Source organism: Scyliorhinus torazame, chromosome 5 (genome assembly GCF_047496885.1).
Source record: "Scyliorhinus torazame isolate Kashiwa2021f chromosome 5, sScyTor2.1, whole genome shotgun sequence".
Lineage (NCBI taxonomy): Eukaryota > Metazoa > Chordata > Chondrichthyes > Carcharhiniformes > Scyliorhinidae > Scyliorhinus > Scyliorhinus torazame.
Genome location: NC_092711.1, coordinates 91,184,449 through 91,256,537, shown reverse-complemented (window position 1 = coordinate 91,256,537; position 72,089 = coordinate 91,184,449). Strand labels below are relative to the sequence as shown.

At 46.2% G+C, this 72,089-nt stretch overlaps 2 protein-coding genes and 1 pseudogene across 3 annotated transcripts; all 3 read left to right on the top strand.

Annotated features, from left to right (window-relative positions):
• Positions 1-4,960: 4,960 nt before the first annotated feature.
• LOC140421489 (uncharacterized) lies at positions 4,961-18,000 on the top strand. 2 transcript variants are annotated; one of them, XM_072506240.1, is made up of 2 exons: positions 4,961-5,133; positions 14,105-18,000. In XM_072506240.1, the coding sequence occupies exon 2, from the start codon at positions 14,729-14,731 to the stop codon at positions 15,713-15,715; it is 987 nt and encodes a 328-aa protein (XP_072362341.1). In that variant the 5' UTR covers positions 4,961-5,133; positions 14,105-14,728; the 3' UTR covers positions 15,716-18,000. The 2 variants fall into 2 exon arrangements, with proteins under 2 accessions (XP_072362341.1, XP_072362342.1); XM_072506241.1 differs by having other exon boundaries at positions 4,966-5,074.
• A 16,663-nt stretch (positions 18,001-34,663) lies between these two features.
• LOC140417792 (uncharacterized) lies at positions 34,664-69,814 on the top strand. The gene is made up of 4 exons (XM_072501250.1): positions 34,664-35,696; positions 47,115-48,261; positions 59,930-59,994; positions 68,631-69,814. Exons 1-4 carry the CDS (start codon positions 35,644-35,646, stop codon positions 69,682-69,684), a joined length of 2,319 nt encoding a protein of 772 aa, XP_072357351.1. The 5' UTR covers positions 34,664-35,643; the 3' UTR covers positions 69,685-69,814.
• On the top strand, positions 62,186-64,063 carry LOC140421499 (sodium/potassium-transporting ATPase subunit beta-1-like; annotated as a pseudogene).
• Positions 69,815-72,089: the final 2,275 nt, after the last annotated feature.

Below are 72,089 nucleotides of genomic sequence, written 5' to 3'. Positions count from 1 at the left end.
CTTGGACACACACAAACTGTTGGTGGGGGGGACTGGAACTTGGTGCAGGAGCCTAGGTTGGACAGGTCACGGCCGCGCTTGCTTGTCCCATCAGGGGGGGGGGCAAAGGCGCTGGCTGGGCTAATGGTGGAAATGGGAGGGGTGGACTCTTGGAGGTTTCTGCACCCGAGGGAATGGGAGTACTCGTTTTTCTCAGCAGTCCATAAGGTCTCGCAGATCGACTTTTTCGTGGTGGGAAAGGCTTTGCTGGCTGGGGTTAAGGGGTCGGAATACTCGACAATTGCAGTATCAGATCACGCTCCACATTGGATGGATATGGTACTGGAGAAGGGGGCAGCGCAGAGACCGGGGTGGAAATTAGATGTGGGACTTTTGGGGAACGAAGTGTTCTGTGACAAAATTGAAAAGGTAATTAAGGAATATGTAAGTTTCAACTGATGAGATGTTGGAGGTAGATAGGAGTTATGCAGAAGATGGGGACTAAGCAAAGCTGGAAAAGAGGAAGGAACTACAGGCGAGCTTTGACCGACTATCTACCAGAAAGGCAATGCACCAGCTGAGACGAGCAAGGGATGCAGTTTACGAACATATGTTAGCAGGTCAGCTCCGGAGGGAAGCAGCGGCAAGGGAAATAGTTCAAGTGAGGGATAGGGCGGGGAAGTTGGTGGTAGCTCTGCAACTGATTAACAAGGTTTTTGAGGAATTTTATGAGGGGTTGTCCAGGTCAGAGCCACCTGGGGGAGACCGTGAGATGCAGGAATTTCTAGATGGGTTGGAGTACCCGAGGTTAGGGGAGGGGAACAGGACTACATGAGAGGGAGCGATAGTGGAGCAGGAGATAAAGGATGCGATTGGGAGGATGCAATCGGGGAAGGTGGCAGGGCCGGATTGGTTTCCGATGGAATATTATAAAAAATTTAAGGATAGGCTGGTACCCCTGATGGTGGGGATGTTTGAGGAGGCGATAGGGAAGGAGGTGTTACCACAAACGTTGGGGCTGGCATCGATTTCACTGTTGCTAAAAAAAGATAATCCGATGGAGTGTGGGTCGTATAGGCTCGTATCGCTTCTGAATGTGGACGCAAAAGTATTGGCGAAGGTACTGGCCGGTAGGCTGGGGGAGTGCCTCCCGAAGGTGATATGTGAAGATCAGACGGGGCTCGTGATAGGGAAGCAGCTCTTTTCAAATGTTGGAAGTGTATTGAACGTCGTTATGGCGCCGGCAGAGGGGAAGGAAACAGAGGTGGTTGTGGCATTGGACGCTGAGAAAGCGTTTGACCAAGTAGAATGGGGGCACTTGATGGCAGTTCTGCACCGATTTGGGATTGGACCAAAATTTGTGGACTGGGTAAAGCTACTGTATAAGGAGCCGGGGCGAGTGTCCGCACAAACAACATCAGCTCAAGATACTTTTCTCTCCACCGTGGGACTAGGCAGGGATGTCCTATGTCCCCCCTGCTGTTTGCACTTGCGATTGAGCCGTTGCACATCACATTAAGAGGTTTGGGGGTATGGAAAGGAATAGTGCGGGGTTGGGGTGAATAGAGCATAGGGTGTCCTTATATGCCGATGACTTGCTGTTACACGTGTCGGAACCGAGTGTGTCGATAGGGGGAATATTGGAGCTGCTTCGGGGGTTTGGGTCTTTCTCGTGGTATAAACTAAATCTAGACAAGAGTGAGTATTTTGTGGTGTCTTGGCGGTGGGTGGGGGCCGGTGTGTCGGGGCTGCCATTCCGTAGGGCAGGGACTCACTTTAGATACCTGGGGGTGCAGGTTGCCCGGGAGTGGGGGGAGGGTGGCTCCGCAAGTACAACATTTCTAGTTTGGTGGAGAGAGTGAAAGCTGACCTGGCAAGTTGGGATGGTCTCTGTCGCTGGCGGGTCGGGTACAGCCGGTTAAAATGAACGTGTTGCTACGATTTCTGTTTATTTTCCAATGCCTGCTGATTTTCCTACCAAAGGCTTTTTTCAGAGAGATTGAGGGAAGGATTACTTCATTTATAATGCAGGGAAGGTGGCCAGAGTTAGAAAGATGCTGCTACAGAGGGGAAGGCAGGCAGGGGGTTTGCGTCTTCCGAACCTGATGTATTATTACTGGGCAGCGAATGTGGAGGAGGTGCGGAGCTGGGTCTGAGGGGTTGATTCCCAGTGGGTCAGAATGGAGGAGCGTTTGTGCAGGGGGTCAGGATTGAAAGCACTAGCAACAGCGCCGCCTCCGATGGCCCCGGGGAAATACTCAGGGAGTCTGGTAATAATAGCTTCATTGTAAATCTGGAGGCAGTTTCGCCAACACTTCGGGTTGGGGGCAGGGTCAAGGGAAATGCCGATTCGGGGGAACCACAGATTTGAACCAGCGAAGTGGGATGGAAATTTTCAGAAATGGGAGGAGAAGGGGATTAGGTCACTAAAAGATTTGTTTCTTAGGGGTCGATTTGCAGGATTGAAGGAGCTGGAAGCGAAGTATGGGCTGGAGCAGGGGGAAATGTTTAAATACATGCAGGTTTGAGATTTTGCCAGAAAGGAGATACAGAGCTTCCCGGTGGAGCCGGCCTCCACATTACTGGAGGAGGTAGTGTCAGCGATGTAAGGAGCTATTTTGGAAGAGGAGAAGGCACCACTGGAAGGGATCAAAGCAAAGTGGGAGGAAGAGTTGGGAGAGGATATGGAGGAGGGGTTCTGGTGTGAGGTGCTCCGGAGAGTGAATGCCTCCACCTCGTGCACGAGGTTGGGGCTGATGCAGCTGAAGGTGGTATACAGAGCACACCTCACGAGGGCGAGTATGATCCGATTCTTTGAAGGAGTAGAGGATGTGTGGGAACGTTGTGGAGGAGGTGTGGGGGGGATCACATTCATATGTTTTGGCCCTGTCCAAAGCGAGAGGATTACTGGAAGGAGGTTTTTAGGATAATTTCTAACATGGTGCGCGTGAAACTGGACCCGGGTCCCCGGGAGGCCATATTCGGGGTGACGGACCAGCCAGGGTTGCAAACGGGTGCGGAGGCAGATGTTGTAGCCTTCGCCTTGTTGATCGCCCAAAGGCGGATCCTGATAGGTTGGAGAGCAACCATTCCACCCTGTGCCTTGGCGTGGTGGGGGGGACCTGTTGGAATTCTTGACTCTTGAGAAGGTTAAGTTTGAACTGAGGGGAAGGATGGAGGGGTTCTACAATTCATGGGCATTATTCATTATGCACTTTCAAGAACGGAATAACATCGAACATTAGTTGGGGCGGGTTGGGGGGAGGGGGCTGTGTGTTAATGGCATCTATGGGTGATCCCTAATTCCTTTTTGTCATTTGTTTGTGTGAACATGGTTTGGTGGGAGGATGGGATTGTTGTTATTGATATGGGGATTTACATATTTGTTAGATTATTGTTTATTGTTGGTGGGTGTAAATTTGGGAGAAAATGTGAAAAAGGAGGAGAATAAAAACAAATATGTAAAAAAAAAACAGTGCCAGTTACTGTGAAAAAACCCTAGTTGCCACATTCTGGTGCCTGTTTGGGTACACAGAGGGAGAATTCAGAAAGTCCATATTACCTAACCGCACGTTTCGGGACTTGTGGGAGGAAACCGGAGCACCCGGAGGAAAACCCACGCAGACACGGGGAGAACGTGCAGACTCCACACAGACAGTGACCCAAGCTGGGAATCGAAACTGGGACCCTGGAGCTGTGAAGCAACAGTGCTATACACTGTGCTACCGTGCCGCCCATCCCACCCAGCGACAATGCACTGTTTTATCCAGACCCAAGAGTAGATTCAAGATGTCACGTTCGGCACAAGGATACTAGATATTACGGACTGTAAGATCCACAAACTCTGCCAAGATGGCTGCAACTTAACATGTTATTATGGACATTAAACTGTGGGCAACATTCGATTCTGTGACCAATATTTAGTTAAACACGGACCTAAATAAGGAAACTTTGCAGCCACATGTGAAGTTTAAATGTCTCGTTGTGTCAGGATGAACCAGCATTTGAGGAATATGAAATCTCTGGACTGTTGGTCTCCAAGTGTCCTATTGAACACAGGAGAATGAGCTTGAATTGGGGCAGAGATAAGCGTGAGTGAGCATCGTAAACTGCTATTGTATCGGGGTGTCCTGGGTCTGAGTTTTAACCCTGCAGTTAATTGTCAGGGATGCAGTATAATAAACCCTGAACAAAGCAAATGTGTGTGTGAGAAGCATCTGAAGCACCAGGAACCTGCTGAAACAGCAGAGCTGAATGTTTTCCAGTGCAGCCACAGGACTGAACATATTCCAGCTTCCAAGTCCACCTGAGACCAACCTCCTGCCGATTCATCTACAGAAAGCTTCAGAGACTCGTGAGAATTATTTGTTTCTAAAAATGCTTCACTCCAACTAAAGGATTAGTTCAACACGAAGACAACAGACCTGCAGCGATATAAAGATTGCCGTCTACATTCCATTTTCATCATTACAGCTTCAACTTGATCTGTACCTAATTTCTGTAATGTGTCAGTGAGTGTGAAAGAGACGAGGAGCTGAGATGTTCAAACATCCAGGGAAATAGTGTGATAATAAATAAACTTTATTCCTTTAAAAATCACCAGTCAGCCTGCTGCTGAAATGTATTTTAAATAAAGAAATATCACACTGAGGGTAAGAAAATATCACATAAACATCCTGATAATGAACTGGAAAGGACCACTAAATGTAATCAAACGCTGTGTAACCCCCTTCAGGTAGCTAGACAGAGGCTGCAGCCTCTCACACTGAATGTCTACGTGATCTACAGGCACCTCCAGGCCACAAACATCAGCTTCAGCCTGGGAGTGGGTGAAACATTTAAAAAACCGGTTGCCTTTTCACAGTTCACCGGGCACTAGGACCCGGCTGGGAACAGAAACTTTCAGGCCCCGCCCACTCGCTGTTGCATCACCAATACGCCAGCGCATGCGCTCTGCTTCCCCAAGATTGCGGCTGTGAACCAGGGCCTGGTCCCGGGAGAGAGAGCTGACCGGCGGTGATGTGACCTGAGGATCACCACACCTCAGGCAAAGAGCCAGGTTGGGAAGGCGGTGCCTTCAGGAATAACTGGGAAGGTGATGTTTGGTCAGTTGCTGCAGTCTGTGTAGTGAAGGTGCTGTCACAGTGGTGTGAGGTGAGGAAGTACAGGATTATCACCCAGCAATGATCAATTAAGGGGAATGTAAATCCAGCTCAGGCTGCTTTCAGATTGGAAAGGGAGCTAAGGTGTGTCCTCAGAGCTGGTGAATGTTGGGGCTTTGGCACTTTCTCTATAAATTCATTCCCTCCCTCCCTCTACCTCTATCTTTAAAGTCGTAGAATTTTACAGCACGGAAAGAGGCCTTTCGGCCCATTCACAATAATCTTTATTATTGTCACAAGAAGGCTTACATGAACACTGCAATGAAGTTACTATTAAAATCCCTGAGTTGCCACATTCCGACACCAGTTCGGATGCACTGAGGAATAATTCAGAATGTCAAATTCACCCAAGAAGCTCGTCTTTCGGTACTTGTGGGAGGAAACCCACGCAGACACGGGCAGAATGTGCAGACTCCGCACAGACAATGACCCAAGCCAGGAATCAAACCCAGGTCCCTGGCGCTGTGAAGCAGCAGTGCTAACCACTATACTATTGTGCCGCCCATAAGATTATTAGATTAGTAGGTCTGCATGAATTGTGTCCCAGGATGCTGTGGTAGGCAAGGGAGGAGATTTCAGGGGCTCTGACTCAAACTTTTAATTTCTGGCCACGAGGGGAGTTGCCAGGTGACTTGAGAACAGCTAATGTGGTCCTATTATTTAAGAAAGGTTGTAGAGATAAGCCAGGGAACTGCAGTCCAGTGAGTCTTACATCAGTGGTAGGGAAACTATTGGAGAAAGTTCTGATGGACTCTATTTCCACTTGGAGAGGTTTGATCAGGAATAGTCAGCATGACTTTGTCAGAGGGAGGTCATGCCTAACAAATTTGATTGAATTTTTTGAGCATGTGACCAGGTGTGTAGATGGAGTTGTGCAGTTGATGTAGTTTACATGGATGAACCCCTTCTCACAGCGAGAGCAAGTGAATGGTCTATCCCCAGTGTGACTGCGTCGATGAGCTTCCAGCACAGATGGGGCTCTGTATCCCTTCCCACAGTCCACACATTTCCACGGTTTCTTCATGGTGACAATGTCCTTGTGTCTCTCCAGATTAGACAATCAGTTGAAGCCTTGACCACACACAGTGAATAGTCTCTCCCCGCTGTGAATGGTGTGATATTTTTCAGGCTGTGTAATTGGTTTCATGTAATCCATAAAGCTTTTGACAAGATCCCACATGGAAGACTTGCGGATAACTCAAAGATTAGTCAGATGGTTAACAGTGAGGTTGAGTTTCTTGGGTTACAGAAAGATATAGACGGAATGGTCAAATGGGCAGAAAAAGTGAACTGACACACTTTGGAAGGGGTAATGTGACCAGGAAGTATTCAATGAACAGCATGACACTGGGAAGTTCTGAGCAACAAAGGGACCTTGGCGTGTTTGTCCAGAGATCTCTGAACATGGAAGGGCAGGTTAATAGGGTGGTGAAAAAGACACATGGGACATTACTGTTCGCATTTCTGGTTGCCACATTATAAGAACTAGAAGCAGGAGTAGGTCATCTGGCCCCTCGAACCTGCTTCCCCATTCAATGAGATCATGGCTGATCTTTTGTGGACTAAGCTCCACTTTCCGGCCCGAACACCATAACCCTTAATCCCTTTATTCTTCCAAAAACTATCTGTCTTTATCTTAAACACATTTAATGAAGGAACCTCTACTGCTTCACTGGGCAAGGAATTCCATAGATTCACAACCCTTTGGGTGAAGAAGTTCCTCCTAAACTCAGTCCTAAATCTACTTCCCCTTATTTTGAGGCTATGCCCCCTAGTTCTGCTTTCACCCGCCAGTGGAAACAACCTGCCCGCATCTATCCTATCTATTCCCTTCACAATCTTTTATGTTTCTATAAGATCCCCCCTCATCCTTCTAAATTCCAACGAGTACAGTCCCAGTCTACTCAACCTCTCCTCGTAATCCAACCCCTTCAGCTCTGGGATTAACCTAGTGAATCTCCTCTGCACACCCTCCACTGCCAGTACGTCCTTTCTCAAGTAAGGAGACCAAAACTTAACACAATACTCCAAGTGTGGCCTCACTAACACCTTATACAATTGCAGCATAACCTCCCTAGTCTTAAACTCCATCCCTCTAGCAATGAAGGACAAAATTCCATTTGCCTTCTTAATCACCTGTTGCACCTGTAAACCAACTTTTTGCGACTCATGCACTAGCACACCCAGGTCTCGCTGCACAGCAGCATGTTTTAATATTTTATCATTTAAATAATAATCCCTTTTGCTGTTGTTCCTACCAAAATGGATAACCTCACATTTGTCAACATTGTATTCCATCTGCCAGACCCCAACCCATTCACTTAGCCTATCCAAATCCCTATACAGATTTCCAGTATCCTCTGCACTTTTTGCTTTACCACGTATCTTAGTGTCGTCTGCAAACTTGGACACATTGCCCTTGGTCCCCAACTCCAAATCATCTATGTAAATTGTGAACAGTTGTGGGCCCAACACTGATCCCTGAAGGACACCACTAGCTACTATTTGCCACCCGAGAAACACCCATTAATCCCCACTCTTTGCTTTCTATTAATTAACCAATCCTCTATCCATGCTACTACTTTCCCTATAATGCCATGCATCTTTATCTTATGCAGCAAACTTTTGTGTGGCACCTTGTCAAAGGCTTTCTGGAAATCCAGATGTACCACATCCATTGGCTCCCCGTTATCTACCGCACTGGTAATGTACTCAAAAAAACTCCGCTAAATTAGTTAGGCACGACCTGCCCTTTATGAACCCATGCTGCGTCTGCCCAATGGGACAATTATAAGAAGGATATGATTGGAGAGGGTGCAGAGGAGATTCACCAGGATGTTGCCCGGGATGGAACATTTATGAAGAGAGGTTGGATAGAACAAACAAAGAACAAAGAAAGTTACAGCACAGGAACAGGCCCTTCGGCCTTCTCAAACCTGCACTGATCATGCTGCCCGTCTAATCTAAAACCTTCTACTCTTCTGGGGTCCCCCATCCTATTCATCTATTTGTCAAGGCGTCCCTTAAATGCCACTGTTATACCTGCTTCCACCACCACCTCTGGCAGTGAGTTCCAGGCACGCACTACCCTCTGTGTAAAAGAATTTCCCTCCTACATCTCTAAACTTTGCCCCTCTCACCTTAAACCTGTGTGCCCCAGTAATTGACTCTTCCACCCTGGAAAAATGTTTCTGACCATCCTCTCTCTCCATGCCCTCATAATTTTGTCGACATCTGTCAGGTCACCCCTCAACCTCCGTCGTTCCAGTGAGATCAAACTAAGTTTCTCCAACCTCTCCTCATAGCTAATGCCCTCCATACCAGGCAACATCCTGGTAAATCTTTTCTGTTTCCTCTCCAAAGTCTCCACATCTTTCTGGTAGTGTGGCGACCAGAATTGAACACTATATTCCAAGTGTGGCCTAACTAAGGTTCTGTAAAGCTGCAACATGACTTTTCAATTTTTAAACTCAATGCCCCGGCCGATGAAGGCAAGCATGCCGTATGCCTTCTTGACTACCTTCTCCACTTGCGATGCCATCCTCTTAATGGTTCTGCCATTTGCTGTATCTTTCCCTACTGTATTAGACCTTCCAGAATGCGTTACCTCACATTTGGCTGGATTAAACTCCATCTGCCATCTCTCTGCCCAAGTCTCCGACCGATTTCTATCTTGCAGCATCCTCTGACGGTCCACATCACTATCCGCAATTCCACTAACCTTTGTGTTGCCTGCAAACTTAGCAATCAAACCAGTTACATTTTCCTCCAAATCACTCATATATCCTACAAACAGCACAGGTCACAGCAGTGATCCCCACGAAACACCACTAGTCACAGCCTTCCACTGCTACCCTCAGCCTTCTATGACCGAGCCAATCCTGTATCTATCTTACCAGTTCAGCTCTGATCCTGTGTGACTTCACCTTCTGTATCAGTCTGCCAAGGGGCTTACTACCTTCATCAATCATCTTCGTCACTCCCTCAAAAAACTCTATCAAGTTAATGAGACACTACCTCCTCTTCACAAAACCATGCTGCCTATCACTAATACGTCCACTTGCTTCGAAATGGCAGCAAATCCTGTCTCGAAGAATCCTCTCCAATAATTTCCCTACCACTAATGTAAAGTTCACCGGCTTGTAATTTTCTGGATTATCCTGCATTTTTCTTTTAATTTTCTGGGTTATCCTTAGGCTTGGATTGTTTTCATTGGAGCCGAGAAGGGGGCCGTTGCATGTGTGTGTGTGGGGGGGTTGTGGTGGGGGAGGTTGGGGGGTTGTGGTGGGGGGGGGGGGGGGGTTGGGGTTGGGGGGGGGGGGCTGCTGATTGAGGTGTACAAGATTATTAGGGGCTTGGACAGGGTGGATAGGGAGCAGCTGTTCCCCTCAGTTAAGATCAGTCACGAGGGACACAAGTTCAAGATGAGGGGAGAAGGTTTAGGGGGGTTTTGAGGAAAAGCCTTGTTACCCAGAGGGTGGTTTGGAACCCACTGCCTGGGAGGGTGTTGAAGCGGGTTGCCTCACATCCTTTAAACACTTGGCACGTCATAACATTCAAGGCTATGGGCCAAGTCCCGGCAAATGGGAATAGATAGGTAGGTCAGGTCCTTTTCACGTGTCGGTGGCCATTCAGACTCAATGGGCCGAAGGGCCTCTTCACTGTTGCTGATGATACAAAGTTCGGTGGCATCGCAGACAGACTAGATAATGGCATAAAATTGTAAGAAGATATTGACAGACTCGGTGAATAGGCAAATTTGTGGCAAATTGAATTCAAAGTAAACAAGTGTGAGGTTATACATTTTGGACCAAAAAAGAATAGAAAAGAGTACTTTCTAAATGGAAAGAGGTTCGGTCCAGTGGATGTCCAAGCTGCAAACCATTCCTCCAGATCCTTGCCCTTCATGGATTTAATGAAGGCCAAGGCAATAGTTGGATTATTGAAAGACTTGACCGAGTTGTTGGATACCATTTTTCGGGAGCAGGATAAAGCCTGACGTAATTCACTCCCCACAGCCTTGAGCTGCCTTTGAACTTCATCGAAGTCTCGAAGCTTCGGTGTTGCTGCCGAAAAGTCCTGAATCCTCACTCCCTCCTGGGGCCAGGTGCCACCTCACCGTACCCGTCTCCAGGACCTTCTTTCAAGTTGTGGAAGCGAATGATTACAGGCCTGCGATGAAAACTATCCCTCAGCCTCAGAGATGCACCCTTTCTAATTTGAAATGCCCAGGCTTCAAATCCAGTTGCGAAAACGTGGCAGTCGGTCCTTAAAGAACCTCACGGGAGCCTTACCCTCCACACTAAATGGACAGAAAATAACAATTTATGGGCGGCATGGTAGCATAGTGGTTAGCACAGTTGCTTCACAGCTCCAGGGTCCCAGGTTCGATTCCCGGCTTGGGTCACTATCTGTGCGGAGTCTGCACATTCTCTCCTGTCTGTGTGGGTTTACTCCGGGCTCTCCAGTTTCCTCCCACGGTCCAAAGATGTGCAGGTTAGGTGGATTAGCCACGATAAATTGTCCTTCGTGTCCAAATAAAAGGTTAGGTGGGGTAACTGGGTTCCGGGGATGGGGTGGAGGTATGGGCTTGGCTGGGGTGCTGTTTCCAAGGCACAGACCCGATGGGCCGAGTGGCCTCTTTCTGCACTGTAAATTCTATGATGACCATCTGACAGACCAATGACTCGGATGTTCTTTCTGTGACCCTCAGTTCTCCAAATCCTCCAGGACCTCCGCCAGCCACTCGGCTGGTTTTCAAAGGATTGAATTCTTAGGCGGGATTCTCCACCCCCACGGCGAAGTGGCTGCGCCGTCGTGAACACCGTCGAGGTTCACGACGGCGCGGAATGGCCCCGGTCCCGACCGATTCAGGCCCTGACAATGGGCCAGTATCGGGGCCGCGTCATCTACCCGCGTCAGGCCTTGTCGCCCGCATAAAAATGGCGCCGCATCGATGACGCAGCCGGCGCCGCATAACGGACGTCATCCGCGCATGCGCGGGTTGGTCAGCGCCAACCCGTGCATGCGTGGTTGCCGTCCTCTCTACGTCCGCCCCTCAAGAAGATGGCGGACGGATCTTGCGGGGTCGCAGAAGGAAGGAGGTCCTCCTTCAGAGAGGACGGCCCGAAGATCGGTGGGCACCGATTGCGGGCCACCCCACATCTGAGGTACGCCCCGGTACAGGATCCCCCCTCGCCCCCCCCGCAGGCCGACCCCCCCCAGCGTTCACACACCGCCCACGACTGCAGCGACCAGGTGTGGACGGCGCCGGGGGGAACCCGCCGTTTTGGCCTGGCCGCCCGGCCCATCCGGGCCTCAGAATAGCGGGGGTGCCGGAGAATCGCCATTTTGGGTGTCTCCGGCGATTCTCCGGCCTGCGGCCCGCGAAACTCGACCGGGCCATTCCTGCTGCTTGGGAGGAATTTTGGCGGCCCAGGCGATTCTCCCAAACGGCGTGGGAGTGGAGAATCGCGCCCCTTGTCTCCGTCGAGGAGGCATCTTGCTGAATGTTCAGTATTCTCTCCTCCGGATCATCGAGCCAATCATGGCGTTTTGTAGCTGGTCCTCATGAGGACACAGATATTGAGTCAGCACACTCCGTCTCTGGTCAATAACACGGATAATGTCGGCAGTCATCATTTTCACCGCCTCCCAGAGAGCGGGGTCGAGAGACCTCCTGAGGGTCAGGCCGCCATGTTGAAAAGGCGACTCCTTTTCCGCTGAATCCACCTGCGCTGTTTTATCGGCGCATTTCTCGACTCTTTTTGGCATAATCCTACCAAACTGAACCCTGGCGTCTTCCAGGGACACGATCACAATATTAATTCAAGGATTAGGTAGGTGGGTGCTGGGCAATCAGGTAAGTGACAGATTATAGGTGAGTGGTGCCAGAACCTGCGGAAAAACAGCTACTCCCGCACCCATATCACAAACCCGACATCCCCCCCCACAGACAGACTTCTGATTGATGAGGGTTATGTGGAACTGGCAGGTAAATGGAGAGAACGCTGAGATGAGGAGGGATTTCTTTACTCGAGGATGTGGTGAAGCTTTGGAATTCTGTACCCCAGAGGATTTACAGTGCAGAAGGAGGCCATTTGGCCCATTGACTCTGCACCGCCCTTGGAAAGAGCACCCTACTTAAGCCCACACCTCCACCTATCCCCGTAACCCAATAACCCCATCTAACCTTTTTCACACTAAGGGCAATTTAGCATGGCCAATCCACCTAACCTGCACATCTTTGGACCATGGGAGCAAACCGGAGCACCCGGAGGAAACCCACGCAGACACAGAGAGAACGTGCAGACTCTGCACAGACAGTGACCCAAGCCGGGAATCAAACCTGCAATCCTGGAGCTGTGAAGCTACAGTGCTAACCACTGTGATATGGGGGATAGTGTGGGAAAACAGTGCTGAACTTGATCAGCCAATGATCCCATTGAATGGTTCAGGCTCGATGGTCCGAATGGCCGATTGCAGCTCATATTTGTTGTGATCTCCTGGATAGAAAGCTGTGAGCTGAGCTTGGATCTGTGTAGGAATCTGTAATTGATGGGATCTTAACCTGTCGAACTACGCCAAGTTTGGGGGAAGTTTAGTTGATGAATCAAAGTTCTGGCGCAATACGACAAGTTGTAAGATTTGTAATATTTTTGGACTATGCCAAGTTGTTCGATTCCTTGTATTATTCAACTGTGTAAAGTTGAAGGAATTTATATTATCTCTGCTATTCGGTTACCAGTAGCACTTTGCGAATACTGGGACTCAGCAGAAACTTCAGTCAAACTTCTCAGGTGCCAAAAAGAATTGTTTTATTTGTAGTCGCTTGTTTACAATTTGAAAGTCATTTAAAAGGCAATTCGAAGCTTTCAGAGAATTACAGGCATTATCTCTTTTGCTTAGGCAGACAGCTCGAAAGTAACTTTTAAACGGTCAAAGTCTGGCAATGAAACATGAAAAGAGAGAGAGAGCTAATCTTCAGCTAAACTCAAACTCAAAAGTAGACTAACAGACTGACAGAACCCCCCAAAAGACATCTCACATTAACAGACAGAAAGACTATTAAGGACAAAACTGACTAAACTAACAGAAAGACAACACAACACAAAGACACTACAGAAAGACACACTGACAGAATCAAAGACAGAAATTAAGGACAGACAACACCCAAAAGACAACACCCAAAAATGGCGGGGGGAAACTTTTCAGTTATACACTTTCATATCTGTCTTAAGTCATCTAATCACACCCCAATATAATCCTAATTGGTTTGGGTTAGACTCAAACACATTTGATTTGATGGCAAGCCGTCCATCTTCAATGTGCAACATCAGCTTTTTAATTGTTTCATGTCTACATGTTATGGAATGTGATATTCTGCTAATCTTTACCAGTAATAGACTGGTTGTAAACTGGCTTGGCTAATGTAACAATTGAGACTTCATATCGAGAAAGATTGAGTGAAATATATATGATTCAATGCTCTTACAAACTGCATTGGACTCCTGCCACCTCGTTGCCATGGAACTCAGTCCTTGTCCTTGACAATTAGCACAAGCAGTGTCAAATTGTCTTGCAACTGTGCTGTTATAATCTATAATGGAATTTTATGCATTTGCCAGATCAACGGACTTCAGTAAAAGTGAATTATGCTGTATAAATGGGTATTTAAAACTGGGGCCTAATATTTATGCTTAAACAGCTATCTTTTACCTATACTAGTTGTATTCGAAATACCTGGCTTCTACAATCTGTCAATCAGCCTGAATTAGCACAATCAGGAGAATTAGGAGGGTCATTGGATACAGCAGAGTGAGGCTGGAGGGAGAGTGTATAGGAGGGAGATTTACAGCTTTCGGGGAATAAGAGAGGAAAAAATGTTCCATAGAAATGAGAATTGTTGTTCTACGTTTCTGTCCTGTACTGTCAGTGATGAATTTTGTAAATTGCTTTTACAGGATATTCCATGAGGAGGAATTACAGACAGAAATCTCAAACATTACGTCTCGATCTGACAGTCACTCGATTCCCTGGAACCTGAATATCATCGGCCTTTGAATCTAGAAGGAGAAATGTTTGCCCGAACTGTCAGCTAAAGATTTCAAACATCAGTGTGACTGGAAAAGCACCGAGACCCACACAACACACATCCAAGTGAGAGAGTTCCAGTGAACTGACTGTGGAAACATCAGTGTGACTGGAAAAGCACCGAGACCCACACAACACACCCGAGAGAGAGAGTTCATAGACTCCCAGAATTTTCAGTGCAGAAGGAGACAGTTTGACCCATCAAGTCTGCACCATCCCTTGGAAAGATCACCCTGCCTAAGCCCACACCTCCATCCTATCACCGTAACCGAATAACCCCATCCAACCTTTTTCAACACTGAGGGCAATTTAGCATGGCCAATCCACCTAACCCGCACATCTTTGGACTGTGGGAGTGAACTGTCTGAGGAAACCAGTTACACAGCCTGAATAAACATAACATTCACAGCAGGGAGAGGCCATACACGTGTTGTGTCTGTGGAAGAGGCTTCAATTGATCATCCAACCTGGAAAGACACGAGGTAACCCAAATCATGGGGAATCCGTGGAAATGTGGGGACTGTGGGAAGGGATTCCAAGCCCCATCTCAGCTGGAGATTCATCGACGCAGTCACACTGGGGAGAGGCCATTCTCCTGCTCTCAGTGTGGGAAGGGATTCATTGATTCATCCACCCTGCGGAAACATCAGCGAGTTCACACTGGGGAGAGGCCGTTCACCTGCTCTCAGTGTGGGAAGGGATTCAGTCAATTATCTAACCTTCAGGCACACCAGCGAGTTCACACTGGGGAGAGGCCATTCACCTGCTCTCAGTGTGGGCAAAGATTCACTCACTTATCCCACCTGCGCACTCACCAGCGAGTTCACACTGGAGAGAGGCCATTCATCTGCTCTCAGTGTGGGAAAGGATTTACTGAGTTATCCGCCCTGCGGAGACACCAGCGAATTCACACTGGGGAGAGGCCATTCACCTGCTCCCAGTGTGGGAAGGGATTCATTGATTCATCCACCCTGCGGATCCATCAGCGAATTCACACTGGGGAGAGGCCATTCACTTGTCCTCAGTGTGGGAAGGGATTCCGTGATTCATCCACCCTGCAGAAACATCAGCAATTTCACACTGGGGAGAGGCCATTCACCTGCTCTCAGTGTGGGAAGGGATTCACTCAGTCATCCGGCTTGCAGTCACACCAGCGAATTCACACTGGGGAGAGGCCATTCACCTGCTGTCAGTGTGGGAAGGGATTCACTCAGTTATCCACCCTGCAGAAACACCAGAGAGTTCACACTGGGGAGAGACCGTTCACCTGCTCTCAGTGTGGGAAGGGATTTACTCAGTTATCCAACCTGCATTCACACCAGCGAGTTCACACTGGAGAGAAGCCATTCACCTGCCCTCAGTGTGGGAAGGGACTCACTCGGTTATCTCACTTGCGGACACACCAGCGAGTTCACGCTGGGGAGAGGTCCTTCACTTCTCAATGTGCGATGGGATTGCATACTTCATCGCACCAGCTGTGACGCCAACAATCTCACAATTGAGTACAGTGGTTGGATTCTGCTGTTACTGTTTCTGCTCTACATCCAGGACTATGTTTTGTTCATTCTGACAGGTAGTCAATGGGGATGGTTGGAGGGTTTCTTTCTGCTGGACTGGCCGGTCTCACCACTTTGCCTCCAGTGGGCTGATGCCCTTTGAGCTTTGTAGGTAATACCTGGCTTCAAATTGCACAAGAATCACAGAGTGAAAGGATGTTGGGAAGTGTGAAGATATTTAGTTGCTATTTCTGTTTGGAACCCCCAAAGCATGCCACGTTGCCATGGAGATGGGCCCTGGTGGTTACATGATTCTTTTGTTTAATTTATCTGGGCATTCCTCACAGAAGAAAACTATCAGGGTGTGAGAGGTATGTTGTCGGAGGTGGTCTGGGAAACTGATTGGTACAGGGAATACCTAATATTTAAGGAATTATTACATATTTATCAGGGGTCAGTTTGCTTAGTTGGTTGGATGACTCTTTGTGATGCAGAGCAAGGCCAACAGTGAGGATTCAACTCCCGTACAGGCTGAGTTTATTCATGAAGGCCCCGCCTTCTCAACCAGGCCCCTCGCCTGAGGTGTGCTGAACCTCAGGTTAAATCACCTCCAGTCAGCTCTCTCTGTCAAAGGGGAGAGCAGCCTATGATCCTCTGGGATTTTTGTGACTTTTAATTTGCATATATACAACAAATATAGATTCTTTTAAGGAACAAAAATCCAACCGGAAACGTGATGCAACCGTGACTAACAAGAAAAGTTAAAGATCCCATGAGCTCCATTAGAATTCAGCAAAGGGGGAACAAGAAACTGATGAGAGCAAACTGGTGAGAAACATAAAAACCGACTGGAAAAACTTCCACAGGAATGTGGAAAGGAAAAGATTAGCAAAGACCAATGTGGGTCCATTCCAGGCAGAGACAGGAGAGTTTAGAATGGGGAGTAAGGAAATGGCAGAGAAACTAAACAATGTGTGTCTGTCTTCACAGAGGAAGATACAGAAATTGTCCCCAACACACCAGAGAACCAAGGGACTGGCAGAGATTAGTATTGGTGAAAAAGTAGTACTGGAGAAATTAATGGGACTGAAAGTGAATAAATCCCCAAAAGCTGATGATCTACATCCCAGAGTGTTGAACGAGGTGGCTGTAGAGATCTCTATTCCTCATTCTAAATTCTCCTGACTCTATCTGGAATGGACAAACCTTTGTCTGAGCCAAACATTTCCTTATTACGTAGCCACAGAAACTTTTACAGTCCATTTTTATGTATTTTGCGAGTTCACATTCTATTCTATTCTCCCTTTTTTACCTCGGTGTCTTGGTCGAAGAACTGAAGTAAATCCTCGGGAATGAATCATCACTTTGGACAGGTTCTGAGACAATTAAGTTTTGACTTCCAGGACAGAGTTACTAAAATCGTGGAATGTGATTTTAGATTGTGCAAAAAGGCAAAGTTCTAGTTTATAGTTTACTGTGTAGGTTTCTGAGTTAAAGTAGCTTCTAGTTTGTTTGTTGCATTAAAAGTCAGGAAACTTGAAGTCCCGTCATGTGATCCTTTAATTTGTGGACTGGGAATTTGATTTTTTCCAAGAAGTTGCTGACCTTTATGGGGGTCCTAATCCACAAGTTTTGTCTTCCTATTTGACCCTCGGGCACCTTTCTGTCTCTATTGCTCGTGTCAATGACAGCCAGGTGATGGAGCTGAGGGCTGAATTTAGATGAGAATAACGGGGTCATTTCTGGGTGGGTAAGATGTGACAAGTGGAATGTCACCAGGATCAGTGCTGGGCTCTCAACCATTTACAATCTGTATGAATGTGTTGGATGATGGGATTGAATGTCTGGCGGCTAAATTTTCTGAAGCCTCAACAACAGGTAGGAAAGTAATTTGTGAAGTGGATTTAAGGAGTCTGCAAAGGACTACAAATAGGTTAAGTGAGTGGGCCAAAACCTGACAGATGGGGAACTGCCATGGGCGTCGCTATAGAGACAGGAAGCTGCTGGGGGACTGACTGGGAACTGTACCTCCAACCAATCAGGGGTGAGGGTGACCGGGGCTGATGGTGATGTGACCCCCAGGGTTCAGTGCCCCTGTGTCCAAAGCGGGGAGTCATGGGAGCAGGGTACAGAGGAGCCGAAGGGAAACCATTTGGGACCAGAACATTGTGAACATCCTGTTACTCAGGTTGTCTTTGATCCTCAAGTAATTTTCTGTTAGTGTTTTTAACCATGTTCTGTTTCGTCAATAAACTTTTAACAGGAAAATATTTGAATTTGTTGGACTTTTCCTGATTAAATTTGTTCACTTTCGGGAAAGTGGGTGAGAGGGTTTAACAGGCTCTTTAACAGAAAGTGAGTCCCTCTAAGGTAATTGGCAAAGGAGCCAGAGGGGTAGAGGAGATTTGAATTTTCTTTTGACACAGTGTTTGAAAATGGGTTCAGGGAATCAATTGTGACTGACTAATTTATCAAGGTTCTCTGAGGAAGTGACAAGGGATGTCAATAAAGTGGAACCTGTAGATGTGCTTTATCTAGATTTCCAAAAGGTATTTCCCAAGGTGCCACATCAAAGGTTATTACACAAAATAAGAGCTCGTGGTTTGGGGGCAACATATCAGCATGGATAGAGGATTGGTTAGCGAGCAGGAAGCAGCCAGTCGGTATAAATGGGTCATTTCTGGGTGGGTAAGATGTGACAAGTGGAATGTCACCAGGATCAGTGCTGGGCTCTCAACCATTTACAATCTGTATGAATGTGTTGGATGATGGGATTGAATGTCTGGCGGCTAAATTTTCTGAAGCCTCAACAACAGGTAGGAAAGTAATTTGTGAAGTGGATTTAAGGAGTCTGCAAAGGACTACAAATAGGTTAAGTGAGTGGGCCAAAACCTGACAGATGGAGCATAATTTGGGAAAATGTGAATTGTCCATTTTGTCAGGAAGTATTAAATAAAACAATATTATTTAAATAGAGAGAGATGCAGAACTCTGAGTTACAGAGGGATCGGAGGTGCCCGATCCCAAGTTAGTCTGCAGGTACAGCAAGTACAGGAAGGTCAATGGAATATTATTGTTTATTGCAAAGGAAATCTAATATAAATGTAGGGATGTTTTGCTGCAGTTGTATAGAGTCAGAGAGGTTTACAGCATGAAAACAGGCCCTTCGGCCCAACTTGTCCATGCCGCCCAGTTTTTACCACTGAGCTAGTCCCAATTGCCCACATTTGGCCCATATCCCTCTATACCCAGCTTTCCCATATAACTGTCTAAATGCTTTTTAAAAGACAACATTATACCCGTCTCTACTACTGCCACTGGCAACTCGTTCCAGATACACGCCACCCTCTGTGTGAAACAATTGCCCCTTTGAGCCCTTTTGTATCTCCCCTCTTACCGTAAACGTATAGACTTATATAAAATCACTTCTAAGCCTCCTGCACTCCAGGGAAAAAGTCCCAGCTTCTCCTTATAACTAAAACCATCAAGTCCCGGTAGCATCCGAATAAATATTTTCTGCACTATTTCTAGTTTAATAATATCCTCTCGAAAATAGGTTGACCAGAACTCCAAGTGTGGCCTTACTAATGTCTTATACAACTTCAGCAAGACGGCCCAACTCCTGTATTCAATGTTCCAGCAAAGATCAGTGGGAGACTAGAGGACTGGGAAATCTTTAGGGGGCAACAGAAAGCTACTAAAAAAGCTATAAAGAAGAGTAAGATAGATTATGAGAGTAAACTTGCTCAGAATATAAAAACAGACAGTAAAAGTTTCTACAAATAGATAAAACAAAAAAGAGTGGCTAAGGTAAATATTGGTCCTTTAGAGGATGAGAAGGGAGATTTAATAATGGGAGATGAGGAAATGGCTGAGGAACTGAACAGGTTTTTTGGGTCGGTCTTCACAGTGGAAGACACAAATAACATGCCGGTGACTGATGGAAAAAAGGCTATGACAGGTGAGGACCTTGAGAGGATTGTTATCACCAAGGAGGTAATGATGGGCAAGCTAATGGGGCTAAAGGTAGACAAGTCTCCTGGACCTGATGGAATGCATCCCAGAGTGCTAAAAGAGATGGCTAGGGAAATTGCAAATGCACTAGTGATAATTTACCAAAATTCACTAGACTCTGGGGTGGTCCCGGCAGATTGGAAATGAGCAAATATGACACCACTGTTTAAAAAAGGAGGTAGGCTGGAGATGGCGTCCTGTAAGGGAACGAGCCTAAAAGCGCTGGTGATGGCGCCGCTACCGTTCTCCCCGAAAAGGTACACCACAAACCCAGTGGTGGTGGCGACCTTGAAGATCTGGGGGCAGTGGAGACGACATAGGGGAGTGACGGGTGCCTCAGTGTGGTCCCCGATAAGGAATAACCATAGGTTCGTCCCGGGGAGGATAGGTGGGGGATTTCAATGTTGGCAGCGAGCAGGAATTACGAAGCTGAAGGACCTGTTTGTGGACGGGACGTTTGCGAGTTTGTGAGCATTGGAAGAAAAATATAACTTGCCACCAGGGAATGCTTTCCGATACATGCAAGTGAGGGCGTTTATGAGGCAACAGATAAGGGAATTTCCACGGCTCCCGACGCAAGGGGTCCAGGATAGAGTGATTTCGGGGGCATGGGTTGGAGAATGTAAAGTGTCTGAAATATACAGTGAGATGAGAGACGAGTGGGAGGCGATGGTAGAGGAGCTGAAGGGAAAATGGGAAGAGGAGCTGGGGGAAGAGATTGAGGAGGGGCTGTGGGCAGATGCCCTAAGTAGGCTAAATTCCTCGTCCTCGTGTGCCAGGCTTAGCCTGATTCAATTTAAGGTTCTACACAGAGCGCATATGACGGGAGCAAGACTGAGCAGGTTTTTTGGGGTGGAGGACAGGTGTGGGAGGTGCTCGGGAAGCTCGGCGAACCACACTCACATGTTCTGGTCGTGTCCGGCACTGCATGAGTTCTGGGAAGGTGTGGCAAGAGTGAGCTCAAAGGTGGTGGGGGTCCGGGTCAAACCAAGCTGGGGGTTGGCTATATTTGGGGTTGCAGAAGAACCGGGAGTGCAGGAGGCAAGAGAGGCCGACGTCTTGGCCTTTGCGTCCCTAGTAGCCCGGCGAAGGATTCTACTTATGTGGAAAGAAGCGAAGCCCCTGGGCGTGGAGGCCTGGATAAACGACATGGCAGGGTTCATAAGACTGGAACGAATAAAATATGCGTTGAGAGGATCGGCTCAGGGGTTCACCAGGCGGTGGCAACCGTTCCTTGACTATCTCGCGGCACGATAATGGAAAAACAGAAAAGACAGCAGCAGCAACGTGGGGGGTGGGGAGGGGGGGGGGTGGTAGTATTATTCCGTGTTTTTGTTTTTTCTTCGTTAATTGTTGATATTTGCTTTTTGTTTATTTTTTTTTCCATCTGTTGTTAGTTTAATATATTATTTAAATAACGTTTAATGTATATTCCTTTATTAAGTTGTAAAAACGGAAAATCTTTGTTTGAAAAACTTCAATAAAATATATATATTTTTTTTAAAAAGGAGGTAGGCAGAAAGCGGGTAATTATAGACCAGTGAGCTTAACTTCGGTAGTAGGGAAGATGCTGGAATCTATCATCAAGGAAGAAATAGCGAGGCAGCCAGATGGAAATTGTCCCATTGGGCAGACGCAGCATGGGTTCATAAAGGGCAGGTCGTGCTTAACTAATTTAGTGGAATTTTTTGAGGATATTAACAGTGCAGTAGATAACGGGGAGCCAATGGATGTGGTATATCTGGATTTCCAGAAAGCCTTTGACAAGGTGCCACACAAAAGGTTACTGCATAAGATAAAGATGCATTGCATTAAGGGGAAAGTAGTAGCATGGATAGAGGATTGGTTAATTAATAGAAACCAAAGAGTGGGGATTAATAGGTATTTCTCTGGTTGGCAATCAGTAGCTAGTGGTGTCCGTCAGGGATCAGTGTTGGGCCCACAACTGTTCACAATTTACATAGATGATTTGGAGTTGGGACCAAGGGCAGTGTGTCCAAGTTTGCAGACGACACTAAGAGACGTGGTAAAGCAAAAAGTGCAGAGGATACTGGAAGTCTGCAGAGGGATTTGGATAGGCTAAGTGAATGGGCTAGGGTCTGGCAGATGGAATACAATGTTGACAAATGTGAGATTATCCATTTTGGTAGGAATAACAGCAAAAGGAATTATTATTTAAATGATAAAATATTAAAACATGCTGCTGTGCAGCGAGACCTGGGTGTGCTCGTGCATGAGTCGCAAAAAGTTGGTTTACAGGTGCAACAGGTGATTAAGAAGGCAAATGGAATGTTGTCCTTCATTGCTAGAGGGATGGAGTTTAAGACTAGGGAGGTTATGCTGCAATTGTATAAGGTGTTAGTGAGGCCACACCTGGAGTATTGTGTTCAGTTTTGGTCTCCTTACTTGAGAAAGGACGTACTGGCAGTGGAGGGTGTGCAGAGGAAATTCACTAGGTTAATCCCAGAGCTGAAGGGGTTGGATTATGAGGAGAGGTTGAGTCGACTGGGACTGTACTCATTGGAATTTAGAAGGATGAGGGGGGATCTTATAGAAACATATAAGATTATGAAGGGAATAGATAGGATAGATGCGGGCAGGTTGTTTCCACTGGCGGGTGAAAGCAGAACTAAGGGGCATAGCCTCAAAATAAGGGGAAGTAGATTTAGGACTGAGTTTAGGAGGAACTTCTTCACCCAAAGGGTTGTGAATGGGCTAGGGTCTGTGAATCTATGGAATTCCTTGCCCAGTGAAGCAGTAGAGGTTCCATCATTAAATGTTTTTAAGATAAAGATAGATAGTTTTTTGAAGAATAAAGGGATTATGGGTTATGGTGTTCGGGCTGGAAAGTGGAGCTGAGTCCACAAAAGATCAGCCATGATCTCATTGAATGGTGGAGCAGGCTCGAGGGGCCAGATGGCCTACTCCTGCTCCTAGTTCTTATGTTCTTATGTTCAATGAAACCAAATATGCCGAATGCCATCTTCACCACCCTGTCCACCCGTGACTCCACTTTCAAGGAGCTATGAACCTGTACTTGGAGATCACATTGTTGTATAACTCTCCCCAACTCCCGACCATTAACTGAGTAGGTCCTGCCCCGATTCGATCAACCAAAATGTATCACCTGACATTTATCTAAATTAAACTCCATCTGCCATTCATTGGCCCACTGGCACAAATGATCAAGATCCCGTTGCAATCCTAGATAACCTTCACTGTCCACTATGCTACAAATCTTGGTATCATCTGCAAACTTACTAACCATGCCTCCTACATTCTCATCCAAATCATTAATATAAACAACAAATAACAGTGGACCCAGCACCGATCACTGAGGCACACCGCTGGTCCCAGGCCTCCAGTTTGAAAAAAACCCTCTACAACCACCCTGTGTCTTCTGTCGCCAAGCCAATTTTGTATCCAATTGGCAACCTCACCCTGGATTCCGTGAGATTTAACCTTGTGCAAAAAACTACCATGCTGTACCTTGTCAAAGGCCTTGCTAAAGTCCATGTCGACAACGTCAACTGCACTGCCCTGATCTACCATCAAAAAATTCAATCAAATTCGTGAGACATGGGGCAGGATTCTCCGAGCCCCGGGCCGGAGAATCGCCGCAACTGCGCCACGCCACCCCGAGGAGCAGAGAATCGGTGCCATTTGCGCCAATGCATTTGGCGCGCTGCTGGTCGCGGGCCGCTGTCCACATCTGGGCCGCCGATTCTGCGGCCCGGATAGGCTGAGCGGCAACGACAGAGTCCCGCCGGCGCTGTCCACATCTGCTCACAGCCGGCAGGAACTCTGGTCGCTGGGTTGGGGGTTGGGGGGGGGGGGGGGGAGGCTCCGTTCACGGGGAGTGCCTCCGATGGGGTCTGGCCCGCAATCGGGGCCCACCGATCAGCGGGCTGGCCTCTCCCTCCCCGGGCCTACTTTGTTGCGCACCGGCCCCTGAACCCCTGCACCATGTTATGTAGTGGGCCGGCGCGTTCAGTAAGGCCACTGCGCATGTGCGGGTTGGCGTGGTGCCACTGCGCATGTGCGGGTTGGCGCGGTGCCCAGTTGGCACCGGGAAGGGAGGCTGGAGCGGCATGAACCACTCCAGCGCCATGCTGGCCCCCTGTGGGGGCTAGAATCGGTAGTCTCTGCGGCCAGTTCACGCCATTGTGAAACACGACGGCTTTTCCGATGGCGTGAACACTCTGCCACCATATGGGAGAATCCCGCCCATGATTTTCCACTCACAAAGCCATGCTGACTGTCCCTAATCAGTCCTTGCCTCTCTAAATGCCTGTAGATCCTGTCTCTCAGAATACCTTCTGACAACTTATCCACCAGAGACGCAAGGCTCACAGGCCTGTAGTTCCCAGGCTTTTCCCTCTGGCCTTTCTTAAAAAAAGGCACAAGATTTGCTACCCTCCAATCTTCAAGCACCTCACCTGTGGCTGTCGATGATTCAAATATCTCTGCCAGGGGACCCACAATTTCCCCCCTCGCCTCCCACAATGTCCCAGAATACATTTTTTCAGGTCCCGGGGATTTATCTAACTGGATGTGCTTTAAGCTTTATCTAATCCCATTCCCCCCTCCCCACCCTCCCCCTCCACTTTGTGGGTAATCTGCAATCCCAAAACCAAATTTTAACAGTCCCAGCTCCCCATACCTTCCATTCTGTCTCTCCTAGCCTTGGCATCCAGGGATGGTTTTGCGAACCTGCCTGTGTATCTGCCCTGGCAGTGTTTGATGATAGAGTGTAACTGGAGCTTTACTCTGTATCTAACACCATTTTTTATTAGCCTTGGGAGTCTTTCATGGGGCAATGTGGAGGGAGCTGTGCTGTAACTGATTGGAGAATCGTTCAAGCTGGCACTTGGCACTCAGATTTTCCAGTACAGATACACTTCACTTTAAAAATACATTTCATTCAGAGATCAGATAAACCATCACCAGTTCCTCCACTGCACCCCCCCCCCCCACCCCCGCGGCAGGCCCAGAGGGACAGTGAGAGTCCTGAACATTGTTGTACAGTCTGCTTGATATTTCATATGAGCCTTTTTCAGTTCCATAGAATCCCTTCAGTGCAGAAGGAGGCCATTCGGCCCATCGAGTCTGCACCGGCCCTCCAATACGGCACCCCACTCAGGGCCACTCCTCCACCCTATCCCCGTAACCCCACCTAACCTTTGGACACTCAGGGGAAATCTTTTAGAATGGCCAATCCACCTAACCTGTGCATCGTTGGACTGTGGGAGGAAACCGGAGCACCCGGAGGGAACCCACTTGGACATGCGGAGGAAGTGCAAACTCTACACAGTCACCCAAGGGCGGAATCGAACCCCCCTCCCTCTGATCTCCAGTCAGCCTTTGTTCGAATGAAAAGAGCCCCAGTTTCTCTTATCTCTCCTGGTAACTAAAGCTTCTCTTCCCTGGGATCATCTCTGTGAATCTCTTCTGCACCCTCTCCATGGCCTTGACATCCTTCCTGGTGTAAGATCCCCAAAACCTGATCTAATATTCTAACTGCAGAATAACCAATGATTTGTACAGGTTTACATGACCTCTGTCCTTTTGTGCTCCACACCCAGAATTATAAAACCTTGGTTCACTTTTTCAACTTGTCCTCCCACATTTAAAAGTTTGTGTATCTGAACTCCTTTTAGGGTTTGGGAGATACTAACATAACATGGCTGAAATAATGTGTGTTATGGGAGAAAGAAGTTTAGTCTGAGTTAGAAACTCAAGCAGGCGCTTCACTGTTCCCGTAACAGCCTCCCCGAACAGGCGCCGGAATGTGGTGACTAGGGGCTTTTCACAGTAACTTCATTTGAAGCCTACTTGTGACAATAAGCGATTTTCATTTTTTTTCATTGCAGACAGGTCGCCGTGGAAACGCTGATAAGACATTCCTTCACTGCAGACAGATCGCCGTGGAAACGCTGATAAGACATTGCCTTTCCACAGAATCGACTCATTGGAAACTCAAATCGGATCGGGGAGAATTAAATTCTAATGTGTGATGTTTATAGCTACAGTAATGGAATTATCAGAAATAATCGAATTAACAGGCAGGGTAGTTTCGGGAAAATGAGGAAATTACTGAAGAAACTTAACTGCTGGGAATCAAGAATGTGTCCTTGTAAATCACAGATTAGAGAAATTCCTGCTGTCTTTTCCTCACTTGCTGTATGAACTGTATTCCGTACTGGGCCCCAAACCTCAGGCAAGATATAATGCACTTGGTAACTGTCCAGTACACATTGACCATGATGAAGTGAGGCTGGTGACCTGAGTGAATCCCTTCCCACACACGGAGAACATTAATGGTCACTCCTCAGTGTGAACAGGTCGATGAATCTCCAGCTCTGATTAAATCTATTCCACAATCCCCAGATTTCCAAGGTTTTTTCCAGCGTGACTATATATCGTTCGAAAGGTCAGACCATCGGCTAAAACGTCATCCACATTCCGAACACATGAACTGTTTCTCCCACATTGAACAGGGTCTTTGAACAAAGAACAATACAGCACAGGAACAGGCCCTTCGGCCCTCCAAGCCTGAACCGGTCATGATACCAACCTTTCCCAAAACCCTTAGATCTGCTTTGTGCCGTATCCCTCTATACCCATCCTATCCATGTGTTTGTCAAGTTGCCTTTTGAACGCTGTTAATGTATCTACTTCCACAACCTCCCCTGGCAATGCGTTCCGGGCACTCACCACCCTCTGCAAAACAAAAAAGACCTGGCTCGCACATCTCTAAACTTTGCCCCACGGACCTTAAACCTATGCCCCCTGGTGACTGGCCCCTCCACACTGGGAAAGAGTGCCTGCCCATGCACTCTATCCATGCCCCTCACAATCTTGTCGACCTCTATCAGGTCGCCCCTCAACATCTGTCTTTCTAATAAAAACAGTCCGAGTCTCTTCAGCCTGTGCACATAGCTAACACCCTCCAGACTAGGCAATATCCTGATAAACCTCCTCTGCACCCTCTCCAAAGCCTCCACGTCCTTCTGGTACTGTGGCGACCAGAATTGTGGACAATATTCCAAGTGTCACCTGAACAAGGTTCGATACAACTGTAGTATGACTTGCCAGTTTTTATACTTGATGCCCCGTCCAATAAAGGCAAGCATTCCGTATGCTTTCTTGAGTACCTTGTCCATTTGTGCTGCGAACTTCCAACATCTGTGCACATGCACACACAGATCTCTCTGACTTTCTATATTCCCAGGAGTTTTGCCATTTACGGTATATTTCCCCTCATAATATAATATTCTCCTTAACCAGTAATGCTACTCCCCCACCCCTTTTACATTCCTCTCTATCTCTCCTGAAGCATCTATATCCTCCAACGTTATGGGGCTGGTTTAGCACACTGGGCTAAATCGCTGGCTTTGAAAGCAGACCAAGGCAGGCCAGCAGCACGGTTCAATTCCCGTATTAGCCTCCCCGAACAGGCGCCGGAATGTGGCGACTAGGGCCTTTTCACAGTAACTTCATTGAAGTCTACTTGTGACAATAAGCGATTATTAGGGTCTGGTTCAGCACACTGGGCTAAATCGCTGGCTTTTAAAGCAGACCAAGGCAAGCCAGCAGCACGGTTCAATTCTCGTACCAGCCTCCCTGAACAGGCGCTGGAATGTGGCGACTAGGAGCTTTTCACAGTAACTTCATTAGAAGCCTACTTGTGACAATAAGCGATTTTCATTTTTCATTTCAGTTACCAATCCTGCCCTTCCTTTAAACATGTTTCTGTGATAGCCACAACATCCAAGTACTTAAGTGTTCTAAGTTCATCTGCCTTCCCGCTACACTTCTGGCATTGAAACAAATACACTTCAAACCACTGTGTTTGAGCAGACAGGGTGATGTTGTTCTCTTATTTTTGTTCTCCAATTCCCCTTCAGTTATTACACCTTATACCCCAGCGCTCTGGTTCCCACCCCCCTGCCATACTAGTTTAAATCCTCCCGAGTGACTCTGGCAAATCTCGCAAATTGGTGACCCTCCAGTTTTGATGCAACACGTCCTTCTTGTACAGGTCACACCTACCTCAGAAGAGATCCCAGTGGCTGTTCACCCTCCCCCTTCAGGATGTCCTGTGTTCGTTCAGGGACATCCTGGACCGTGGCACCAGGGAGGCAACATACCATTCGGGAGTCTCTTTCCCATCCACAGAAGCGCCCATCTGTGCCCCTTACTATAAAGTCCTCTATGACTATTGATCTCCTGCATTTTGCCCTCCCCTGCTGAGTAACAGAGCCAGTTGCGGTGCCACTGTTCAGGCTGCTGTTGATGTTTTCCCCACTGGGCTATCTCCCCAAACAGTATCCACAACGGTATACCTGTTAGAGAGGGGGACAGCCATAGAGGATTCCTGCACTGCCTGCCTGCCCTTTCTCGCAGTCACCCATCCGTCTGATCCAGTGAACAGACTGTGGACATAACTTTAACCAGTCACACAGCCTGAAAAAAATCAGCATACCATTCACAGCAGGGAGACACCGTGCACGTGTCCTGTGTGGACGAGGCTTCAACTGATCATCCAACCTGGAGAGACACAAGGACACCAGCACCATGGAGAAAGTGTGGAAATGTGAGGACTGTGCAAAATGGTTCAATGTTCATCTCAGCTGGAAAATCATCAACGCAGTCACACTGGGGAGAAGCCAATCATCTGTTCTGTGAGTGGGAAGGAATTCAGTAGGTCAGCCAGCCTCATGTCACACCAGCAAATTCCCACTGAGGAGAGGCCATTCAGCTGCACTCACTGTGAAAAGAGGTTCAGGCAGTCATCTAACTTCAATGTATACCAGCATGTTCAGACTGTGGAAAGACCGTTCACTTGCTCTCGGTGTGGGAAGGGATTCATTCATTCATCCAGCTTTCTGATACACAAGCAAATACACACCGAGGAGAATCCACTTACTTGTACTCAGTGTAGGAAGAATTTCAGGCAGTCATCCACTCATTGCACTCCACCATATTCACACTGGGGAAAGACCGTTCATCTCCTCTGTATGTGGGAAGAGATGCTCTCAATCCTGCAGCCTGCTGTTTGTTACAGACACACACTCACACAGGGGAGAAGCCGCTCATCTGCTCTGTGTGTGGAAAGGGATTCACTCAGTCATTTAACCTCTTGCTACGTCAACAGCTTCATGAGTGACTGAAGAGACTGGATTCTGCTGTTATTGCTGCTGTTAATCACAGACAAGATCGACAGTCTTACAATATTTGGTTTATTTCTGCTGATGTCAACAACCCCTATAACTGGCTGCAGTTTAATATTCTGGATTCGTCACTGAATTTGGGGCTGCAGAGTCTCTTTTTAAAAACATCTTTCCTCTTTATTCAAGGTCTCTCCCAGGAACACACTTGCTATAGCGTTATGAAATTTTACTTTAATCCTAAATAGTTTTTTGTGCAAAATCTATAATTCAGTTTCTGAAACATTCCACTGATCTCCAAGTGGAAAATGCTGATTAATCCTTGCTGACAATTCTTTCTGACTTACACATTCTTCACTGTGACACCAGCATTATGAAATTAAATTATCAACATGAAATAAAACCATAAAATATTTCACAGGCTCATCAATAGAAACTTAATCAATCAACATTATTATTGATGAAGTTTGGAAGTTGCTGAGTTGAATAATTTCTGACACAGCAGCAGCAACATTTGGTAAAGGTGGAACCCACAATAAAGACGGTTTTGAGACCCACTCAGCAGAGATGACATCTGTCATTGAAGCATAAGGCAAAGCCTACCTGATGCCCAACATAAACCCAAGAGCTAAAACAGTGCATCACTTGGGACTTGAACATTGCCAAAACCTTTCCGTAAAAGATGGAGATGCTGTGCAAATAAACACTGGAGCAGCCTACGTCAAGGAATCTGAAACAAAAGATAGTTTCATATTTCTTTTGGTTTCAGATTCCAGCATCTGCAGTAATTTGCTTTTATCAAGGAATCTGAAATGCCTTTGATGATGGATTTTTAAAAAAAAATTTAGAGCACCCAATTAATTTTATCCAATTAAGGGGCTATTTAGCACAGCCAATCTATTTGCCCTGCAGGTTTTGGGGTTGTGGGAGCGAAACGCACGCAAACACGGGGAGAATGCCGGATGGGATTTATCCTAGGATTCTCTGGGAAGCTAGGGAGGAGATTGCTGAGCCTTTGGCTTTGACCTTTAAGTCATCTTTGTCTACAGGAATAGTGCCAGAAGACTGGAGGATAGCAAATGTTGTCCCCTTGTTCAAGAAGGGGAGTAGAGACAACCCCGATAACTATAGACCAGTGAGCCTTACTTCTGTTGTGGGCAAAATCTTGGAAAGGTTTGTAAGAGATAGGATGTATAATCATCTGGAAAGGAATAATTTGATTAGAGATAGTGAACACGGTTTTGTGAAGGGTAGGTCGTGCCTCACAAACCTAATTGAGTTCTTTGAGAAGGTGACCAAACAGGTGGATGAGGGTAAAGCAGTTGATGTGGTGTATATGGATTTCAATAAAGCGTTTGATAAGGTTCCCCACGGTAGGCTACTGCAGAAAATACGGAAGCATGGGATTCAGGGAGATTTAGCAGTTTGGATCAGAAATTGGCTAGCTGGAAGAAGACAAAGGGTGGTGGTTGATGGGAAGTGTTCAGACTGGAGTCCAGTTACTAGTGGTGTGCCACAAGGATCTGTTTTGGGGCCGCTGCTGTTTGCCATTTTTATAAATGACCTGGAGGAGGGCGTAGAAGGATGGGTGAGTAAATTTGCAGACGACACTAAAGTCGTTGGCGTTGTGGATAGTGCGGAAGGATGTTACAAGTTACAGAGGGACATAGATAAGCTGCAGCGCTGGGCTGAGAGGTTGCAAATGGAGTTTAATGCAGAAAAGTGTGAGGTGATTCATTTTGGAAGGAATAACAGGAAGACAGAGTACTGGGCTAATGGTCCGATTCTTGGCAGTGTGGATGAGCAGAGAGATCTAGGTGTCCATGTACATAGACCCCTGAAAGTTGCCATTCAGGTTGAGAGGGTTGTTAAGAAGGCGTACGGTGTGTTAGCTTTTATTGGCAGAGGGATTGAGTTTCGGAGCCATGAGGTCATGTTGCAGCCGTACAAAACTCTGGTGCACCCGCATTTGGAGTGTTGCATGCAATTCTGGTCGCCGCGTTATAGGAAGGATGTGGAAGCATTGGAAAGGGTGCAGAGGGGATTTACCAGAATGTTGCCTGGTATGGAGGGAAGATCTTATGAAGAAAGGCTGAGGGACTTGAGGCTGTTTTCGTTAGAGAGAAGAAGGTTAAGAGGTGACTTAATTGAGGCATACAAGATGATCAGAGGATTGGATAGGGAGGACAGTGAGAGCCTTTTTCCTCTGATGATGATATCTTGCACGAGGGGACATAGTTTTAAATTGAGGGGAGATAGATATAAGACAGATGTCAGAGCTAGGTTCTTTATTCAGAGAGTAGTAAGGGCGTGGAATGCCTGTCTGCAACAGTAGTGGACTCGCCAACACTAAGGGTATTCAAATGGTCATTGGGTAGACATATGGACGATAAGGGAATAGTGTAGATGGGCTTTAGAATGGTTTCACAGGTCGGCGCAACATCGAGGGCTGAAGGGCCTGTACTGTGCTGTAATGTTCTATGTTCTAATGTGCAAACTCCACACGGAGATTGACTCGGAGCCAGGATCGAACCAGGGACCGGCGCCGTGAGGCAGCGGTGCTAACCACTGCGCCACCGTGCTATCCTGATTATGGATTTGGGTGAAGTTGTCACCAACAGATGTACACATATCCCGCTGGGTTGAACAAGACTGTGAGCTGTACCCCTGTGAGAAGGACTCCTCCCAGTCTCTTTGACTGCAGCTTCCTGTCATGGTTGAGTTGGACAAGAAATCCTCATCACTTGAACTGGGAAAGGCCATTGATTGTTGAGCAAGCAGAAAGGCACCTAGCAAGGATGGCATTCCAGCTGAACTGTTCAAACACACAGTCCCATCGACTGTCACACCTTCATGACCTGCTCCTCCTCTGTTGTTGGCTGTTCCTCATTTCGAGGATGACATCTCCTCAGAGTCATGTGTTTTCTCTTGTGGTCTTTTTGCGATTGGAGAAGGTGTTTCTCGACCCGCACATCTTTGGCAGAGATCCCTCTCTGTTACTCTCTGCCTCTTCATTGAGGCATTGGAACTCAAAAGTAATAATAATAATCTTTATTATTGTCATACGTAGGCTTACATTATCACTGTAATGAAGTTACTGTGAAAATCCCCCAGTCGCCACACTCTGGCGCCTGTTCGGGTGACTAATTCACCTAACAAGCAGGTCTTTTGGGGAGAATGCACAGACTCTGCACAGAAAGTGACCCAAGTGGGAATCGAACATGGGAACCTGGGACTCTGAAGCAACAGTGCTAACCACTGTGCTACCATTGTGCCCTAATGATGCAGTTTGGTGGGCATGTTGTCACTATAGTGACTGATTGGCAGCTATTCGATAGGAGCTGAGGAGCATTAAGTGGGAACAATTGTTCTTGGGAAATGCACAACAGTAATGTGGGGGTTGTTTAAGGAGCACTTGCTGCGAATGCTGGATAGTTTTGTCTCACTGAGACGAGGAAGGAATGGTAAGGTGAATGAGTCTTGGATGACAAGTGAAATGGAGTTGCTAGTCAAGAGGAAGAACAAAGCTTATGTAAGGTTGAGGAAGCAAGGATCTAGCACGGCTCTAGAGGGTTACAAGGTAGCCAGGAAGCAACTCAAAAATGGACTGAGAAGGGGGCATGAAAAAGCCCTGGTGGGAAGGATTAGGGAAAACCCCAAGGCGTTCTACACTTATGTGAGAAATAAGAGGATGATCAGAGTGAGAGTAGGACCGATCAGGGATAGTGGAGGGAACTTGTGCCTCGGGTCTGAGGAGATGGGGAGGCCCTAAATGAATATTTTTCTTCAGTATTCACGAGAGAGAGGGACCTTCTTGCTCATAAGAGCAGTGTGAACCAGGTTAATAGACACGAACAGGTTGACATTAAGAAGGAGGATGTGCTGGAAATTTTGAAAAGCATCAAGATAGATAAGTCCCCTGTGCCAGACGGGATTTACCCAAGGTTACTACGGGAAGCGAGGGAGGAGATTGCTGCACCGTTGGCGATGATCTTTGCATCCTCGCTCTCCACTGCAGTAGTACCAGATGATTGGAGGGAGGCAAATGTTGTTACCCTGTTCAAGAAAGGGAATAGGGAAATCCCTGGGAATTACAGGCCCATCAGTCTTACGTCTGTGGTGAGCAAAGTACTGCAGTGGATTCTGAGAGATAGGGTTTATGATTGTTTAGAAAACCATAGTTTGATTAAAGATAGTCAGCATGGCTTTGTGAGGGGCAGGTCGTGCCTCACAAGCCTCATTGAATTCTTTGAGGATGTGACGAGACACGTTGATGAAGGTCGGGCAGTAGATATGGTGTATATGGATTTCAGTGAGACAGTTTCCCCATGGTAGGCTCATTCATAAAGTTAGGGGGCATGGGGACACAGGGAAATGTGGCTGTCTGGATACAGAATTGGCTGGCCAGTAGAAGACAGGAAGGATATGAATGCTTTGGAGAGGGTACAGAGGAGATTTACCAAGATGCTGCCTGGACTGGAGGGCATTCCTTATGAAGAAAGGTTTAGTAAGCGAGGGCTTTCCTCACTGGAGCGAAGAAGGAAAAGAGGTGACTTGATAGAGGTGTACAAGATAATGGGAAGCATGGATAGAGTGGATAGCCAGAGACTTTTCCCCAGGACAGAAATGGCTGTCACATGGAGACATAATTTTAAGGTGATTGGAGGAAGGTATAGGGGAGATGTAAGAGGTAGGTTCTTTACACTGAAAGTGGTGGGTGGGTGGAATGCACTGCCAGCAGAAGTGGTGGAGTCAGAAACATTCGGGACTTTTGGCACATGGACAGCAGTAAATTGAAGGTTAGGTTGATCTGAGATTAGGATAAATGGTCGGCACAACATCGTGGGCCGAAGGGCCTGAACTGTGCTGTACTGTTCTATGTTCTAAACTCTTCCCAGTCATTACGGTCAATGAGTATTACATAAGTGGGGAGTGAACAGGAGTGGAGTAAATTCAGAGACAGGCAAGGCAGCACCCACTTATTAGCCAACCAGAACACCAGCTTTTTCAGCATTGTTTCTCCAGAGCTATTAAAGCTCTCGAAGGAAGGAAGCACAGGGTCAGGTGCTGATGGAGATCCTGGTGCATCCTCAGTCACCAATAGTAATTATATAAAATCGAGGTCTTGAACTATGTGGAGGTATGATCGATAAGCTTGCAGATGGAAAATTGTTGGTGTGGTAACTAGCGAGGAGAAAAGCCTTAAATTACAGGATGATACAGGTGGGCTGATCATATGGGCAGAACAGTGGCAAATTGAATTTAACCAGAAAAAGTGGCAGCTCTTGTACAGGGTCAGGACAGACATGGTGTGCCGAGTGACATCTGTGCTGGATCATTCTAGAAAACATTGAACATTCAGTATCACGAGCAAGAGGGAAGAAGATAGAGGAATTACTGATTCTGGGATTGAATCCAGCAAGAGTTTGCATCCTCTGGGGAGGAGAGAGGAAGGACCCATTGGGGAAAAAACTCCTTAAGTTCTGTATTGTTCCACAGGAGAGAAGCATTTAGTCATTTTGAGAAATGGAAAATAGCAGATTACCTATTGACAATAATTTGTTTGATTATTTTTATCAATTGGTAACGAAGTTACTTTGTATTTACTGCTTGTGGTGACAATGGTGCGGCTATCACCCAACATTCACTGCGGCTGTGAATGTGCCCTATTCACTGCACAGGAGCCCAGTGCGCAGACGCTTGGTTTGGTGTAACGAGCATGCGCAGTGTCACTTTGCTCGGAGGTCTGCGAGTGCGGAAGTGGCTGTTTTGGGCGGTAAGGCAGAGGGAGGAATGGAGCCGGGAGTCGAGGTAGGGAGGGAGTGAAGGCGCCATAAACTCGCCCTGCTGGTCAGAAGGCCGGAATAAGACCTTGCAAGTCCAGTGTTTGCAGCTGCGGAGCTTTTATCGGGTGTCAGGCCCAGTTCCACGGCCGCCATCTTTGTTTAGCGGAGCTGAGGGGCCACCTTGATGACGTGTCAGAGGGGGTGCTTCAGGATCCCGGTGACTCTCACTTATTATTGGACAATCAGCGAGTCAGCCTGAGCCTGTGGCCGCATTCACCATCTGAAACTGTCACAATGCCCGAGTGATTGACGGTAGCTCCTGACCAATAGGAAGAGGAGTGGCGGTCTGGAGGACCGAGTCAGGGCGGCTGGTCCTCCAAACAATCGGAGTGAATGAGGGGCGTGACACGCTGTGATTGAAGCATGCGCAGTGTGGGTAATGGCGATGTCGAAGGGCATCTTCATTGAATTTACAGTGCTGAAGGAGGCCATTCGGCCCACCGGCCCTTAGAAAGAGAACCCCACTCAAGGCCACGCCTCCACCCTAACCCCAGAAGCTTGGACACTCAGGGCAATTGATCATGACCAATCAACCTAAACTGCACATCTTTTGACTGGGAGGAAACGGGAGCACCCGGACGAAACTCACGGAGACAAGGGGAGGACGTACAGACACCGCACAGACAGTGACCCAAGCCGGGAATCGAACCTGGAACCCTGGAGCTGTGAAGCAACTGTGCTACTCACTGTGCTCCCATGCTGCCCTAACTTTTAATACTAAGAATCAAAGAAAAATTAACTATATTATACTGGAGAAAGAAGGTTGGAAAGATCTCAATACAAACACAAAAGTACAATTCAAATTCTTTCTTTTCTTTTACCCCAGTAATAGCCTGACAGAAACAACGGCCGTAATTCTCCATTCACATCGCTACCGTGAATGGAGTTTTGGATGAGTGCCAAATTCTCCGTTCTTCGTGAATTCCAAAATTGGTAAGAGGTGCTTAACAGTATGGAGGAAGCAAGAGATTGCAGGGGTGGGCGAAAACGTTGTGAAAAGCTGTTGTAAGCTGCAATCCTCGGAAAAGAGTTTCCGGGTCCCCATTTGTACCGAGCGGAGCTGCAGCTCCTCATGTTTGGCTCGGGTTAACGGCCGCCATCTTTATTGGATGTGCATCAGGGCACATGCGCGTTTGTCATCTTTGTCAGGGACGATGTTTCAATGAGTGGGAGGAGTTTGTTCCCCATTGTTCAGAATGGAGACAACTTGTCCATCAACCTGGATTAGTCCTTGAGTCTCAATGTCTTATTGATGATGCAAAGCGGTGGCAGAGATAGAAAGGAAAGGAAGCCAATCCTGCTCTCCGGATTTCACTGTCTTATTAGACATTCTGTCCCATGTGTCCAAAGCTCTGCGGCTCTGTTCAGCCACATGAAGACCCAGGGTAGAAATTTATAACCCTGAGTAGATGTCACCCTCAAATTAGGGGACTGCTGACGACAAGAGGGTCACTGTGCAGCAGGGGGCATGAGCGGTCATCCTGGACCAGGAAGCAGGAGGGGAGAATGTTGTGGATTTCTATCCTGGACTGATAGTGATTAATTTTGGAAACTCCTTTTACAGGGGATTAGTCAGGGAGGATTTACACACAGCAAACTCAAACCAGGAGAAATGTTTATCTTTCCTGAATTTCATTTCTGGACTGACAGTGGTGCCTTTGTAAACTTCTTTCACAGGGGCTTAGAAAGGGATTCGCAGACAGGAAACTCACAACCAATCCTCACATCAAATTCTGTCAGCACCATTCGGTGCTGCAATCCTCGGAAAAGAGTTTCCGGGACCCCATTTGTACCGAGCGGAGCTGCAGCTCCTCATGTTCGGCTCGGGTTAACAGCCGCCATCTTTATTGGATGTGCACCAGGGCGCATGCGCGTTTGTCATCTTTGTCGGGAGACGTTTCAATGAGTGGGAGGATCTGGATCTGGAGATTATCGACCTTTGTGTGTAAGCATTGAGTTCCGTATCATTATCACTCACTGTATAAAATGACTACCTCCTTTCTCCCCTGTAGATCTTGTTCACAATCTTAAATCTGTGTCCCGTAATCCTTTTACAATCTACTGATGGGAACAGTTTTTAAAAATCTTTTGCTGGGTTTGCCGTTGTCGTTTCTGGTGTCGGGGTCGATGCCGGGTGTCTGTCTGCTTTCATTCCTTTTTCATGTTTTTGTAGTGGTTGAATCAGCTTGGACCAGTCCATTTAGGATCCAGAATACAATTGAAGTCTCCTCCAAGAACCAATTGATCTGTATCCAGGCCTGGGATGGATTCCAACAATTTTTTTACAAATGTTTCTATGAGATCCCCTCATTAAAAAAAAGATAAAGAAGCAGAATTAGGCCATTCAGCCCATTGAGTTTTCGAGTTTGCTCTGCCATTCGATCATGGCTGATATGTTTCTCATCCCCATTCATCCTGTATTGTAGCTCTCTTGAAATGAATGCGAACATTGCATTTGCCTTTCTAACTGCCGACTTTCCTTTATGTGTTCTTGGGATGTGGGTGTCGCTGGCTGAGCCGGCATTTGCTGCCCACCCCTAATTGCCCTTGAACTGAGTGGCTTGCTCGGCCATTTCAGAGGGGGCAGTTTGGGAGGATGTGAGGCTGAAGTGAATAAATGACAAAGGGGATAATGGTGCAAGACAAAACTGGGTGACAATGAGATAACATATGGACGATAAGGGAATAGTGTAGATTGGCTTTAGAGTGGTTTCACAGGTCGGCGCAACATCGAGGGCCGAAGGGCCTGTACTGCGCTGTAATGGTCCATGTTCTAAGTAAATAAATTAATAGGACAAGAGAATAAATAAAAGACAGGTCCTGGTAAATGGCAACAGCAGAACCGTTACCAGCACCAACTGTCTAAAAATATCGGAGTGATGATTATAATCTGAAATTACTGAAATGAATGTTGTGTCTGGAAGGTCAGAAATTGCCTGATCAAGGATGAGGTTCTGTTCCTCGAGTTTCCTTTGAGCTTTATTGGAGCAGTGCAGGAGGCCGAGGACAGAGTGGGAATGGGGCGGGGAATTAAAATATTAAATGATCAGAAGCTCAGGATTATGCTTGCTGACTGAATGGTGATGTTCCACAGTCACCCAATCCAGATTTAATCTCCTCAGTGTGGGGGAGACCAAATCGTGAGCAGTGAATACACAATACTGGATAGCAAGAAGTACAAGTAATTCACTGTCACCTGGAAAGTGTGTTTGTAATCCTGGAATATGGGAAGGATGGCGATGAACTGGTGGTTGTTGCATCTGTTGTGTCTGCATGGAAATGACTTACAGTGATGTTCATAAGAACACAAGAAATGGGAACGGGTGTAGACCATACGGCTCATCGAGCCTCTGCATTTCTTGCTGGGTGTAACCTGCCCAATCAGGCATCATTCTGGTACACTTTCCTGTATCTACCCCAGTCCTTCCAGACCCATCTTATGATATGGAGACATTAGCCTCAACAATCCTGTGCACTAATTTAGTCTGGCCCAGTGACACCGAGCTGAAATCCAGTCTTTCTTTGACACATTATTCTTAATGCCACAACTGACAGGTTAAGAGTGAAAAAGTCAACTGTTTAGCAGTAAGGGGAAGAGGCAAGTTTGTAGATGCTCGACAGCGTTACAGACTCATTGGATCTGCTTCTTCTGTCCCATCTTATATTTAGCTAATGGAAAATGATTAAAATACTGCAACACACAGGCATTTGGGGGCAATTGTGAGTTTGCTGCTCAGATTAGGTAAAGTCATAAAATGGATCTAGAAGGACTGGAGAAGATGCAGGCAAATATATTTAAATTATGCCTGAACTGGCAGGTTTTACCCAGCAACAAAGGTTGGACAGGGTGTAAACCTTTTCTCTGGAAAAGGGAATGAAGGATGACCTGATCCTGTAAGATTATGAAAAGGTTTGATATGAGAGACAAGTGGAAGATGTTTCCACTGGATGAGAATAAATATGAGTTAGTCATTAATTGATCTAATGTGCAGTTCAGGAGCAGTTCAGAGAGAGATCACTCACACACTTTCTGGGTAGCACAAGTAGCTAGCACTGTGGCTTCACAGCGCCAGGGTCCCAGGTTCGATTCCCCGCTGGGTCACTGTCTGTGAGGAGTCTGCACGTTCTCCCTGTGTCTGCGTGGGTTTCCTCCAGGTGCTCCAGTTTCATCCCACAGTCCAAAGAAGTGCAGGTTAGGTGGATTGGCTGTACTAAATTGCCCTTTATGTCCAAAAAGGGTAGGAGGGGTTATTGGGCTATGGGGATAGGGTGGAAGTGAGGGCTTAAGTGGGTCGGTGCAGACTCGATGGGCCGAATGGTCTCCTTCTACACTGTATGTTCTATGTGCAAAGGGATTTCCTCAGTTTTCCCACTGGTTAACACTCCAACTTTAAAAGCTCAAACTATTTGATCCAATTTCAGCTCATTGTTATTGGCGAGGGGCAGTTTAACTGTGGTGGAGGGCCCATACTATTTAGGTGCTGTATTAATTGATTTAATGCATTTGTTCCCTTGGCCCAATGTTACTAATCGTAATCAGTTCGCAAAGCATAATTTCCTTCAAAAAATATCCATTTTAATGGCGGGTTTATAACCCAACATGCGTTGCAGCTGAGAATGTGCTCTATCCACATGACAGAAGCTCCTCGCCCATGTGCAGAGTCCGGCTGTGACTGGAGCATGCGCAGTTCGGGCTGTGAACGGCCCATACACAGTTCAGATTGTCGCTGACGGTGCGAGGAGCGGGGAAGAAACAATCGAGCAACTTTCAGGATTGGAGCCGGTGGGTGGCCAGGGAGCAATAGAAGCTGCGGAGTGAGCCGGGAGGCTTCATAAATACCCCGTGGAGGCTTCAACTCCCGAGGAAAATGTTAACGGTCCCACCTTAAACAGCACCAAACAGAGTGAGAGCTGAGCGGTGACAGGCCCGGGTTACCGGCCGCCATCTTTACAGAGGACAAGGTGCCGCAGGGCGCATGCGCTGCGAGCCTGGACCGGATGCCAACTCTCCCGGATTGACTGACTGGAGTCTCCAGGATTTTATTTTAATCATTTGTGGGAGTCACTGGCTGGGCCAACATTTATTGCCCATTCCTAATTTTCCTGGAACCGAGCGGTTTGCTCGGCCATCTCGGAGGGCATTAAAAGAATCAACCACATTGCTGTGGTTTGGAATCGTGTTGGCCAGGCCAGGTAAGGATGGCAGATTTTCTTTTCTGTTCATTCACGGGATGTGGGTGTCGCTGGCTGGGCCAGCATTCACTGCCCATCACTAATTGCCCTTGAACTGAGGGCATCTCAGAGAGCATTTTAAGAGTCAACAAGCTGACTGTAGATCTGGAGTCACATGTAGGCCAGACCAGGTAAGGAGAGAAGATTTCCTTCACTGAAGGACATCAGTGAACTAGGTGGGTCTTTGCAACAATTGACAATGGTTTCAGGGTCTTCAGAAGACTTTAAATGAATTCAAATTTAACCTTCTGTCTTGGTGAGATTCGTGTCTGGGAAATCATTAGGACATTAAAGAAGATTTTAATGTATTTTTCTTTTAACATTTCTCTTAAGCGGATATACAAATATTGAAAATGGGATAAAGGTTGTTTGACTGACAGTCAATCACTGTCCTGTGAGGTAATGAGTCCTTTTGCTTCCCAATTGGCCGAGGAAGGCAGTGTGTCACAAGGATGGATGTGTTGACCGATTAATGGCTGGAGGATGGGGGCAGGTCATGTGATCAAAGCTCCAGGAATACATTTAATCAAACTTGGTGAGGAGAGAACGTTTTGAATTTCTATCCTAAACTGACAGTGAGGTTTCTGTAAATTTACAGGATACTGGAAGTGGAGGTTTAACAGACGGGAAACGCAAACCAAACGTCACATCGCGATCTGACAGAGTCACTCGGTTCATCAGAACCTGAATATCAGCAGCATCTGGGTGTGGAAGGTAAAAGGTTTGTCTGTTCTGTCTGTGAGGGAAGATTTCAGGTCTCAGTGTGACTGGAAAAGCCCCGAGATTCACAAACCCTGGTTAGGCCAAACCTGGAGAACTGTGTTCAGTTCTGGGCAACAAACCTGAGGAAGGGTAGAATGGCCTCGGAGGGAGTGTAGCACAGATTTGCCTGAGTGATATCTGAACACCCACTGGGGTTAAATTACAAAACTAGATTACACAAACAAATCATACAGAGAAAAGCATTAGGTCCATTGAGTCCATGCCAGCTCTCTAATCGGCACGATAGCACAGTGGTTAGCACCATTGTTTCACAGCGCCAGAGACCCGGGTTTGTTTCCCGGCTTGGGTCACTGAATGGGCGGAGTCTGCACATTCTTCCTGTGTCTGCGTGGGTTTCCTCCAGGTGCTCCGGTTTCCTCCCACAAGTCCCGAAACGTGTGCTTGCGAGGTGAATTGGACGTTCTGAATTCTCGCTCAGTGTACCTGAACAGAAGCTGGAGTGTGGCGACTAGGGGCTTTTCACAGGAACTTTATTGCAGTGTTAATGTAAGCCTACTTGTGACAGTCGATCATTTTTCCTCAGATAAGGACACCAAGGTGTGGTCTCACCAAGGCCCTGTATAATTGCAGCAAGACATCCCTGCTCTTCGACTCAAACCCTCTTGCTATGAAGGCCAACAAACCATTTGCCTTCTTTACCGCCTGCTGTACCTGCATGCTTCCATACAAAGTAGGAGCAGGCCACTTGGCCCCTCGACCCTGCTCCTTACATACACATCAGGAGTCGGTCTCTCGAACCTGCTCCTTGCATACAGAGTAGGAGTCGCCCCTTGAGCCTGCTCCTAACACAGAAACTAGGAGTCGGCCCCTTGAGCCTGCTCCATCATTCAATAATTTTAACCTCAACTCCACATTCCTGCCGACCCCGATAATCTTTCACCCCTTTGCTTATCAAGAAGCTATCCATCTCTGCCTTAAATATATTCAAGAGCTTGACTTCCACTGCATTTTAAGGACACAAGTTCTAAGTCACAGAATCCCTACAATGCAGAAGGAGCCCAAGTCAGCACTAACCCTCTGAAAAAACACCCCACCCATCCCACCCTACCCCATCCACATATCCCACCCAACGTGCACATCCTTGGAGATGAAGGGGCAATTTAGCACCTAACCTGCAAATCTTTGAACTGTGTGAGGAAACCGGAGCACCCCGAGGATACCCACACAGACACGATGAGAACGTGCAAACTCCACAGAGTCACCCAGGGCCGGACGTGAACCTGTGTCCCTGGTGCTGTGAGGCAGCAGTGCTAACCACTGTGCCACCCCCTGTCTTCCATCCCTCAAGAGAAAAAAAACTGTTATCCCCATCTGAAATATGTGCCCCCTTATTTTGCAACCTTGACCCCCTTGTTCCAGATACTCCCACAAGAGGAAACATGCTCTCGACATCCACCTTATCAAGACCCCTCAGGATCTTATATAGTTCAATCCAGGTTTTACCCAAAACTTTAAAACTGTGTCCCGACTGCTTGTACGACCAGTGAGTGGAAACAAGAGTTTCTTTGTCCACCCGATGGAAATCTGGCATAATCTTGTGTACCTGAATCAAATCTCCCCTCAACCTTCTCTGCTGGAACCATTCTGGGAAATCTCCTCTGCACCTTCTCCAAGAACCTTCAGATCCTTCCTGAAGAGCGGTGACCAGCGCTTTATAAAGATTCATAGAATAGAATTAGAACCATAGAATTCCTACAGTGCAGAAGGGGGCCATTCGGCCCATCAGGTCGGCACTGATTCTCTGAAAGGGCACCCTGCCTAGGCCCACATCCCTACCCTGTCCCTGTAACCCCATAGCCCCACCTAACCTGCACATCCCTGGACACTAAGGGGCAATTTATCAAGGCCAATCCACCTAACTTGCTCTTCTTTGGACTGTTGGAGGAAACCTGAGCACCGGGTTGGAACCCACGCAGACACGGTGCAAGGAGAAAGTGCAAACTCCACACACCCAGTCACCCAAGGCCGGAATTGAACCCGGGTCTCTGGCGCTGTGAGGTAGCAGTGCTAACCACCGTGCCACCAGAAGCATAGCTTTTCTGTTGCGGTATCAATATTACTGTTTATGAAGCTCAAGATCGAAGTTACTTTGCCAACTACTCTCTTAATATGTCTTGTCAATATATAAAATCCCTCTTCACCTCATTCTCTCTCCTCCCAAAGAGCTCCTGTTAGACCGCATGACAGCTCTGGAGCAGCAGATGGACTCATTTTGGAGCATCCGCGATGCTGAGGATGTCGTGGATAGCACGTTTAGTGAGTTGGTACTGAGGGAGATAGAAAATGGGTGACCAAAAGACAGAGCAAGAGTAGGAAGGCAGTGCAGGTGTCCCCCGCGGTCATCTCCCTGCAACACAGATATACCGCTTTGGATACTGTTGGGGGAGATGGCTCACCAGGGGAAGGCATCAGCAGCCAGGTTCATGGCACTGTGGCTGGCTCTGCTGCGCAGCTGGGCAGGAAGAAGAATGGCAGGGCTATAGTGATAAGGGACTCAATTGTAAGGGGACCAGGTGGTTCTGCGGACGCAATCGAGACGCCAGGATGCTATGTTGCCTCCCTGGTGCAAGGGTCACTGATGCCTCGGAGCGGCTGCAGGACATTCTGGGGGGGAAGGGGGGGGGGGCGCGGGGAACAGCCAGCTTTCGTGGTGCACATAGGCACCAACGATATAGGTAAAAAACAGGACGGGGTCCTACAAGCTGAATTCAGGGAGTTAGGAGTTAAACTAAAAAGTAGGACCTCAAAGGTAGTAATCTCAGGATTGCTACCAGTCCCACGAGCTAGTCAGAGTAGGAATGTCAGGATAGATAGGATGAATGCGTGGCTCGAGAGATGGTGCACGAGGGAGGAATTCAAATTCCTGGGGTATTGGTACCGGTTCTGGGGGAGGTGGGACCAGTACAAACCGGACGGTCCGCTCCTGGGCAGGACTGGAACTGATTTCCTCGGGGGTGTGTTTGTTAGAGCTGTTGGGGAGGGTTTAAACTAATATGGCAGGGGAGTGGGAACCGATGCAGGAAGTCGGAAGGTAGTAGAACAGGGACAGAAACAAAAGGCAATAAGGGGGAAAGTGTAAGGCAGAGAAGCCAGTCAAAAAACAAAAGGGCGACAGTACAAGGTACAGTGACTGAGGGGAGCTCAGTGAATAGGCCCAGTAATACTAAAAGGAATAAAACGGGAAGTAAATTCATAAATGGTAAGCGACGCGGCAGGTTGTTACATGAAGATATGGGTTCAACGACAAGGAAAACTAGGAGAAAAGTTAAGAGGAAATATAACTTAGGAGAGGTTACTGATCGAGGTGTTAAGATTCAAAACAGGTATAAAAGGCGACATAAGTGTACTTTACCTGAATGCTCGTAGTATTCGGAATAAGGTAAATGAGTTAATGGCGCAAATCATCGTGAATGACTATGATTTAGTGGCCATTACTGAAACATGGTTAAAGGATGGTCATGACTGGTAGTTAAATATCTGAGGGTATCAAACTATTCGGAAGGACAGAGTGGGTGGTAAAGGAGGTGGTGTAGCTCTGTTATTTAAGGAAGACATCCGGGCAATAGTAAGGGATGACATCGGTGCTATGGAGGATAAGGTTAAATCCGTTTGGGTGGAAATCAGGAATAGTAAGGCGAAATTGTCACTGACAGGAGTAGTCTTTCGGCCACCAAATAGTAACATTAGGGTGGGGCAGGCAATAAACAAAGAAATAGCTGATGCATGTAGAAATGGTACAGCAGTTATCATGGGGGATTTTAATCTACATGTCGATTGGTTTAACCAGGTTGGTCAAGGCAGCCTTGAGGAGGAGTTTATAGAATGTATCCGCGATAGTTTCCTAGAACAGTATGTAATGGAACCTACGAGGGAACAAGCGGTCCTAGATCTGGTCCCGTGTAATGAGACAGGATTGATTCATGATCTCATAGTTAGGAATCCTCTCGGAAGGAGCGATCACAATATGGTGGAATTTAAAATACAGATGGAGGGTGAGAAGGTAAAATCAAACACTAGTGTTTTGTGCTCAAACAAAGGAGATTACAATGGGATGAGAGAAGAACTAGCTAAGGTAGACTGGGAACAAAGACTTTATTGTGAAACAGTTGAGGAATAGTGGAGAACCTTCCAAGCAATTTTTCACAGTGCCCAGCAAAGGTATATACCAACAAAAAGCAAGGATGGTAGAAGGAGGAAAAATTGACCGTGGATATCTAAGGAAATAAGGGAGAGTATCAAATTGAAGGAAAAAGCATACAAAGTGGCAAAGATTAGTGGAAGACTAGAGGACTGTGAAATCTTTACGGGGCAACAGAAAGCTACTAAAAAAGCTATAAAGAAGAGTAAGATAGATTATGAGAGTAAATTTGCTCAGAATATAAAAACAGATAGTAAAAGTTTCTGCAAATATATAAAACAAAAAAGAGTGGCTCATGTAAATACTGGTCCTTTAGAGGATGAGAAGGGAGATTTAATAATGGGAGATGAGGAAATGGCTGAATAACTGAACAGGTTTTTTGGGTCAGTCTTCACAGTGGAAGACACAAATAACATGCCAGTGACTGATAGAAATGAGGCTATGACAGGCTCGGACCATGAGATGATTGTTATCACTAAGGAGGTAGTGATGGGCAAGCTAATGGGGCTAAAGGTAGACAAGTCTCCCGGCCCTGATGGGATGCAGCCCAGAGTGCTAAAAGAGATGGCTAGGGAAATTGCAAATACACTAGTGATAAGTTACCAAAATTCACTAGACTCTGGGGTGGACCTGGCAGATTGGAAATTAGCAAACGTGACACCACTGTTTAAAAAAGGAGGTAGGCAGAAAGCGGATAATTATAGGCCAGTGAGCTAATTTCGGTAGCAGGGAAGATGGAATCTACCATCAAGGAAGAAATAGCGAGGCATTTGGATGGAAATTGTCCCATTGGGCAGACGCAGAATGGGTTTATAAAGGGCAGGTCGTGCCTAACTAATTTAGTGGAATTTTTTGAGGACATTACCAGTGCAGTAATGGATGTGGTATATCTGGATTTCCAGAAAGTCTTTGACAAGGTGCCACACAAAAGGTTGCTGCATAAGATAAAGATGCATGGCATTATGGGTAAAGTAGTAGCATGGATAGAGGATTGGTTAATGAATAGAAAGCAAAGAGTGGGGATTAATGGGTGTTTCTCTGGTTGCCAATCAGTAGTTAGTGGTGTCCCTCAGGGATCAGTGTTGGGCCCACAATTGTTCACAATTTACATAGATGATTTGGACTTGGGGACCAAGGGCAATGTGTCCAAGTTTGCAGATGACACTAAGATGAGTGGTAAAGCAAAAAGTGCAGAGGATACTGGAAGTCTCCAGAGGGATTTGGATAGGTTAAGTGAATGGGCTAGGATCTGGCAGATGGAATACATTGTTGACAAATGTGAGGTTATCCATTTTGGTAGGAATAACAGCAAAAGGGATTATTATTTAAATGATAAAATATTAAAACATGCTGCTGTGCAGAGAGACCTGGGTGTGCTAGTGCATGAGTCGCAAAAAGTTGGTTAAGGCGGCGAATGGAAGTTTGTCCTTCATTGCTAGAGCGATGGAGTTTAAGACTAGGGAGATTATGCTGCAATTGGATAAGGTGTTAGTGAGGCCACACCTGGAATATTGTGTTCAGTTTTGGTCTCCTTATCTGAGAAAGGACGCACTGGCACTGGAGGGTGTGCAGAGGAGATTCACTAGGTTAATCCCAGAGCTGAAGGGATTGGATTACGAGGAGAGGTTGAGTAGACTGGGACTGTACTCGTTGGAATTTAGAAGGGTGAGGGGGGATTTTATAGAAACATATAAAATTATGAAGGGAATAGATAGGATAGATGTGGGCAGGTTGTTTCCACTGGCGGGTGAAAGCAGAACTCGAGCGTCTAGCCTCAAAATAAGGGATAGTAGATTTCGGACTGAGTTTAGGAGGAACTTCTTCACCCAAAGGGTTGTGAATCTATAGAATTCCTTGCCAAGTGAAGCAGTTGAGGCTCTTTCATTAAATGTTTTTAAGATAAAGATAGTTTTTTGAAGAATACAGGGATTAAGGGTTAAGGTGTTCGGGCTGGAAAGTAGAGCTGAGTCCACAAAAGATCAGCCATGAACTTATTGAATGGCAGAGCAGGCTCGAGGGGCCAGGTGGCCTACTCCTGCTCCTAGTTCTTATGTTCTTCTAACAATCCAGCCGTTTTCATGGTCACTTTTTCCCAGTGCCGGCCCCACAAATGACCAGATTCATTCACCTCAATTTCACAACCTGCCTTTGTGTTTTTGTGGATTCTCTCTCACTACTTATTTTCTGTTTTAAATCAGTTTCACGGGGTGTTCGAAGGGGAGTCTCAAGGTCTGGAAACTGAAACCAAGAATCACATCAGGATCTGACAGAGTCCTCAATTTATCACAAACTGAATATCATTGTACTTTGAACATGGAAGGAAAAAGCATCGTTCACAGTGGGGAGAACCCGTACACGTTTTGTGTGTGTGGACGAGGATTCAGTCGATCATCAGGCCTCACAAGCCACAAATGTAGTCACACTGAGGAGAAACCGTGGAAATGTGCAGACTGTGGGAAAGGATTCAGTTACCCATCCCAGCTGGAAACTCATCGACGCAGTCACACTGGGGAGAGACCATTCACCTGCTCCAAGTGTGGGAAGGGATTCACTGAGTCATCCAGTCTGTCCACACACGAGCGAGTTCACACTGTGGAGAAACCATTTCAATGTCCAGTCTGCGGGAAGTGCTGTAAAAGATCTGGGGATCTGATGTGCCATCAACGTGTTCACACTGACGACAGACCGTTCAGGTGCTCTCACTGCGGGACTGGGTTCAGACGATCATCTCACCTCACTGTACATCAGCGAGTTCACACTGGGGAGAAGCCATTCGTCTGCGCCGAGTGTGGGAAGGGATTCACTCAGTCATCGGCCCTGCTGAGTCACCAGCGAGTTCACAGTGGGGAGAGACCATTCACCTGCTCCAAATGTGGGAAGGGATTCACTCAGTTATCCACCCTGCAGACACACCAGCGAATTCACACTGGGAAGAGGCCATTTGCCTGCGCCAAGTGTGGGAAGGGATTCACTCAGCCATCCGCTCTGCAGAACCACCAGCGAGTTCACACTGATGAGAGACCGTTTCAATGTCCAGACTGCGGGAAGTGCTATAAAAGTTCTGCCGAACTGATGCAGCATCAACGTGTTCACACAGACGAGAAACCGTTTAGGTGCTCTCACTGCGGGACTGGGTTCAGGCGATCATCTGACCTCACTGTACATCAGCGGGTTCACACTGGGGAGAGGCCATTCACCTGCACCGAGTGTGGGAAGGGATTCACTCAGTCATCAGCACTGCTGAGTCACCAGCGAATTCACACTGGGGAGAGACCGTTCACCTGCTCAGAGTGTGGGAAGAGATTCACTCAGTCATCCCACCTGCTGACACACCAGCGAGGCCACAAGTAACTACAGTGATTGGATTTTGCTGATCCTCACATTCAGGACTGAACCATGTTCATTTGGGTCTCTTTCTGCTGATAACAAACTCCAGCCCATTTACAGGGGCTAATATTCTGGCTAAAAGTCAAATAAATCAGATTTGTGTTAAATGCGCAGTGTTGAAACTTTTTAATATCTCTGACACAGGTTAGTTCCTTTTGAAGTACTCTCACTCTCCCCTGTCTCTTCCATCCTCATCTCCAACAAGAAGTGTGAGGAGCTTGTGGAGCTTCTTTGTGACTGAGATTGAGTAAATCCGATCAGCTGCCTCTGCTGCTTCCCTCCCTTCCACGAGCCCACCGGACCAAAGTGCCTCTAAATTTCATCCTTTCCCGAGCCCTGAACCCACATCTTTCTCTAGTTTCTCTCTCATCTCCCCTCATGCCCTCTCAGAGCTCATCTTGTCCATGAGGTCCAGCTCCTGCTCCATCGACCCGATTCCCACTGAGCTACTGATCAACCAACTACCCTGTGTCCATGGATATTGTCAACATTTCTCACTCTTCAGGTACTATCCCTCTGTCCTTCAAATCTGCCATCATCAACCCCTCCTCAATAAAACAAACCCTTGACCCTGCCATCCTTACAAATTACTGCCCCATCTTCAGCCTCCCTCTCCTCTGCAAACTCTTTGAACATGTTGTCATCTCCGAAATCCTTGCCCATCTTTCCCAGAACTTCCATGTTTGAATCACTTCAATCAGTTCTCTGCCCTGTCACAGCGGTGAATACAAGAGACAAACAGAATCGTACCCGGAGAGAAAGACAGACAATCCAGGAGCTTGGATGCAAGGGCGGCAAGGTAGCACATTGGGTAGCACTGTCGATTCACAGCACCAGGGACTCGGGTTCGATTCCCGGCTTGAGTCACTGTCTGTGCGGAGTCTGCAAGTTCTCCCCGTGTCTGCGCAGGTTTCCTCCGGGTGCTCCGGTTTCCTCCCACAGTCCAAAGATGTGCAGGTAAGGTGGATTGGCCATGCTAAATTGCCCTTTGTGTCCAAAAGGTTAGGTGGGGCTACTGGGTTACAGGGATAGGGTGGAGGTGTGGGCTTAAGTAGGATGCTCTTTCCCAGGGCTGGTACAGACTCGATGGGCCGAATGGCCTCCTTCTGCGCTGTACATTCTCTGATTCTATGAGGTGAGATTATCCTTTCTGAGCTTCAGCCAGGTGATGTTAAACACTCAGACGGGAAAGACAAAAATCTGCAACATGTTTAAAACAGCTGATTTATTTTACCAATATCTAGAATGTTGAACTCCAGTCCCTGAGAGGCTATTATCATCAGAAACAAACTCCAACTATCAGAGTAAAAACCTCCAAGTTCTGGTCAAGAGAGAGGCCATTTGGCCCACTGTATGTATGCTGGCTGAAGTGGAGCTATTCCGCTTCATCCCATTTTGCAGATCTCAGTCGATTGTCCTGTATGTCCCAGTCCTTCAATTGGATATCCAAGACATCTATTTTAAAGTGATCAGGATTTCTGCTTCTATGACCCTATCAGACAGTGAGTTCTGGACACCCACCACTGAAATGATGACCTCCTAGAAGCCATAGCTTTGCCAAAAGAAGTATCCATTCTAAAGTGTAAGGTCCGTATTCAAGACAACACTACAGAAGCACAAGGAAACGCCCTTGCAGACCGAGTAGCAAAGGAAGCTGCCTCCCAGTGGGATTTTTCAGCAGAACCAAGACACATCTACAAATTGGGAGTGACCGATTTATTACAAGATCTACGTGAAATGCAACATGACTACACAAGAAGAGAAATGGTCATGATTAGACTCAGGCATCCAGTTGTATGATGATATTTGGAGACAAGTTCAGACTGATAAACCAGTTGCACCACAGGCACTGATGCCATTTCTGGCCCAACAGATCCGTTCATGGGGACATTTAGCCCCTCAACAGATGATGGCTCGATTCCAGAAAAGTTGGTGTGGGAAAGATTCAAAAAACATGCACAATTGGTATCAAACCACTGTGTAACATGTCAAAAGAACAACCTACGACCTATAACATCAATGCCTCAGCTAAAAGCTGCCCCTGCAGGACCATTCCAGAACATACAGGTCGATTACATCACCCTTCCTACATGTCAAAGATACACTGACATCCTTGTAATAGTGGATATGTTCTCTCGATGGGTCGAGGCTGCTCCAGCCAGGAGGGCTACAGCCACCCATACAGCCAAAGTCCTATGCAAAGGCTATATTCCCAGATGGGGAGTACCAGCTAGCATTGACTCAGACAATGGAACCCACTATACAGGTGCTGTTTGCCAGGAGGTGTGCAGGTTACTGAACATCGATTGGAATCTACACTGCCCTTATCATCCAGAAACATCAGGACAAGTGGAACGCATGAACCTGACTTTAAAAGAACGGTTGTCCAGATACAACCAAGAAGGCATGAATTGGATTCAAGCCTTGCCACTAGTTTTGTGCAAACAGAACCACAGGCCTAAGCCCATTTGAGGTCATCACTGGCAGACCCATGTCCCTGCCAGGAACTATTGACTTAAGAAAGGCAGACTGCCATCTGATGTGTGATGCTTTACTTAGTTATTGTCAAAACTTAACAAATGCTGTCAGGTGTTGGCGGCGTGGGACGAGCCTCCTGAGGGGGGCCACAACTTGGTGCCCGGCGAATCCGTTTACAGAAAACAAATTCAGCGCGAACCGTTAGGAGCCAAGTGGGAAAGCCCCTACCAGATATTACTCACAAACCAGTCAGCCGTGAAACTCCAAGGAAAGAAATCATGGATTGACATTTCCAAAATCCCGACTCTTCCCTTCCCCAATGTGGAGATACCAGAACCAAAGAAAATGATAAACGATGAGGTTCAGAGATGGCGATCTGCAGGCCGCCCATTAAACACTTTCAAGGGATGGTATCAACATGTCTGTGATCAGAAACTGAATCCGCCCCAAGTAACCTTCCCAACTGGGACCATATGTTTAATCGGCTATAATCATCGAGCTTGGAATGTGGGACACAGTAAATGTGAATATTATTTGTATGTGAGTGCCAGTACACAGTGCACTCATGACACAAGAAAGGTCTATGGACATGAAGGGAATCCCATCGAATTTAAAGGGCTACCTAATCACACCGATGGGACAAATTTGACAGAACGTTGGTCCCCACAAGTGGTTGCCCAATATTCTACCTATAATGGCACTTAGCTCCCAGTGAGCTGGAGAGGAGTGTGCTATTTAGGATTCATTGTCCCCTTCATCTGCCATTCCCTTTCCCTTTCCCTAGCCAATGCAATAAACGCAGACTCAAAACATGGACCTCATCCCACAGTTTGAGAAATATCAACCTACCACTATCATCATGAGGTCTAAACGCGAGATCACAGGGGCTGAGAAATTATCTTCTGCTCTCATCCCTGCCTATGGCGTCATTGTATTGACCAGAGAATACATTAAATTGGCCGCAGCATTAAGAAAATAGCCAATGACACTGCCCGAACCCGAAGTAGCATTTCAGCCGAGATGCTAGCCATTCGCACTGTGGCTTTACAGAATCGGGTGGCACTTGACTATTTGCTAGCCGAAAAAGGTGGCACCTGTGCCTTGATTGGTGCAGTGTTGCACCTACATCCCAGTAATTCAGAAGAAATCAAAAGCTTGTCAGCACATATTCAAGAAGAAGTTAGGAAACTTTACCAACCCTCTGACACCACTCTTTGGGGATGGCTCTCTGGATGGGTGGGTGGCACAGGAATTTCCATCATTCAGGGATTTCTCTTATTTTTCATTTTTGGGCTTGTCATTTACATAGTGGTCTTGCTGATCAGATGCATTGGCCAATGTCTGGCTACCCATAATGCCCCATCAATCAAAGTGGTTCATAGTGGTCCAACTGCACAACCAACCCAAGACATTGAACAAGGCTCCTACTATTGAACTTTTATTACAGCATTATTACCCAATTATTACTACAATCAATTTCCATTATTACTGAATTGTTATTGTACTGTATAATTACTTTTTTGAATAAAATACTTCCAGAATGCTTGTAATGCTTACAAAGCTTTGCCCGCTCCACTGTTGAAGGCTGTTCTCAAACAAGTGAACCATTCACGACAATGTGAATGAGTTCCTCCCCGTGCTTACTTCTATCCTGTCGCATTTCTTAATTTCTATGTGTTATTTTGATTAATCTTATTAATCTTTAGAAGAATCAAAAGGGGGGGACTGATAGAAATTGGCTTTTCTAGTCAGCTATAGATGATAAAGGTAAAAGGGTGAAATGAGAACACATTAATCATATTAAGCATTATTTGAGTGCAACAGTAGCTGGAAACCCATTAAGGGTTAATCCAGATCATACACTTTAATTTTCTTTCATTAAACCTAGATTTTAACATTTGCAAATTGCTTGAGACAAGCAACGTCAGTGATGCCAACTAGCTAAAAGACCCCATTGTATGCTGCTGCTTTTCCAGCACAGCAGTCCCGTTTCCATGGTAATAGACAGTCTGAGGTCAAAATGCCCTGAAGGCTGTGTTTTTTCAATTAATATTGAGATGCAGTTGTCGATAATTTGGAGAATTGGCAAGCGATGGAATGGGAAAATTAAACCAACATATTCAAATACCTATATCTCTTAAATTGATGGACAGACACTTTGGTCGAATTGATAAATTATAAATTCGTTCAAGCCAATCAGCAGTAAAAAGAAGGCCAGACTTTGAGATAACAATTCTCTTAAGAGTCACTTGCCGGAATGGAAAAGTGCTTCTGTTGCTCTGTTCTGTTTCTCTTCTTGCTCATTCCACCTATATTTCTGAAACCTTTGCTGCTCGCTTTGCTAATCGCAATTGCCCAGTTATTTTATCTGGTGTATTATGATTTGAATGAAAACTCAACTTCTATGTTCATAAAAGAAAATTAATCTGACTAGCTTGCGCAGGGCTAGTTCTTTCTAAATTCTGTATCAAAAACAAGTTTTCCAGTGGCACAGCTGACAAATGAAGTTCAACTGGACTTTGCCAAAAAGCACAGACTTGACCTCTGTTATTTGGGAACTGGGAAGGGATAACGCATATCCAAGGTTCTGACTAGACACAGAGATCTATTATCCCCCTTCCACTCCCAATCCTCTGCTAATTACTTTAAATCTAAACCCCTTGGTTATTGATCTGTTCATGAAATAGATCCTTCTTATCCATTCTATCCGGGCCCCTCATAATGTTAAACACCTCAGTTAATCTCTCCTCAGCGTCCTCTGTTCCACAGAAAACCACCTCAGCCTCTCCAATCTTTCCTCATTGTTAAAATTCTCCATTTGTGTCAACATCCTGGTCAATCTCCTCTGCATCCTCTCTGGTATGAACACATCCTTCCTGTAATGTGGTGACCAGAACTGTACTCAGTAATGCAGCTGTGGTTTAACTAGTGTTTTGGACAGCTCCAGTATAACCTCCCTGATCTTATAATAAAAACAGAAAATGCTGGAAATACTCAGCAGCTCTGGCAGCATCTGTGGAGAGAGGGGTTTCAGGTCTTTCCTCCAAAAAAATTGCTGGGAATATTCCCTGCTCTAGTACTCTTTGTCCCCGTGAATAACAAAGTATCTCTCTGCCTTTATAATCACTGTATCTACCTCTCCTGTCACCTTCGGGGATCTGTGACATGCACTCTTATGCCCCTCTGTCCCTCGACACCTCACTATCATACCATTCATATTCTTTCCCTTTGTCGTGTTTTTCCTCCCCAAATGTATTTGTTACCCCGCGCTTCTCTGGATTGACCTCAATTTGCTACTTTTCTGACCGGCTGATCAGCCTATTGATGTCTTCCTGCAGTCATTACAGCCTTGGTTCAAACATGCACAAAAGTGCTGAATGCCAGAGGTGAGGTGAGACTGTCTGCCCTTGACATCAAGACAGCATTTGACTGAGTATGGCATCAAGGAGCCCCAGCTCATCTGGAGTCAATGGGAATCAGGGGGAACACTCTCCGCTGGTTGGAGTCGTACCTGGTATAAAGGAAGATGGTATTGGTGGTTGGAGGCCAACCATTTCAGCTCCAGGACATCACTGCAGGAGTTCCTCAGGGCAGTGTCCTCGGCCCAACCATCTTCAGCTGCTTCATCAATGATCTGCCTTCATCATAAGTTCAGAAGTGGGGATGTTTGCGGATGACTGTACAATGTTCAGCACCATTCGCGACTCCTCAAATAATGAAGTAGCCCTTGTCCAAATGCAGCAAGACCTGGACAATATCCAGGCTTGGGCTGATAAGTGGCAAGTTACATTCGTGCCACACAAGTGTCAGGCAATGACTACCTCCTCCAAGAGAGGATCTAACCATCGCCCCTTGACATTCAATGACATTCCATCGCTGAATCCCCACAATCAACATCCTGGGGGGTGCCATTGATCAAAAACTGAACTGGACGAGCCATATTCGCACTGCGGCTACCAGGGCAGGTCAAAGACGAGGAATTCTACAATGGGTAACTCATGTCCTGACACCCCCCCCCCCCCCCACAAAGCCTGTCCACCATCTGCAAAACACAAGTCAGGAGTGTAATAGAATACTCTCCACTTGCCTGGATGAGTTCAGCTCCAACAACACTCAAGAAGCTCAACAGCATCCAGGACAAAGCAGCCCGCTTGATTGCTCCTCCACAAACATTCAAACCATCCATCACCGACGAACAGTGGCAGCCATGTGTACCATCTACAAGATGCACTGCAGTAACTCATCAATGTTCCTTAGTCAGCACCTTCCAAATCCATTACCATCTGGAAGGCCAAGAACAGCAGATCACTGGGAATCCCGCCACCTGGAGAATCCCCTCCAAGTCACTCACCACCCTGACTGGGAAATATATCACCGTTCCTTCACTGTCGCTGGGAGAAAATCCTGGAACTCTCTCCCTAACAGCACAGTGGGTGTACCTACACCTGAAGGACTGCAGCGGTTCAAGAAGGAAACTCCCCACCACGTTCTGAAGGGCATCGAGGGATGGGCAATAAATGCTGCCTCAACCAGTGAAGCCCACATCCCATAAATGAATAATAAAAGTCTGCAGCTTTCTTGCTCACTGTCAAAAAGAGGGCCGTAAATTACTTAATCATGTCCCCATGTTAAAGTCTAAAGCATTGATATAGATCTCAAGAAGCATGGAATCATGTCCTGCGAAATCTAGAATCCCACTGGAAATACTCCACCAATCACAAACATACCTCTCGACCACTGCCCTTTGCTTCCTGCTGCTCCAGTTGATGTCACTTCCTGCACTTGTGATTGTTCTGGACATGAGAAGTATCCTGGTTTTCCCACGTGGAACAGGACTGGAATCCCCAGCCAGGTCTTTAGTTATTTGATTAGTTGACTTAAACAAAATAAACTTCAGATTAAAATAAATAAAGATTCATCAGCTTCTCACCAATCAGCTTCTTCCATTGAACTGAAGTCACCTTACTTTTATCAGGAATTCACTGAAATGTATTTGTTAATTGTTTTTAAAAATTAATTTAGAGTACCCAATTCTTTTTTTTCCCAATTAAGGGACAATAAATTGTGGCCAATTCACCTACCCTGCACATCTTTGGTTGTGCGGGTAAAACACAGGCAGACACGGGGAGAATGTGCAAACCCCACACGGACAGTGACCCGGGGCCGGGATCGAAACCAGGTCCTCAGCGCCTTCAGGCAGCAGTGCTAACCAGTGTGCCACCATGCCACCCTTTTTTGTTGATTGTTAATATCTAAACCTCTCAAATGATTAATTGACTAAAAAATTCAGGTGTCTTCACTCTGACAAATGCAACTTCATCTTTATCCCCTAGATTTGATGAATGGACCATGTACTGTAATTCTATGAACGATGATCAGATTGATTTTAGTTTTGTGATAATTAATGAATCATCTCACTTTATCATTGATGAATGCAGTGACCAGGATGTGCTCTCCACAGGACTGGGATGCCCTGTCATTGCCTTTATTTATTCCATTATTAACTGACTGAAGCAACAATAAACTTCAGGTTAAAATAAGAACATAAGAACTAGGAGCAGGAGTAGGCCATCTGGCCCCTCGAGCCTGCTCCACCATTCAATGAGATCATGGCTGATCTTTTGTGGACTCAGCTCCACTTTCCGGCCTGAACACCATAACCCTTAATCCCTTTATTCTTCAAAAAACTATCTATCTTTATCTTAAAAACATTTAATGAAGGAGCCTCTACTGCTTCACTGGGCAAGGAATTCCATAGATTCACAACCCTTTGGGTGAAGGCGTTCCTCCTAAACTCAGTCCTAAATCTACTTCCCCTTATTTTGAGGCTATGCCCCCTAGATCTGCTTTCACCCGCCAGTGGAAACAACCTGCCCGCATCTATCCTGTCTATTCCCTTCATAATCTTATATGTTTCTATAAGATCCCCCCCTCATCCTTCTAAATTCCAACGAGTACAGTCCCAGTCTACTCAACCTCTCCTCGTAATCCAACCCCTTCAGCTCTGGGATTAACCTAGTGAATCTCCTCTGCACACCCTCCAGTGCCAGTACGTCCTTTCTCAAGTAAGGAGACCAAAACTGAACACAATACCCCAGGTGTGGCCTCACTAACACCTTATACAATTGCAGCATAACCTCCCTAGTCTTAAACGCCATCCCTCTAGCAATGAAGGACAAAATTCCATTTGCCTTCTTAATCACCTGTTGCACCTGAAAACCAACTTTCTGCGACTCATGCACTAGCACACCCAGGTCTCTCTGCACAGCAGCATGTTTTAATATTTTATCATTTAAATAATAATCCCTTTTGCTGTTATTCCTACCAAAATGGATAACCTCACATTTGTCAACATTATATTCCATCTGCCAGACCCTAGCCCATTCACTTAGCCTATCTAAATCCCTCTGCAGACTTCCAGTATCCTCTACACTTTTTGCTTTACCACTTATCTTAGTGTCGTCTGCAAACTTGGAAACATTGCCCTTGGTCCCCAACTCCAAATCATCTATGTAAATTGTGAACAGTTGTGGGCCCAACACTGATCCCTGAGGGACACCACTAGCTACTGATTCATGAATAAAGATTCATCAGCCACTCACCAATCAGCTCGTTCCATTTGCCTGAAGTCACGTTATTTTTATCAGGAATTAACTGAAATGATTTTCTTCATTTTTGTTATATAAACAGTTTGGATTTTAACTTACTGAAGAATTCAGACTTTTTCACTGTTACAGTCATTTGTCATTCAGCTTCAACTTTATCCCCAAGATTTGATTAATTGAACACTGACTGCAATTATATAAATGATCAAATTGATGTCAGGTTTATACTAATTAATGAATCATGACTTATAGTTCATTAATACAGTGACCATAATGCTTCTCCATCCTCTCGCTGTACTCTTCATGTTTTATAAAGTTCTAGCATAATCTCCTTGCTCTTATATTCCAGGCCATGTCCAAGAAAGGATTCGATCTATCCAGCTACCTGTGGATAGGGACTCCAATGCCTCCCTGTTGCTCACCAGTTCTAAGTCTCATCCTATTTATAGTTCATTCACTTGTCTTGTTTTCACTCTGAAATTCATTATCTCTCACCGTTTGTAGCACAATGGTTAACACTGTTACTTCACAGCGCCAGGGTCGATTCCCAGCTTCGGTCACTGGGTTGTAATGCAGAACAAGGCCAGCAGCGCGGGTTCAATTCCCGTACCAGCTTACCCCAATAGGTGCCGGAATGTGACGATTTGGGGCTTTTCACAGTAACCTCATACTTGTGGCAATAAAAGATTATTATGTCTGTGTGGAGTCTGCACGTTCTCTCCGTGTCCGCCTGGATTTCCTCCGCGTGCTCCAGTTTCCTCCCTCAAGTCCTGAAAGATGTGCTTGTTTGGTGAATCGGACATTCTGAATTCTCCCTGTGTACCTGAAAAGGCACTGGAGTTTAAAAAAGATTGAATTCCATTTGCAATTGTTCTCCCCATCTGACCAGTCCACTGATATCTTCCTGCAGTCCATGGCTTTCTCCCGCAATGTCAACCATATGCAGAATTGTTGTATCATCTGCAAATTTCATAATCATTCATATGTACCAGAGAACTGTGGAACCCCACTGGAAACAGGCATCCAGACATCATTCAGTCCTGGATGTGATTCACAGCAGCAATAACAGCAGAATCCATCCCCTGCTGTCGCCTGTGAACTTGCTGTTGTCTCAGCAGGTTGTTTGACTGAGCGAATCCCCTCCCACACACACAGCAGGTGTACGGCCTCTCCCCACTGTGAACTATGTGTCAGCAGATTCCATTTACTTTTAAATCCCTTCTCGCAATCGGAGAATTGAAAGACCTCTGATCAGTGTGAATAAGTTGGTGTGTTGTAAGGTGGGATGACTGAGTGAATTTCTTGTTACACACGGGGCAAGTGTATAGTCTCTCCCCAGTGTGAACCCGCTGGTGTATCAGATGGTCGGATGAATCAATGAATTCCTGCCCACACACAGGGCAGATGAACGGTCTCTCCCCAGTGTGAATTCAATGGTGTCTCAGAAGGTGAGGTGATCGGGTGAATTCCTTCCCGAACTTGGAGCAGGTGAATGGCCTGTCCCCAGTTTGAGTGCGCTGGTGTTTCAGAAGATCCTTTTTGCTTTTAAATGTTTTCTCACAATCAGAACAATTAATTTGTCTCAGATCAGTGTGAACAAATTGGTGAGTCAGAAGGTGGGAGGGACAAGTTGAATCTCTTCCCACAGTTGGAGCAGGTGAATGGCCTCTCCCCAGTGTGAGTGCCTTGATGTATCAGCAAATCCTTTCTGCTTTTCTAGTTCTTCTCACATTTAAAAGGTCTCTGATCAGTATGAACAAGTTGGTGTGTCAGGAGGTGTGATGACTGAGTGAATCCCTTTCCACAGGCAGAGCAGGTGAACGGCCTCTCGACATTGGCTGAAACTCTGCATCATGTCTCAAACTCCAGGAGGAAAATGGACCTTTCTGTTTGTGGCTTTAAACAGATGAAACCCTGTGGGTGTGGAGCAAACATTTCAACATTTGTTGTTGAAATATGGCAGCAGGATGAAACAATCCACCAACAATTCAGGGCTTGATTTAAGGGAATAACTAGGCAGTCAGGGAATGTCACCCTGAGGTCAAGGAGTCTCTGGTTTCAGTTGGTGAATGGACAGAAGGGTTAGGACAGGTTAGGGAGAAGGTTAATACTGTCATCATTCAGAACAACACAGACTTTCAAGCAACAACTGAGGAACTTTACTGTCCAATTTAATATTCACATAATATATTTATAGATCAGAGACAGAAGAACAGGAATTTGCAATCAGTTTGGAGATAACTCCGATATTTTCCATTCTTAAACATTTTGTCTTGAAAGATACCAAATGGGATGAAGCCAAATCTTGAAAAGGCAAAGTCTTTAGTTTAAATCATCACCGTGCTGTCAGTGGAAAGGGTTAACTTCTCTGCTCTCAAAGGTGTTGGAGCAAACGTGCTCAAATGCGCACAACTGTGTTGACTTTACGTAACTTTATTTTCAGATATGAAATGAATCAAACACCATTTTAAACTTTGTTTTCTCAATTCATTTGTCAACTTTTTCAGCTTTGCCCAAATTAGTTTTTTCCCCTCTTTCTTCAGGCACTTTTCCAAGTGACTCAAATAAAACAAAAGAAAAGTAAAAGTAAAACGATCAGCTTTCATAGGTAACCAAAGCTTCAACCTTCTTAGACCAAAAAGACTTAAAGAGGTGGAGCTTCCAAAAGATTGTGAAATCCAATGCACAAAATTAAGGCTGAAGATTAACTTCAGTGAATCCAACGTTTCACTGCCTTTTACAATTGTACAAGTAAATTGCAATTCATACTTAAAGATTTACTTTCACTCAGTAATTAGAACTTCACTTTTCTCAGCACAGACTCTTTAGATTAAACACCAATTGTTCACTTTGGGCGGCACGGTAGCACAGTGGGCAGGTTGCACTGTTGCTTCACAGCGCCAGGGTCCCAAGTTTGATTCCCGGCTTGGGTGACTGAATGTGCAGAGTCAGCACGTTCTATTCATGTCTGCGTGTGTTTCCTCTCACAAGTCCCGAAAGAGGTGCTGTTGGGTAATTTGGGCATTCTCAATTCTCCCTCTACGTACCCGAACAGGCGCTGGAATGTGGCGATAAGAGGCTTTCACAGTAACTTCATTGCAGTGTTAATATAAGCCTACTTGTGACAATACAGATTATTATCAGCTGGTGTGTGGAGAAGATCATGTTCCTGTAGATCTGTCAGCACAGAAACCGCACTGTGCGTTTGTAACCATTCAGTCTGCAAGTAGATGAATCTTTTAAACATGACCCTAGTGAAGGTCTTCCCGGTGCTACTAAGGAGTGAGACATCCCTGTAGTTGCTACAATCTCCTCTGTCACTGCTGTTTTTATCAGTTGTGATGATTTTAGCAACATGCACATGGAATGGTTCCGACCTCCCAACAAAGGAGGAGATCGTGAAGGTGTGACAGTCGATGGGACTTTGTGTTTGAGCAGTTCAGCTGGAATTCCATCCTTGCTGGCCGCTTTTATGCTTCTTGAGCAATCAATGACCTTGTCCAACTGAACCATGACAGGAAGCTGCAGGAGAGTCAGACAGCGATTGGGAGATGTCCGTCTGATGGAGCACAGCTGACAGTCATGTTCAACCGAGCGGGACATAGATTATCATAGAATTTACAGTGCAGAAGGAGGCCATTCGGCCCATCGAGTCTGCACCGGCTCTTGGAAAGAGCACCCTACCCAAGGTCAACACCGCCACCCTATCCCCATAACCCAGTAACCCCACCCAACACTAACCCCACCCAGACTGTTTACATCTGTCAGGATGTCACCATCTGGGATTTCAAGGGAACGTCTTTGGTGATGGTCAGACCCAGAGCCCTCTTCTTCCCTTCACACACAGCACATAGATTTCTGTTATCACAGGCAGTGTGGAATTACTGACGTTGGCTGTCCAGTGTTTATTTTCACAATCTCTCCATCTTTTACAAAACTGTCTTGACTACTTTCACATGATGCCGTGTTCTCGGTGTTGGGTTTATGTTGTACATCAGGTCGGCTTTGCTTTTTGCTTCAATGACAGATGTCATCTCTGCTGAGTGGCTCTCAAACCAGTCTGTGTTGTGGGTTCCACCGTTACCTTCGAATCCTGTCAGATCTTTCCAGTGCAGAAGGAGGCCATTTGGCCCATCGAGTCTGCAATGACCCTGTGAAAGAGCACTCAACCTCGGCCCACTCCCCCGCTCTATCCCCCTAACCCTGGCTGCTGCTGCTGTGTCAGAAATCATTGAACTCAGTGACTTCCAAGTTTCATCAATATCAATGTTGATTGATGAAGTTTTTATTGATGTGCCTGTGAAATATTTCACAGTTTAGTTTAATGTTCCTTGATAATGTCATTTCACAATGGGCATGTTACTGTGAGGAATGTGTGAGTAACAATTGTCAGCAATGATTAATCAGCACTTTCTAATTGGAGATGTTAATCAGTGGAACCTTTCAAACTCTGAATTGTAGATTTTGGATCAAACATCAATTTAGGATTGAAGTGAAAGTTCAGAATTGTCTTGTTCCTGTTCAGAGTTCCTGAATGAAGCTTCACCTTCCGCGGGACTCCTGACACCTGGAGCTTCTCAACTCCACTTCCCGCCCCCCCCGCCCCCCCCACCGATGCCCGCGCCCCTCCCCCTCCCTTCCTCCGCACCCCCGTCCCCGTCCCCGCCCCTTTCTTGTTTGAAAAGCAACGGCCGCCGCGCGAGGGAGTGCGCGCGCCGCCGGCCAGCATCAGCTCAACAGCGAGGCCAAGCTTTCCTCAAACTCTCCCACAATCCCCCGCTCAGCCTCCTCGAGACAGCATGGCCCGGGCCCGGGCCAAGGGCAAGGATGCAGGTGGAGACTGGAAGAAATCCCTCTGGGATTCCGAAATAAAAAAGCACTTTTTAGGCAGGACCGGCAGTCGTTGGCTCAAGATATTCTGGTTCTTCTTGATCTTTTATGGCTGCCTCGCTGGGATCTTCATTGGAACCATTCAAGCGCTGCTGCTCACGATTAGTCCATTTGAACCCAAACACCAAGACAGAGTTGCGCCCCCAGGACTATCACAAACACTGTATTTGTTCAAAACAGAAAGTTCCTTTAGTATGTCAGACCCAAACTCCTACGAAAGTTTTGCGAAAAGTTTGAACACGTTCTTGGATCTTTACAATGACTCCAGTCAGGGTGGCAACACTCCTTTTGAGAACTGTGAAGAGATTCCTCCAGCCTACATTCATGCAGGCCCACTGGATGATTCAGGACAGAAGAGAGCGTGCAGATTTTACCGGACGTGGTTTAAGACTTGCTCTGGATTAAATGATCCTAATTACGGTTATGCTGAAAACCCCGCATTGTTCCGAAGCTCAACAGGATTCTTAACTTTTATCCCGGGCCTCCAAAGAATTCCACCGAACTTGCAGAAGATTTGCAAATCAATTATAATCCGTTTATTATTCCCATTCATTGTGCAGCAAAGAAAGAAGACTGAGATAAAGTTGGACCTGTGAAATAGTTTTCATAGAATTTACAGTGCAGAAGGAGGCCATTCGGCCCATCGAGTCTGCACCAGCTCTTGGAAAGAGCACCCTACCCAAGGTTCACACCTCCACCCTATCCCCATAACCCAGTAAGCCCACCCAACACTAAGGGCAATTTTGGACACGAAGGGCAATTTATCATGGCCAATCCACCTAACCTGCACATCTTTGGACTGGGAGGATTCAGCGGCTTTCCTTTGCAGTACTACCCATACATGGCAAGCGTCTGCAGGAAAAATACCTTCGGTTCTTTGTTGCTATTCAGTTTACGAACGTCAAACAGAACACGGAAGTGCGCATTGAGTGTAAAGTGTATGGTGATAACTACATAATACAATTTTCCCCATTATTTCAAATTAGTCTTGAACAAACTGTCGTATATATAGGACCTACACTTAATCTATATGCTTTACACTAGCTTTCTGCATTTACCTCGGTATGTAACATTAAAAACAATAGTAGTACATATTTATTCCACTGTAAATGATAATACTTGAGCTATGGGAATGCCCATTACTGTAAACTATAATTCCACTAATGTGTAGCAGTGTTTGTGTTCTTGGGTATTGCTGCCTTGTGCCTCATGTGAGTTTGAGTGTACATTCACAGGTCCTTCAAATTATGTTGCAGTTTTTAAGCACACTTTGCTTTCCAAGTTGTAAATACTCTGAAAATTGCCATGGTATTTGATTTTGTTTCTGTTATGCCCATGTGTATGAATATACTGCACTCTGAAGTTTGTGTCGGGGAGGGAGGAAAAGTTGCTTTTTTTTTTGGCAACGTTAAGTGTATGGTGATGGGTTTTATTATGCTTCCTTTTAGATCTGTTTAGTCTTCAATCCATGTTGAGATCTGCGTCTGGCTATCAAGCTATTGTGATTAGTTATTAAAGTTGTTTGCTGGAACCATCACATGGTGGTGTCCAGGAATGTTTTAAACCATTTTCATGGAAGATTTTATATTTATGCAGTTGTAAAATTTTTTGCAAAGTGTAATTATAAAAGAGACCAAAGTCATTGGTAAAATCATAATCTTTATTTTAAACCAATGCAGTAGGATGGTGTTCATGGTGTGCAATGTAACATCTGTAAACTTGTTGGGAGATCAATACTCCACCCCATTTAAAACATCAACAAATAAAACTCATGAACCTAAAAAAAAGAGTTCTTGACTCAAGGAGAATATCACAGATGGTGCTTTTAAAATGGGACGTTGTAACTCTGAAAATCAGTGACATCTGAAAGTATTTAACTGTAGCCAATTATAGCATTTGTTAACATCAGCAGATATTGTCAGACCATCAATCCTGGATTTGATTAACAGCAGCACAAAGAGCAAAATCCAATCCCTGCAGGCACTTGACAACTTGCTGATGTCTCAGCTCATATCATGACTGAGTGAATCCCTTCCCACAGAGTCGATGTTGATCTCGGCCCTTTGTGAACCTTCTCCTTAGTGTGACTTCGTTGGTGTCTTAACAGGCTGGATGACTGAGTGAAGGTAGCAAAGTTAAGGAGAAACTATTTCTCCCAAAGGGCTGACTCTGTGGACTTCATTGCCCCAGAGTGCGGTGAATTCTGGGACAGTGAGTAAATTTCAAGAGGAGTTAGACAGATTTTTAATTGTACGAAGTCTTACAACACCAGGTTAAAGTCCAACAGGTTTGTTTCGATGTCACTAGCTTTCGGAGCGCTGCTCCTTCCTCAGGTGAATGAAGAGACCTCTTCATTCACCTGAGGAAGGAGCAGCGCTCCGAAAGCTAGTGACATCGAAACAAACCTGTTGGACTTTAACCTGGTGTTGTAAGACTTCGTACTGTGCTCACCCCAGTCCAACGCCGGCATCTCCACATCATGATTTTTAATTGGTAATGGGTTGAAGGGTTATGGCGAATGGGAAGGATGGTGGACTTACGGCCAGGATAAGGTCAGATATGATTGAATGGCGGAGCAGATTCAATTGGCCAAATGGCCTAATTCTGCTCCTATATCTTATGAACGTATCGACACAACCACACCTCACTTCCCTTGGAACAACATGAAGTGTCTACTGCTTTCCAGATCCCTTCCTTTCAACTCACATTTCAATTCGGCTGCTTTGCATTATTCTCAACTCCAGAGAGAACAGATTCATCCCACAGAACCTCTCCTCCAAGGACAACTGCCTGATCTCAGGAATCAATCCAGTGAAACTTAGCTCCTCACTGGCAGTGAGCGAATAGAGAGAAGAAAGAGCAGAAAGGGGAAAAGTGATAGGGACACAGATAGGCAGAATATAAGAGTGAAGGAGACTGAACCAAATATAGAAACAAAGAGAGACAGAATGGGGTAGACATTAAAAGCAGCAGATACATTTCACCATTCCATATGATTGCTAACTTAGATTAACAGACAGAAAGAAGGAAAAAATACTTAGATTTAAACAGTGCCAGCAGAGAGTCAGGAAAAAGAGAGGAGCTGGTGTAGCCACGTAAATGGCTAACCGGAAAGGCTGCTGGGAAAAGCAGGTAACAAGACAGAAACGGACAGCTGCAGACAGAATAGCATATTCGGCTCTGGGGAAGTTGGCCCAGATCGATACTCAGGGCTATTAACAGCCCATCCACCCAGACATCTGCAGTGTAATCAGCTATCCCCAGGAACAATTGCAACATATTAGCAATTGAATACCGGGCCAGACCTGTCGGCGCCTGCAGTGGCCCAAACAAAGGCAGGTCAACGACCACCCACCGATCGGGGAATCGCCTCGCAATTGGACGTATCGACCCCAGTGATTGGGAACAGGTCCAATCACTTGGGACTCAGGGTCAAGGGCCGCCCCGGGAGGCGGGAAGCCCCTGGGCCCTATAAGGTGAGGGGCCAAGTTCAGATCTCTCTCTCTCTCCCTTCTACGCCTGCTCGAGACCTTCGCAAGAACAGCAACCGGCAACTGTAAGTTTGAATCCAGCGATCGCTATCCGGTAAAGACTCCTAGCCTGGAGCAGCCTTTTGAATCCCGCAGGCCAGATCCGATTGGATAAGCCATTCGTTTCCCTGACTTGGTGGGATCTTCCTAAAGTTAAGTATTGGCCAGTAGTGATAGGTTTATTATATAGATAGTAGTATTATTGTGTAAACATTACTTGTTGTATATAATAAATGACCGTTGATTTCAATCGTACTAAGCGGTGTGCTGACTTATTAATCATAACTTGAAATTGAACCACGTGGTGGTATCAGAAAGATACCTGGCGACTCGTGAGCAAAGGTGACGTAATCAGAGCTAATAAACTAAGGCTAAAAAGAGCAACACTGGGGAAGAAAGAACAAATGATCTTATGATGGGATTGATAAATGGAGTGATTAAATGACAAAGAGGATGATGGTACAGGGCAATATTGTAATAATGAGAGAAGTAAAAAAACTAATAGACCAAGAAAAGAAACAGAAGAAAGGTCCAATTTAAAATTATAAGAGACGAACCACTATCAACATCTAATATCTGAAAGATTGAATGATGGTCACGATCGGAAATTGTTGAAATGAATGTGCCTGATCACCAGATGAGTTCTCTGACCTATCATTCAGCTTCATTGGAACAGTGCAGGACATCCAGGGTACAGAGGTCAGACTAGGAGTGGAGCAGAGAATTCAAATGAATGCTCAGAATCACATTCATGGACTGAATGGTGATGTTCCACAAAGCAGTCACAAAATCTGAATTTAGTTTCAGAATAATGCAAAGCAGTCGAATTGAAAATTGAGTTGAAAGGAAGGGATCTGGAAAACAGTAGACACTTCATGTTGTTCCAAGGGAAGTGAGGTCTGGTTGTGTCGATAAGTTCATAAGATATAGGAGCAGAATTAGGCCATTTGGCCAATCGAATCTGCTCCGCCATTCAATCATGTCTGATCTTATCCTGGCCGTAATTCCACTGTCCTAAACTGTGTGAAGATCACATAGTGAGCAGCAAGTGAACATAACTAAATTGCAAGAAGCACAAGTATGTCCCGCGTCATCTGGAAAGTGTATTTTGGGATTTGAAATCCCTCTCTGGGCTGGAAACTCATGTGTAAATCTCACTGTAAAAAGATTGTTCACCAGTTGAAAGTGGAAAAGAGTTCACTCGGTCATGTCATTTACTGACTTGGCCACACAGTCACACTGGAGAGAGACCATTCAGATACATAATGTGTATGAGAGGGATTTACTCAGTTTCCCTACTCATTAACACTCCAGCTTTAAAGGTTCGAAAGGCTCTGAGCCACAATTGCTGAATTCTTAATAGCAAGACAGAGTTTAAATATTCGGTGTATGGGGAAAATTCACTTGTTCACCCCACCTGCTGAGGCGCCAGTGAGTACATATCGAACTATTGGGGTTTATTCTGCAGTTAATTACACTGAGGACAGGACTATGCTTCCTGAGAAATTGGTTGATGTATCAATTAGTTCAATAATTTTACATGTTAACCCTATAACTGCGATCATAATCAGACATGAAATACAATTTTCGTCAAACAATATTACCTTTCAATGGTCGGGGTGGTACCCAGCATTCCTGGCGAAAGAGAATATGTCCTATCATCACAATAGCAGATGTATGCACATGCGCAGCGGATGTTGGTGAATAGAGCATGCGCCGTGCGTGTTCAGCCTGATCATGCGCAGTTTGGGTGCTGGAGCTGCAGGGACGCGGCGGAGTGGATGCACAGGCTTCAGAAATACCCAGTGGAGGAGGCCTCAAACCCAGAACAAGAAGCTCCCCGTCCCCAATTTGCACCGACCCCGGTGGTAATTGCAGAACCTCTGTAACTAGGGAGATGGGGGTAATTCCAGTGGATCAGAGACCCAGGCCAATGGTCTGGGGACAGGGGCTCAAATCCCACCCTGGAGTTGGGGAAGTTTAAATTAAATTAATAAAGGGGGAGGAATCTGGAACATAAATCCACTTTCAGTAGGAATGACCATTACAGCTATCATCAATTGTAAACTGATGGAAACCTGCTGTCCTTCCCTAGTCTGGCCTACAGGAGATTCAGACTCTCAGCAGCCCTCTGACAAGGGTAATAAGGGGTCAGAAACAAATCCAATGAAACCCACATCCCATAAAATAACAAAGGAAAAATTGATGGACTTGGGTTAATGACAGTCATCTTCCTCGGGGGGCAGGACATGTGCAGGGTCATCACTGTCCCTGAGCAGTGGCACAGTGGTTAGTACCGCAGTCTCACAGCACTGGGAACACGGGTTTGATTCTGACTTTGGGTGACTGTGGGGAGTTTGCACATTCTCCCCTTGTCTGTGTGTCAGGCTTGCCTCCTGGTGCTCTGGTTTAGTCCCACAGTCCAAAGGTGTGCAGGTTCGGTGGATTGGCATCCCTCAGTTGCCCCTTCATGTCTAAAGGTCCGGTGGTGTTATGGGAATAGCGTGAGGGAGTGGGTCCTGTCGGGTGTTCTTTCGGAGCGTCAATACAGACTCTGGGCTGAATGGCCTCCTGCACTGTAGGGATTCTATGAAATATATATGTAAATGTTCTGAATTGCTATCCTGGACTGACAGCAATGGATTTTGGAACTCCTTTTATAGGGTGTAACACCGCAAACTCAAACCAAAAAAAATATTTGTCTCTGTTGAATTTTTAACCTTCGACGTTGTGTTCACAGGATGTTGGACAAGCAGGAGATGAAGGCAGGAAACTCAAACCAAACATCACATCAGGATCTGACGCGATTGCCTAAATTATTGTAATCTGAATATCATTTAATCTTGAACATGGAAGGAGAAAACAATGGAGAGAAACCGTCCACGTGTTCTGTGTGTGGACGAGGATTCAGCCGATCATCTGGCCTCTTGAGACATAAATGCAAACACGCTGGGGAGAAACCATGGAAATGTGGGAACTGTGGGAAGAGGTTCAGATACCCGTCTGAGCTGAAAACTCATCAACACAATCACAGTGGAGAGACACCGTTCACCTGCTCCGACTGTGGGAAGGGATTCACCACCTCATCCATCTTGCTGACACACCAGCGAGTTCACACTGGGGAGAGACCATTCACCTGCACCAAGTGTGGGAAGGGGTTCATCTGTTCATCCCACCTATTGAAACACCAATGGGTTCACACTGGGGAGAGACCGTTTAGCTGCCAGGAGTGTGGGAAAGGATTTACTACCTCATCCATCCTGCTGACACACCAACGGGTTCACACTGGAGAGAAACCATTCACATGCTCCGAGTGTGGGAAGGGATTCCCTACCTCGTCTATCCTGCTGAAACACCAGCGAGTTCACACAGGGGAGAGGCCATTCACCTGTTCGGATTGTGGAAAGGGGTTCACTGATTCATCCGACCTGCTGAAACACCAGCGAATTCATAACGGGGAGAGGCCATTCATCTGCTCTGTGTGTGGGAAGGGATTTACTCAGTCAAAGACCCTGCAAAAAGACCAGCGAGGTCACACCGGGGAGAGACCGTTCACCTGCTCTGAGTGTGGGCAAGGATTCACTCAGTCATTCATCTTGTTGAAACACCAGCGTGTTCACACTGGGGAGAGGCCATTCATCTGCTCCAGTTGTGGGAAGGGATTTACTGATTCTTCCACCCTGCTGAGACATCAGCGAGTTCACACTGGGGAAAGGCCATTCACTTGCTCCAAGTGTGGGAAAAGATTCACTCAGTCATCCAACCTGCAGAAACACCAGCGAGTTCACACTGGGGAGAGGCCATTCACTTGCTCCAAATGTGGGATGGGATTCACTCCGTCATCTCACCTGCTGAAACACCAGCGGGTTCACCAGTGACTGCAGTGATTGGATTTTGATGTTAATCACATCCAGGACCAAATCTTTTTATTGGCATCTGTTTCTGCTGAGGTTAATAGACCCCAGCACAGTTGTAGGACATGTTATCGATAAAAGTTAAAAAAAACAACTTTGTGTTGAGCAGTTTGGTGAATGTTTTTACTGTCCCTAACACAAATTAATTCCTTTTGAATGCTCTCCCCCTCCCCAGTCTCCTCCATCTTCATCACTAACAACAAGTGTGAGGGGCTCTTGGAGCTTCTTTGTAACTAAAATTGTGACAATCCGATCTGCTGCCTCCACTGCTTCCCTCCCTCCCACTAGCCCACCGGGACAAACTGACTCTTAATTTCCCCCTTGCCTGAGTCCTGAACACCCATCTTCCTCCATCCAGCCCCCACACACACAGCAGTGAGTTCATACTGCAGAGAGAGGGTTTAAATGCTGAGACTGTGACAGGAGCTGTAAAACCCACATTCACTGATGGTTCACCAGTGCAGTCACTCACGTTCCACTCTATTCATCTGCTCTCAGTGCAGGAAGAGGTTCAGCCGATTGTCCATCCTGCAGCAGCACCAGTGAGTTCACACCGGGGAGAGGTCATTCAGTCCAAAGATGTGTGGGTGAGGTGGATTGGACATGCTAAATTGCCTTAGTGTCCAAAAAGGTTAAGTGGGGTTACTGGGTTAAGTGGGGTTAGTGGGTTACGGGGATAGGATGGAGATGTGGGTTTGGGTAGGGTGCTCTTTCCAAGGGCCGGTGCAGACTCAATTGGCCGAATGGCCTCCTTAGCACTGTAAATTCTATGACCTGCTCCATGTGTGGGGAGGGATTCACTGAGTCATTCAACCTGTTAACACACCAGTGGGTTCATACCGTCGGAAGCTATTTTAAATGTGTTTTAAAATTTCTCTGGAGCTGATGTCCTATCAGCATGTTCACACTGACCATTCAGGATCTCACTGTGGGTTCAGGTGATCATGTGGACTCAGTGTCCGCCAGCACAAGTTAATGAAAAGGATCCAAAGTGACACACAGCCTTAAACTAATACAGAAATTACAAAGTTATCTCACATACAATTTATAACAAGTGTGCATAAAATCAGTGCATAAAGGTGTCAGTGTGTAAATGTTGAGAGAGCAAAATATATTATAAAATACAGCATGACATATGCAAATAAAACATATTTGTAAGTAATATGAGTTAAACTGACGAAAGAACTATGAAAACTGATTGGAGAACTTAAATTCTTTAAGTTCACAAACCAAAGGTGGTTACATAGTGTGACAGAAAGTGACTGCTTCTTTCCAGAAACTGCAAGTTAAAGGTTAAACAAATTTAAGACACAAGGCTGAAGATTTGAAATCTCACAGTTTTCTTCACTCAAACTGATGTATAACTGTTAATTTTCAATGGCAGGAGAGTTAACGGTTCCAGACCTTTGCTCATCCAACCTTTATGGGATTCACAGCAGTTGCCCTGTAATTAAACCATTCAAGTGTAACTTTGTCCTGGCCTCGGGCCATGGGATGTATTTCACTTGTCCAGTTTGGCAGGAAGAATCGAAAAAACAACATTCTTGTGATCTTATGAGACAAAATCCCATCTTCACACTGAGGATACCCTCCATTGTCCCGTGTGACACTATCACTGTGCTAAATGGGGTAGATTCAGAACACATCTCGATAAAAACAGGGTATCCAAGAGGTGCTGTGGCCATCAGCAGCCTAATATTCAATTACAATCAAACCTCATAGAACATAGAACATTACAGCGCAGTACAGGCCCTTTGGCCCTCGATATTGCGCCGACCTGTGAAATCACTCTAAAGCCCATCTACACTATTCCCTTATCGTCCATATGTCGATCCAATGACCACTTGAATGCCCTGAGTGTTGGAGAGTCCACTACTGTTGCAGGCAGGGCATTCCACACCCTTACTACTCTCTGAGTAAAGAATCTTATCTCTGACATCAGTCCGATATCTATCTCCCCTCAATTTAAAGCTATGTCCCCTTGTGCTAGACATCACCATCTGAGGAAAAAGGCTCTCACTGTCCACCCTAACTAATCCTCTGATCGTCTTGTATGCCTCAATTAAGTCACCTCTTAACCTTCTCTCTAACGAAAACAACATCAAGTTCCTCAGCCTTTCCTTATAAGATCTTCCCTCCATACCAGGCAACATTTTGGTAAATCTCCTCTGCACCCTTTCCAATGCTTCCACATCCTTCCTATAATGCGGCGACCAGAATTGTACGTAATACTCCAAATGCGGCCGCACCAGAGTTTTGTACAGCTGCAACATGACCTCATGGCTCTGAAACTCAATCCCTCGACTAATAAAAGCTAACACACCGTACACCTTCTTAACAACCCTCTCAACCTGGGTGGAAACTTTCAG

Bases quoted from the DNA above. Each gene is read 5' to 3' on its own strand.
- LOC140421489 (XM_072506240.1), top strand. From the start codon at position 14,729: ATGGGGAATCCGTGGAAATGTGGGGACTGTGGGAAGGGATTCCAAGCC.
- LOC140417792 (XM_072501250.1), top strand. From the start codon at position 35,644: ATGGAGTTTTGGATGAGTGCCAAATTCTCCGTTCTTCGTGAATTCCAA. The intron at 35,697-47,114 runs GTAAGAGGTGCT...GTTTTAAATCAG, and splicing joins CTTCGTGAATTCCAAAATTG to TTTCACGGGGTGTTCGAAGG. The intron at 48,262-59,929 runs AAGTAACTACAG...CTCTTTCTTCAG, and splicing joins TGACACACCAGCGAGGCCAC to GCACTTTTCCAAGTGACTCA.